The 54,127-nt window shown below is 39.2% G+C and overlaps 8 protein-coding genes, 1 long non-coding RNA gene and 4 other non-coding genes across 20 annotated transcripts; 4 read left to right on the forward strand and 9 right to left on the reverse strand.

Moving 5' to 3' along the window:
- Nucleotides 1-431: 431 nt before the first annotated feature.
- Nucleotides 432-5,729, forward strand: st6galnac6 (ST6 (alpha-N-acetyl-neuraminyl-2,3-beta-galactosyl-1,3)-N-acetylgalactosaminide alpha-2,6-sialyltransferase 6). Of its 4 annotated transcripts, none has more exons than XM_086152194.1 (5): nucleotides 432-531; nucleotides 1,187-1,378; nucleotides 1,513-1,925; nucleotides 2,764-2,871; nucleotides 3,663-5,729. In XM_086152194.1, exons 1-5 carry the CDS (start codon nucleotides 487-489, stop codon nucleotides 3,847-3,849), a joined length of 945 nt encoding a protein of 314 aa, XP_086008320.1. In that variant the 5' UTR covers nucleotides 432-486; the 3' UTR covers nucleotides 3,850-5,729. The 4 variants fall into 4 exon arrangements, with proteins under 4 accessions (XP_086008320.1, XP_086008321.1, XP_086008322.1 ...); XM_086152195.1 differs by having other exon boundaries at nucleotides 472-660; XM_086152196.1 differs by having other exon boundaries at nucleotides 472-654.
- On the reverse strand, nucleotides 5,714-11,238 carry spout1 (SPOUT domain containing methyltransferase 1). 2 transcript variants are annotated; one of them, XM_086152191.1, is made up of 12 exons: nucleotides 10,872-11,120; nucleotides 10,758-10,791; nucleotides 9,518-9,631; nucleotides 9,275-9,434; nucleotides 8,738-8,827; nucleotides 8,613-8,662; nucleotides 7,823-7,953; nucleotides 7,654-7,726; nucleotides 7,457-7,555; nucleotides 6,680-6,782; nucleotides 6,451-6,598; nucleotides 5,714-6,009 (listed from the first exon to the last, which is right to left on the reverse strand). In XM_086152191.1, the coding sequence occupies exons 1-12, from the start codon at nucleotides 10,923-10,925 to the stop codon at nucleotides 5,923-5,925; spliced, it is 1,143 nt and encodes a 380-aa protein (XP_086008317.1). In that variant the 5' UTR covers nucleotides 10,926-11,120; the 3' UTR covers nucleotides 5,714-5,922. The 2 variants fall into 2 exon arrangements, with proteins under 2 accessions (XP_086008317.1, XP_086008318.1); XM_086152192.1 differs by lacking the exons at nucleotides 6,451-6,598; nucleotides 6,680-6,782 and having other exon boundaries at nucleotides 10,872-11,238.
- A 963-nt stretch (nucleotides 11,239-12,201) lies between these two features.
- Nucleotides 12,202-18,974, reverse strand: kyat1 (kynurenine aminotransferase 1). The gene is made up of 13 exons (XM_086152190.1): nucleotides 18,599-18,974; nucleotides 18,456-18,514; nucleotides 17,943-18,090; nucleotides 17,632-17,781; nucleotides 16,342-16,428; nucleotides 16,116-16,241; nucleotides 15,891-16,011; nucleotides 15,338-15,414; nucleotides 15,165-15,254; nucleotides 14,016-14,202; nucleotides 12,914-12,990; nucleotides 12,706-12,792; nucleotides 12,202-12,628 (listed from the first exon to the last, which is right to left on the reverse strand). The coding sequence occupies exons 1-13, from the start codon at nucleotides 18,665-18,667 to the stop codon at nucleotides 12,569-12,571; spliced, it is 1,338 nt and encodes a 445-aa protein (XP_086008316.1). The 5' UTR covers nucleotides 18,668-18,974; the 3' UTR covers nucleotides 12,202-12,568.
- A 579-nt stretch (nucleotides 18,975-19,553) lies between these two features.
- On the reverse strand, nucleotides 19,554-22,429 carry surf6 (surfeit 6). The gene is made up of 4 exons (XM_086153066.1): nucleotides 22,262-22,429; nucleotides 21,281-21,478; nucleotides 21,097-21,179; nucleotides 19,554-20,381 (listed from the first exon to the last, which is right to left on the reverse strand). The coding sequence occupies exons 1-4, from the start codon at nucleotides 22,335-22,337 to the stop codon at nucleotides 19,692-19,694; spliced, it is 1,047 nt and encodes a 348-aa protein (XP_086009192.1). The 5' UTR covers nucleotides 22,338-22,429; the 3' UTR covers nucleotides 19,554-19,691.
- A 46-nt stretch (nucleotides 22,430-22,475) lies between these two features.
- surf1 (SURF1 cytochrome c oxidase assembly factor) lies at nucleotides 22,476-25,991 on the forward strand. Its single transcript, XM_086152199.1, has 9 exons — nucleotides 22,476-22,613; nucleotides 22,718-22,784; nucleotides 23,312-23,427; nucleotides 24,088-24,170; nucleotides 24,310-24,501; nucleotides 24,911-24,983; nucleotides 25,143-25,305; nucleotides 25,470-25,551; nucleotides 25,806-25,991. Exons 1-9 carry the CDS (start codon nucleotides 22,551-22,553, stop codon nucleotides 25,864-25,866), a joined length of 900 nt encoding a protein of 299 aa, XP_086008325.1. The 5' UTR covers nucleotides 22,476-22,550; the 3' UTR covers nucleotides 25,867-25,991.
- A 659-nt stretch (nucleotides 25,992-26,650) lies between these two features.
- LOC147231081 (large ribosomal subunit protein eL8-like) lies at nucleotides 26,651-29,937 on the reverse strand. Its single transcript, XM_086152200.1, has 7 exons — nucleotides 29,781-29,937; nucleotides 29,443-29,592; nucleotides 29,067-29,207; nucleotides 28,797-28,876; nucleotides 27,364-27,494; nucleotides 26,866-26,935; nucleotides 26,651-26,790 (listed from the first exon to the last, which is right to left on the reverse strand). The coding sequence occupies exons 5-7, from the start codon at nucleotides 27,459-27,461 to the stop codon at nucleotides 26,686-26,688; spliced, it is 273 nt and encodes a 90-aa protein (XP_086008326.1). The 5' UTR covers nucleotides 27,462-27,494; nucleotides 28,797-28,876; nucleotides 29,067-29,207; nucleotides 29,443-29,592; nucleotides 29,781-29,937; the 3' UTR covers nucleotides 26,651-26,685.
- On the reverse strand, nucleotides 27,589-27,665 carry LOC147231082 (small nucleolar RNA SNORD36). The gene has a single exon (XR_015106653.1). It is a non-coding gene; the product is annotated as a small nucleolar RNA SNORD36 (small nucleolar RNA).
- LOC147231083 (large ribosomal subunit protein eL8) lies at nucleotides 28,779-31,473 on the reverse strand. Its single transcript, XM_086152994.1, has 5 exons — nucleotides 31,465-31,473; nucleotides 29,781-29,901; nucleotides 29,443-29,592; nucleotides 29,067-29,207; nucleotides 28,779-28,876 (listed from the first exon to the last, which is right to left on the reverse strand). Exons 1-5 carry the CDS (start codon nucleotides 31,471-31,473, stop codon nucleotides 28,779-28,781), a joined length of 519 nt encoding a protein of 172 aa, XP_086009120.1.
- Nucleotides 28,956-29,025, reverse strand: LOC147231084 (small nucleolar RNA SNORD36). Its single transcript, XR_015106658.1, has one exon. It is a non-coding gene; the product is annotated as a small nucleolar RNA SNORD36 (small nucleolar RNA).
- Nucleotides 29,283-29,350, reverse strand: LOC147231085 (small nucleolar RNA SNORD24). Its single transcript, XR_015106661.1, has one exon. It is a non-coding gene; the product is annotated as a small nucleolar RNA SNORD24 (small nucleolar RNA).
- LOC147231086 (small nucleolar RNA SNORD24) lies at nucleotides 29,668-29,740 on the reverse strand. Its single transcript, XR_015106660.1, has one exon. It is a non-coding gene; the product is annotated as a small nucleolar RNA SNORD24 (small nucleolar RNA).
- A 453-nt stretch (nucleotides 31,474-31,926) lies between the features above and the next one.
- Nucleotides 31,927-48,155, forward strand: usp20 (ubiquitin specific peptidase 20). 3 transcript variants are annotated; one of them, XM_086152203.1, is made up of 25 exons: nucleotides 31,927-32,095; nucleotides 32,386-32,495; nucleotides 32,807-32,860; nucleotides 33,110-33,172; nucleotides 33,303-33,443; nucleotides 34,041-34,143; nucleotides 34,331-34,400; nucleotides 34,500-34,613; nucleotides 35,097-35,175; nucleotides 36,589-37,102; nucleotides 37,762-37,911; nucleotides 39,881-39,993; nucleotides 40,526-40,698; nucleotides 41,292-41,386; nucleotides 41,475-41,508; nucleotides 41,605-41,650; nucleotides 41,759-41,939; nucleotides 43,708-43,834; nucleotides 43,917-44,086; nucleotides 44,680-44,761; nucleotides 45,362-45,470; nucleotides 45,568-45,670; nucleotides 45,758-45,826; nucleotides 45,915-46,083; nucleotides 46,438-48,155. In XM_086152203.1, exons 2-24 carry the CDS (start codon nucleotides 32,418-32,420, stop codon nucleotides 46,070-46,072), a joined length of 2,826 nt encoding a protein of 941 aa, XP_086008329.1. In that variant the 5' UTR covers nucleotides 31,927-32,095; nucleotides 32,386-32,417; the 3' UTR covers nucleotides 46,073-46,083; nucleotides 46,438-48,155. The 3 variants fall into 3 exon arrangements, with proteins under 3 accessions (XP_086008329.1, XP_086008327.1, XP_086008328.1); XM_086152201.1 differs by having other exon boundaries at nucleotides 31,950-32,095; nucleotides 35,097-35,196; XM_086152202.1 differs by having other exon boundaries at nucleotides 31,950-32,095; nucleotides 35,097-35,196; nucleotides 45,915-46,118; nucleotides 46,438-46,568.
- Nucleotides 48,156-49,193: 1,038 nt separating this feature from the next.
- LOC147231088 (uncharacterized) lies at nucleotides 49,194-53,096 on the forward strand. Of its 2 annotated transcripts, XR_015106591.1 has the most exons (4): nucleotides 49,197-49,302; nucleotides 50,020-50,133; nucleotides 51,163-51,293; nucleotides 52,662-53,096. It is a non-coding gene; the product is annotated as an uncharacterized LOC147231088 (long non-coding RNA). The 2 variants fall into 2 exon arrangements; XR_015106590.1 differs by lacking the exon at nucleotides 50,020-50,133 and having other exon boundaries at nucleotides 49,194-49,302.
- The last annotated feature ends 1,031 nt before the right edge of the window (nucleotides 53,097-54,127 follow it).

Here is a 54,127-nt window from a genome sequence, read left to right on the forward strand (position 1 = left end):
GATCTTTCATGGTGATAGGCTGCCGAGGTGGCTATACATCTGCTCAGAGAGACTATAAGTTCCTTGACAGCAACGCCCATCACAGTGTGACATCATAGTCCACATCCCCATGTGACATCACAGTTTCTGCTGAGGAAGGTCATCGACTGGACGGTGAATGAAAACACCCTCTGCCAAAGAAAGATGAATTTCCCCCTATGTTACATCGCAGCTGTTTGGTAAAATGTGTTTGGACTTGAATGCCAGCAAAATGCCTCACTTTTCCAGGTCAATAATATGTATATTCTTCAATCAACTGTTGCATATGGAAAACAGGAGTCCCCCACCCACCCACCACCATCACCCCCTCCCATTGGGCGTTGTTGCACGCGCGCGCGCATGTTGATTGGACGCGGGGGGGGGGGCGCGTGGGCTTGAGCGGAGACGGGCGCCGGACGGTTCGCCGCGCTGCAGCGGGGAGACGTGCCGGTGACGTCAGAGAGCGACATGAAGATGGGGGGCGATGGAGACGTCAGGCGACAAGACACTAAGGTCAAGAGACGGTAAACCGGATTAGAGGGTGTCAGTTAAGACGCTCACACGCCCAATGACAACCGATACCTTCTGTAAATTGGAGGGATGTCCTTCGGCGGGAGTGTACGTGATCAGAAGGAGGTCGACGTAAGATTGTATCTCTGTGAAAACAATGCTGGTTATGCGTTTTATGAAAATGGCGTCGGTACTGTACACAGCTAGACAAATTATTCCCCTGCAGATAGTACATGGTATCCGCTCTAAATGGTGTATTGACTCAAAGCTTAATTGTTCAAGACCTCATCGTGATGTTTTTGTTCATATAAACATAACGGCATTTGACAGATTGGATGAAATGTCTTCATATAAATGAGATATTGTTTCATTTCGCTTTTGGTTATATTTTAAACGGTTGCTTTACAACTGGGCTTTGTGAAGTATTCGCATTCGTTGTTGATTCTTTTTGCTGTCATTTTACTTAGGCCGTTCAATATCCAAAATTTCAAATATCTCTATAGGTTTTATGTCAAGTTCAAATTTGTACAGGACCTGTAGTTGTTACATGAATGTGTCTAAGTAAAAAAAAGCAATACAACAATGCATGATAGAAATAGGCTGAAAATAGTAACTACTTCAAGTACCTTAAATTCCTCTACAATTACTTTGGTTCCAGGCGCAGCAGAGCCACAGGATGGTGATCTTCGCAGCCATCTTCATCCTGACAACGCTCCTCATCCTGTTTGGCTCAAATAGCAATGATACATCCTATACGCCCTTCCATGTCGCGACAAGTAATACCCACAAAATCACAGATCTGAAGAAATGGGCCGGGAGAGAAGGTTATTTGTCGATCCATGGGAACAAGGTAATAGTTGTTCACAACAATCACTTTGGAGGTTTTTACCAAACTGACACATTTATAGGGGGGCAACATTGATGTTTGATTTCTATTTTCATGCATGCAAATCAAAATTGATTTAGTATTTTTTTCCTTTCCAGAATATGACGTTACACTGTCATAACTGTGCACTGGTGACCAGCTCCAGCCACATCCTTGGTAGTCAAGCAGGAGAAGAAATAGACCATGCAGAGTGTGTGATTCGCATGAACGATGCCCCCACAATGAGCTTCGAGACTGATGTAGGCAACCGGACCTCACTGAGGGTTGTAGCCCACTCAAGTGTTTTCAGAGTGGTACAGAGGCCTAATGAGTTCCTTAACCGCTCAGACAGCAACCCTGTGATCATCTTTTGGGGCCCCCCTAACAAAATCGGAAAGGATGCCAAAGGGACCTTGTACAGATTAATCCAGAGAGTTGGCATGACCTACAAAAACTTGTCCTTTTTCAGTATTGCACCTGCCAAAATGCGCAAGTTTGACAGCCTATTTCATCAAGAAACAGGGAGAGATAGGTGAGTATTCAAGGCACTGGAAAAATTAATATAATTTTATGGATGGCAGTATTAGCAATAATTCTGTTGATTAGTTTGCTTCTAAATATATTTTCTTGTTTATTCCCGAAAATTTCTTATGTGGAAAATGTAACCCTACACTGTTAAGCAGCAGTGCAAATACATTTTTTAAGTTTGGTTTTAGGTGGTGAAACTTTGAGCCAGCTAATTAGAGGTTGCAATCTGACCAAAAATGTATATACTTTTTTCGATTTTCTAATTCCCATTATTTTCATACTAACCAATTGAATATTGTCAATTGAACCATAATTGAATATGGTCATGCTGCATTTGAATCAATTGCTTATTGCACTATGTTTGGATAACAAGGTTGATAATTTCCCATTTGTTGTATGTTTTCATTATGTAGGTGGTTTTTCCTATAACTGCATCATTATTTTCTTATCTCATTTTGCAAGGTTTTCATTCTCTACAGTGCCTGATTGTTAATTTAGCTGTTACTAACATTAGAATTAGCTGACCACAAAATTTTCCCCATCCTTCATTTTTTTTGTTGACTTGGATTGGCTGCTCTGCAAAATAAAGCTATGGTATCTTTGTGATGCATCAAAGAGAGCATCATCTCTTTATTCTATTCACAGTATTCTATATTCTCCGAGATATGTGATGATAAAGTTAAATTTGCAGTTTATCAGTTTTGCATTAGTTAGAAGTTATTCAGGGTGTTAAGGACCCACCAGATTGCTTCCTCCTCAGTACAATTTAATTGGCAAGTCTGAACTAGCCATGTAATAAATAGATATCCCTTTCTCATAGTCTTTTTGTTTTTTCTGCTCAGACAAAAATCTCACTCGTGGTTGAGCACAGGCTGGTTCACTATGGTCATTGCCATCGAAATATGTGACAATGTCAAAGTATATGGGATGGTTCCACCCAACCACTGTGGGTGAGTATGACAGGTGTATTAACACCTTCATATATACACTGAAACACATTCAAACACAATTTATGAGAAATTTGGCCTGGACCTAAGCCATTGCTGCGCTTTAACTTGTGTGACAAATGTTCTGACAAATGAAAAACAAAATCAAATGATTGAACATTGAAGTATCAATAAAAAAGCTGGACAATATATTGTTAGATATACGTGTCTTTTTTGGCAGAAAACTGTCATTTTTTCTTTAAATTGAGTGGCTGAAGATGATTTTATGTCCAAATACAGATCACTGCTTGGCAAAATTTATGGGAAAAAACATGAAATAAATTGGCTGATTCACTTTTTACAATCAGCAATGAATTTCCTAAAAAAGTAACCTAGGAATAATTAGAAATGACAAAAAAGTTACTCAGAGTGTGAAGAAATAAGTAGTGGCTTTTAACTTTGCTAAAAACAATGAAATGCAAACTAACAAAAAACAGTAGTTATTAATGTAAAATGCATCTTGTATTTGGATTCTATAATCCTTTTACTTACACAGCAAATTTTCAGATGTTCAACATCTATGGAATCATAATATATGACAAAAAAAAAATCCATATTTATTTTTTTAAATTTTATCATCCAAGGTTTCGAAGACCCAATTCCAGCTCACACAAATTAACATTCTCAAAAATTGTCTTGCACACACCTGTTCATTACCTGCAGTTCAGTGAGGTGTATTATGATGTGTAATGCAGACCTCAACTAGTGTTTTCTTTTTAAAGGTCCCTAAGAGATATAAATGATTTGTCTTACAGGAAAAAATCTGTGTCTAAGAAGATGCCCTACCACTACTACAAACCCAGAGGACCGGATGAATGTCTAACATACTTGCAGAATGAGAGTGGCCGTAGAGGGAACCACCATCGCTTCATTACAGAAAAACAGGTGTTTGCTCGGTGGGCAAAGCTGTACAACATTTCTTTCACTCATCCAAAATGGTGAAAAGACTGCCTTGGATCTCTTCACTCACAAGAAACCCAGTGACTCCTTCTTTTAGGAAATGCTGCAAGAAAAAAACACTAGGGGAGTTAATAGGACATCTGCGAACACTTTCCAATGCAAAAAGAGAGCAGAACCTCATTTTTTAGAGGATTCTTAGATACTCTGCATTACAAGGTGGCGGGCATACGACCAGTGCTTTTGTAAAAGAATGAATGAAAATGAATTCAATGTTTACTTTTTACATGTTTATATTATTTTTGTTATAATGTATTGAGATACACAGATATGCAGTTTGTGTACAGGCAGGATTTTATTCAGAAGATGCTGATTATGAAGAAAAAATGGCCTACAAAATGTACCTGAAGTATATTTCATCTGTTTACTATATAGAATGTATTTACAGTTATTGCAGTGATAACCGGTTTTACCAGTTCAAGCTACAGTTGGTCAAACTGACATTGGCACATTCTTAACCCTTCTGCAAATCACGCAGGACATACATTGTATTTACAAAATGCCTTGTCAAGTAAGACTGATATTGAAACATACATTTCAGTGAGGAAATGTATCTGATGTTAAAACCTAAGAATCTGTCCTATTTTTTAAGAATAATTAAAATGCAGTCATTGGTGAAGACAGATTGTTATCATATGCCTCCACATTAAGGAAATTGATTTTATCAATTGTGAAAAAAATAGCACCAGTTACTTAATATTTTCTAATTTGACACAGGGGCTGCTTTCTCGGATGTTAGGTTTTTATGATGATCAAAGATTTTACCTTGATGGCTTTCAGAGTCATCCAGCTCAAGTTCAGATGTGTCACGGTGTGCAGTGAGCAGAAACATTTCCTGAACTCTTTCCCCTTTTTTCTATTTTGGTCTTGTACATTTCAGAGAACGTTATTTTTACAGTATCCTCTAAAATGCCTGTATCATGAATTAAAGGAAGAAGTCATACACTCCCACAGTTTCCGTGGGTTGGGACAATTCTACATCAAGACAATTTCATCTTTTCAAAATTTGAAAATGGGCTGTTTTTCAAGTCCGATGAAAAATCAAAACTTTTGGAGACGAGAAGATCAGTAAAGAGACCCTACAAAAAACCCATGATGAGCTTCTCCATTGTAGCAGCCAGTGACATAAAAAGCTGTTGAAAAAATCTCAACCTTTCATTTCTATTGCAGAAAAATGCAACATAAATCAGAGGCTTACCCTTACTACTTCATGATGAAGTCAAAGTATTTTTTGTTGATACATTTACACACATTTTAAGTAAATAATCTGAGTATTTACATGAGAATTTGTGTATCCAAGCAGTGATTTGTTTTAAAGGTTTACAGTGGAAACTTGGTGAGGCAAGCAATAGTTTATATCTTTGGAAATGAATTGTGACCCAAAACACAACTGTGTGTCTGAGTCACCTAATGTTTGCAAAGGTTAATGGAAAAGCTCTTAGATCACATTTAAATCAACTAATAAAAGAGAAAATGTGTTGGGATGCTTTAAAACTAGTTTCCACTGATATGGAAACATTTGCAACCTGAAAATCACAAATATGATTTTTTTCATCTTTTAGCTGGATATGGGAAAAATTGAGTGTTGATAGGGATTGATGCATGTAGCATGCACCACAGCTAGATGTTGTTGCATCCACAAGACAATCAGAAGTGTAAAGGCTTGAAGTATTGTGATAGAAAACTTCATTTTCAGATGTTACTGGCAGCAGGAATGAAATTTTCTTAGTTTACATGTGTTCACCAACAGAAATCCGAAGCTTGACTGTTGGTTCAACTTATGTTCACTGGCATTTGCTTGTATGTTATTCAGAGTACAATGTTATGCTGTTTATTAAAAACAAATTACATGCTTGACAAAAAAAGATGTGTGAGACAAGATATATTTATATGAACAGTTTCTTGAAACATTTGGAAACAAAAAATTCAAAAACTTGTTGGTGGCCCCCCTACAATTGTGGGTGTGCGATGGGCAGATTTACCACCAGATGATAAATACTGAAAATTTAACAGTAAATACCAATTAGATGGTTTTCACCCTTTGCTTTCCTCTCAAAGCTAATCCTTAACTGAACCATTATAGACATCTGAAAAGGCTGTTGTGATCTTCTGTCTCAGTGCTGCCATGGAAATTAAAATGGCTTCCTGTTAAGAGAACAGAGAAGAAACTGATGAAACAGATAGGCAGTGCAATTTGGTGAGAAAACAAACAAAACTACAATATTCTACACCCCATTTTAAAAATTGACATGTATCACAAAGTCTGGGTATGATTTCCAACCAAAATCAATCTAGTGTTTACTAGTACTGACAGCACAGGCAGCATCTGACCTTAGATGACCCTATTCACACCCAACTCAAATGACCAGACTGGCCTTTCAAGATGTCAACAACCCTTTTGACCCAGTACTGGGGACGATTTAGGGCCACCCTTTGCCACTTGTTCAGACTTATACATGTGAAACCCCCAACGGTCAAAACTGAGGGTTTCATGACAGTAAATGACAAGATTGCAAAAACTAAGACAAAACAACAGAAATTTACAGTCAGTCATTTGGATGACAAATATAGTATCTCTAACGTCACCTCTGTGCGAATGGTCCTACTACCCTGCCCAGGACAGGTGTTGAGGTACAGGTCGAATAAAACACTGGGGTCCGTCACATCGAGGTTAGGGTCGGTGTCTACGCTGGCCTCCAATCCTTGAAGGCCACCGAAAACCACCAGGAGGTGCCTAGAATGTCAACTTTTACATCAATGAGCTCATAAGACCATGTCACGAGTATGAAAAAGGGTTTTAACGCTCTGAACCTACTTGAATGGTGACAGTGTCATTTGGTCCACATTGCTGCCTCTCTCAGATGTGCCAATTGTTAGATCGTAACCGTCCTTATATTGACTTTCAGTGAAAACTGCACCTGAGTCCCGAAAGAAACAGAAATAAGCATTTCGAAGCAGACACGGACTGCTTAGATAGGAGATACATTCTCTGACCTCTAGTGTCAGATTCTGTTCCCTACTTTTTCCTTTGCGTAGGTTTTATTTTATTTTATTTTTGTTTTCCCCTCAGCAAGCTGAGGAGACCCAGAGCCCTAACGCCCATCATGACCACCTCTGACACGGGCACCGGTTAGCACATGCTGAACAGCTGCATCACAGCATGGCATGGCATCTGGCCATCTCTCACTGCGTTATAAAGTTTAAAAAATTGTTCAACTCTAAGACCTATATAATCCTATTAGCCTGAAATAGATAAAGTAAAGAAGGTAATATCAAGTTTCTTGAGACTATTTAAAATACTATGAACACTTTTACATACAGCTATTTCCTCAAGTAAATCAATAGGGGAAAAAAACAGTCTTAGGTCAGATTATGTCTGAATGACAGCGATGTAGGACTGCTGCAGAAAAATTTGACAGTCAAGTCTCATTATAAAGGTGGGATTGTCTTGATTTCAAATTGTAACATCACCATAATATCAGGAAGCCAGTCACACAACAGGATGATTTGGGAATCCGCGGTCAGGAGTATCAAACCAGGACGAATGTGTGGATGTGTGTGTCGCTATTCTTTAGAGAGGAATAAAACTTACTAAGACAAGATGCAAGGCGAACAGTGTAACCCCAGTAGAGTCCTCCTTCAGTCCGGGGCACATGAGGGGCCACAACCACTCCCTTGTTTACTCTACTCTCTGAGGGCAGTAGGACAAACACACTGTTCATTCTCGCATGAAATTTCAATATATATTTCAATGAGAACTCCAAAAGAGTGACGGCTTTGCAAATTTACCCTGCTTCTGTGTCTTGTTAAGCTGCACGGTGACTCGCAGGCCTGACTTGAGCTGTTTATCAATCTGAACTTCCTGGAGCAGATGGATGTGGTTTGGTTACATGTTAACTCCAAAATATCAGTATCACAATGCCCCCCCCCCCGCAGACAGGGACGGTGACATTATTACCTTTCTCATCCCACAGTTGACAAATGACCCCTTCCCCTGTTTGGTCGGCTTGTCTAGAACTACCCCTTCCCGATACTCTGACTCCTCATCCACCCTCATATGGTTAGGGCTATCCAATGGGTTTAGTAAACCTGTGAAAACAACCACAAACTAAAAAGTCCACAGTCTAAACATAGGTGATTTAGGTGAATTCAATTTTACTTCTTTGCGTAATCGGTCTAATCTAATTGAGTTTGTCCAATTAACCTTGAAATAGACTGTGAGTTACAGTGGAAGACTCTTTGCTGTATTCAAATGTATTTTGTACGACTCATGATATTCTTTCATAAACCTTCATACACACTTTTAACAAATTAATACACTGGACTTTTGTATTCTTTGTGAAAAACAAATCATGATTACATTTCCTTGAAACACTATTGCAACAGTATCTCTGGTTTTATTTTTATTTTTGTTTGTTTTTTTTAAACTTCTCCAGATTTGCACATTATGAACATCAATTTGTGTAACAATTTTAGATACAATATAAAACAGCTAGAGTAAATGCTGAAGGATTTGTTTTATTAAAAAAAAATATGTTTTTTGACAAAGCATGAGTAACACCTAGAACTACAATGTAAGCTATCAAATTGCAGCACCAATGCACTCGTACAAAGATAAATAAATCCTGTCGCACACAGAATGTTTGAAAATCACCATAACGGCCATGATCACATTGTGCAAGATAAGTAGCATAATCTATTATGTACATGACTTAATAGAAAAGAAATATTTGAACATTTTAATTTACCTGCATACTGTAAATCTGGATGCTTTGGGAAAAAACACTTGCGCAGATACCTAAAAGACAACAATCAGTCTCAGATCCAGGGAGCAGCTAATTCTGATCAGATCAGGTTATTCTGCTCTACTTACTGCGGACACTCGAGGTACTGAAGTATCCTGGCAAGCTGAATACAAGCTTGTCCTTTCTTCCCAACACCTTTAAATTCTCCTTCAACACTCCTTCAAAGACAGACAGGTTTTACTTTTAACTGACAATCTGGTGCAGAAAAATACCAGCATTCAGTTGTAATTTGTCTTGCATGGGGTTATTTCAGGGGATCACTGAACTCCTTATTGATCAACAGTTGAACTATTTATGTTTGGGTGTAAGTATTTTCTATAAGATATACAAATATTAATATAACAGCTTTATGTATTATGAACTGTAGGATTGGCAATAATCAAACACAAATTTATATTTGATGAGTCATTTAAAATCAAAGGTAACTATTTATCAACATAAATAATCATTGGATATTAAAATAAAATGAGCAAGAAATAACATTAGACTGAGCCACATATATCTGAATTTCATATTATATCTTTTCCTTCCATTTCCTGTTGATTACTGTTGTGTACATCCAACATAAAAGGTCAATCTGCGTCTCTGTCTCCATGGAAACTCACTTGACATCTTCCCCTTGTTCGTCAAACAAAATTATTTCGTCGACACAGAACACCACGCAGGCTCGTGCAATCTGCCCGGCCAGGTAGGTGCGGAGCTCAGCTGATTGAGCATTGTCCAGGACTGTTCCTGGCAGAGCAACGCTAACTGTGTAATCCCGACCTAGAGGCACAGATCACAGCACTAGTTTTAGACACAAAAGATTATTACAATCTGATCCTTCAATATAAAAAGTAAATGGTCACCCTTTCTGTTCTGTTTTTCTTCAGCCTTTGCCTTTACTGCAACCTCCTGTTGTTTCTGTTTTTCCAACTGTTTAATGATCTTCCTTTCTTGCTGTTGCTTCTTGATCTCCTTTACTGAAATTGAAACATCAATTAATTAAATTGATAGGAAAATTTAGTAAAATGTGATGCAAAACGAAAAAACAGCAATTTAAAACAGCTGCAAACTAGATTACTCTGTGAAATGTGCCGTGTGAAGGAAAAAAACACCTGACTGATTTTTTTTTCCATCATGCTTTTCTCAAAGTTTACGGTTAAAATAAAATGCAGCTCCATAACATACTGCTCAAAAAAATAAAGGGAACACTTGAACAACACAATGTAACTCCAAGTCAATCACTCAATCATTCTTTGTAGTTACTGCTAACAGCTAAGACAATTTATATTTCATTATATTTCTTATTCTTCCTCCTTTCCACTATTGTCTATTACTGTTATGTTTTTACTTGAAACTCTGGCACAACAATTTCCTTCGGGATTAATAAAGTTGTTCTCATCTCATCTCACTTCTGTGAAATCATAGTGTCCACTCAGGAAGCAACACAGATTCATTTTGACTTGTTTTAAGGACATTACATCAAAGTTGGATCAGCCTGGAGTGTGTTTTTACACTTTAATTTTGAGTGTGATTCCTAATCCAGACCTCCATGGGTTAATACATTTGAGTTCCATTGATCATTTTTGTGTGATTTTGTTGTCAGCACATTCAACTGTGTAAAGAGTAAAGTATTTCATAAGAATATTTCACTCATTTAGATCTAGGATGTGTTTTTTAAGTGTTCCCCTTATTTTTTTGAGCAGTGTATATAGTAGGTGTGTATGAATTACATTTTGGGTCAGTGATTTCTCTCAGTAAAAACAAAGACACTACCACACACCATTAATAGCACAAGTAAAGTTGTAACTATTATATTAATAGAATAATATAATATAGATAATTTGGTATAAACTAAAAGTTGAAAGGTTGTCTTCACTATAAAAAACATTACACAAATCTCACTGAAACCAGGCTGACCCCTGAAACCGCAGCTATCAAAACAACGCCGTGGAAAACAAACATCGCACCGGATGCGAGCTTTCAATCAAATGTAGAGGTATTTGAATGTAATATTTGAATGCATTGAGTATCTCAGTATCTCAGCTACTGATAGCCTTGTGGCCCCGCAGCTGATTTGGTTGAAACCTTTCGCTGTTTACTTACTTTCGGCTTTCCTTTTCTTCCAGTCCGCCCTCTCCTGAAAACATAAACCCAAACACTTTAAGACAGGCAATGTTACAGGTCGATAGTGGCAGTAAGACAAGAAGGATGCATCACCTGAGAGGACACCGGTCTCTTCGCAGCAACATTGGCCGACATGTTTTCACACATGGAAACGTGACGTTTGTTTACTTCCGGGTCACGGCTCTGCACCGGTATTTCAAAATAAAGGTTTAGGAAACTGAAATACTGTATAACTTTCGTCTTTTAATGATTCAAAGAATGTTAATCTGCCTTCTAACTTATTTTTGGCTGAGGTGTAATATAGTTAATAATTTAAAATGTAGTGTTTTGGAAGCTTGATAATAATGTGCTTTATGTTATCCATTGAGATAGTATCGATTTTCCGCTTAGGTAAAGCTGTGATTTTTGACTGACTAGTTTAGTTTAAAGACTCAGGGGAGTCTCTAATTTTGTAGTTTGTTAAAACTTGAGGAAATGACACCAAGATACTTTGACTTCTGGTACTGCTCTACTATACTTGTTTATTCGTATTGTAGCGAGTTATGAACGTTGAGGTTTGAGGTTTATGTTGATGCTTGTTCTCGGTTCTGATGTTGCTTTGAATGATGTGGGTGTGGTATGGGGTCCAATGAATACTGTTTTTTGTTGTTGTTGTTTTGTTTTGCTTTGTTTTGTTTTCTTTTTGTTTTTACCTGGGATTGAACAGGAACAGTTAGTTATATCGTGGCGAGTCACGAATGTTTGAGTTTATGTTGATGCTTGTTTTCTGTGTGATTTTGGGGTTGCCGGGGATTTTGTGGGCGCGTTGCAATGAATTCTGGGGAGTGGTTTACCTGGAATTGAGCGGAATAGCTAGTTGTACTGCATGCTTGTGTGGTATGGTTATGGCCAACAACAGCTATTGCTCACTAAACAGACGTTTTACCGCCACCCAGGTGTTTTCCCTGACTCTAAACGCCAAAGTACATCATATGTATTCATAATAGAATAAAATGTCCTGTCAGTCGTCCCACAGTGGGGAAATTTCAAATATATGTATAAATATAAATAATACCCTTTTACTCGATGCTTTTAATTTATCTTGTAAGTAATCAACCAAGTCCTTTAAAAGTCTCAAGCGATCTTTTTTTTAAATGGTATTTGGCTAGTACAACTTGTCTTAGTCAGCAACACCTTTTACTGGTGCTTTCGGCACATAGATTAAAGATTCAAGATGTTTATTGTCCTATGTAAAGCCTGCAAATATGTTTCCCTGTACCATGAAATTCTTACATTCCCGTCCACAGTGCATCCGGATAAGTGAACTTGATTGACATTCAGCTCAATTTAACACAAGGCTGGGAAATCATTTATGCCCCTTCAACCTATTAGGGAGAAATGGGACAAACAAGATTATGAATGTTGTAAAAGATCTTCAGGTAAATGGTTGAAAAACGAACAGTCTTTAATAACTAGAACAAAAACATGCAGAATAATATAAAAAGATACTGATTTATTGACTACTTTTATGGATAATATATCTGGTTGGATTCAGCTGAATTATCTTTACAAAGATGACATAACAGAGACATACTTAAAGTGAAACAAATTTGAATACTTTTCTGTTTAAAACCATTGCATTGAAACATTTCAAAAGGACTTTTTTCATCAGTGCAAAGAAGGAACATTTAAGTCATTACATTTTGTTCTACAAGGACATAAAATCAATGGAAATGGCTCAGTCTAGAGGCAATTCAAGTCAAATACAGGCAGAGGCTGGATGGACAGTATGATTTATGATATGGGCTATTTTATTCTCCTTGACTCCACTTTCTCAAGATGTCCTCGGCTGCATTCAGGGTGGTGTCCTCCTTTATGGGTAGAGAGTGAGTGAGTGAGTCTTGGTAAAGTACACCGAAATAATATGGGTCAGACAAATTATGTGTACCTTGACAAAGCAGAAGCGAATGTACTTATCAAACAGTTTCCCATGCGCTGGACTGTAGAATGCAGACACAGGGATGGTTGCTAAACCCTGCAAGAAAAAAATATAATATACAAAGCATAATTAAAAGTGATAGTACATTCATCAACGGTATGTAATACTATTCAACAACACACATTTACATTAGACATATCTCCAAATCATTACATACCTTTTCTTTAATTAGCCATTTAACAAATCTGAAGTCTTTGGACTCATTCTCTGTGCTCTGGTCATTGAATTCTACCTCTGTAGGAAGAAAAAGACAAGAATTGAGGTTAAGATTATGATTGATAGAGAAGCGAACACCAGAAAGAGAAACATTTTATTTTGACCTTTTAGTATGTGGAGATTTTGTTGTTAATTTAACCTAATAGCAAATAACCTGGATACAACAAAAAGCTGCTGGGATGCAGTAATGATAAGGAAAAAAATCAGGTTATGCATTTGAGTAAGAAAAGGTGGTTTTTGAGTGACATTCCTGCCGTCATGTGGTACACACATTTTGTAACTAACTAATCAGTTTTATGTAACAATATTCTGACAGGTCAATTTGAAAGGGTTTAAGTTGTATTCTTGAGAAATGTACAAAGAACACAAAAGTGATGAAACATTATGTTTGCAACTGTCTTTGCGAATTAGCCCCATTTTTTGTGGCGATTAACCCCAGCAAAGCACCTTAGCCAAAGCCCAATCAACTTTACGACAGCCAGTGTCTTTGCTTGCCACACAGTTGTGCTAAAACACAGCTGAAGATTGAAAACATAGGACATGGCACAAAAGCTCAGAAATGGGATAATGTCACATCCATGAGAGTGCTTTTAATGTGTAAATGTGATATTTTGTTAATAAACTGTTGTGAAACTTGTTGATGCCAGACACTTAATCTGTTGGTTGTAAAGCCAACGGTTTTCTGTCAGTGTGGTTTTGGAGCAAGTTAATCTGTCTCTGTAGACAGTAAGAATTTGGCAACAAGTGTGAAGCGATGTGCATTTTTTAGTGAGAAAGAGGTAGAAGAATTATTTCCTTTCATGATATATTACCATGATGACATTTTTATGGACTAAAGGCCTCTGGCTCATATCTTAACATGAGCAGCAATTTTCACGATATGCCTTCCTGACATTAATCTGATGATGCCTGCCCAAGTGTTCACTATTCTTAAATTAATTTAAATATATAGATATAAGCTGTACCAATTGCTTTAGGGACATAATATTCCTATGAGTCAGAAAGTCCTAAAAAATTGGTATGAAATTTGTATGAACACTCACTGACGGATGAAATGTCTGCCACCATGAAATAGCCTCCCTCGGGCATTATGGGCTGCAGACCCACACTTTGCAGACAGACGGCGAGCTTTTCTCTTTTGTGATGCAATGTTGCTGGGAGCTGTTGAAAATAGCTCTCTGGAGATCCAAACAGCTCATACTCTCGCTCAAACCCTTCAGCTACTGCCTCCTGTTGGCCAGATGGATTGAAGGCAAAATTAGAAAAAAAAGTTTCAGAAAAGGATATTTGTGTTTGCAATGACATTCCTGACAAGACGAAATCTGACGAAGGTACATGTCAACATGCTCCACCCATATCCACTAAATAGAACACTGGCCTGACAAATGGGTGTCAGTTTTAAACTGTTTATGAACACTTAAATTACTTCAAATTGAATAGGTGATATTTTAAGATTAAACTTTTTTAAGTGTGATACAAAGTTTAAAAGGTTTAATTCATTTCTAAGGTGATATAAGATAATTTCACATTCTATTTTAAGAAAAATAAATTGCTCAAAATCACTGCACATGGTGAGCTTTAGAATTTTCTAGCTCACAATTGACATACAGGTGACAACATCTCCACTTGGTAAAACTGTTAAACATTCACTCACATCAACAAGCATGCATTGGGTTTATTGCTTCTCAAGGCCACCCCCAATGCGACTCTTAACTGAAACAGAGTGCATTAAAAATAAGAATAACCAGGCCCTCTTCTGTTCCTCCTGGTCTATTCTTTCACTATTTTAAAATAAAAGTAAAACTCTTCTTCAAAAAGCCTGAGCCAGTGGAGCTTAAGACACATGCAAATAAAGAAATAATAAATTTCAATGCTAATGCTAATAATTGATAATAATTTCAGTTTGTAACTGTTATAGAGGGTCTCTCAAAGTTAAACACCCTCATCTAGCCTAATGGTACACTACAGCTGTTATAATATAATTTTCTGCTTCAAAATGTTAGTGTGACTTTATAAAATCCAGCATAGTTCATTTGGATAAATAGGCCATCTTCAATGGTCACTGACCATCTTCAGTGATTCCATGTTGGTTTAAAATAAATCACACTATAAAAAAGGAGCAACCAAAATTTTTGCAGGATGTGGGACTGGTGAAATAAGTCTAAAAATAAGGAAATCCTTTGTGTGTTTACCTGGGCAGGTGTTGCACAGTGGTATACTGAATTCTGATGGATGGTTTTCAAATGTTTGATGATGTGTCCAGCACTCATGGCCCAGCCAACCTGAAAAGACACTACAGGTCATCATTACAATTTGCAGTAAAGCGCAAAGCATGAGTCTGTTGCTAAGAAAAGCAAAACATCACCTTCCATCCGGTGGCACTGAAGGTCTTCCCAGCACTTCCAATGGTGATGGTTCGCTCCCACATGCCAGGAAGGCTGGCTGTGAAAAAAAAATACACTATCACCTGTAAATTTGTTTTTTTCTTTGTGTGTTTCTGTTCTTTTAGCAAGAACACATAAACTACACAGTAAATTTTCAAGAAACCAAGTGGAAAGGAGAGTTGAGAGCCACCAAAGAATCCTTCTAGATGTCTTGACGAAGGCATGCTTACAATCCCAAAAGTGAAGCAGCTCTCTGTTTAAAGACCTATTGGTTTGGCACAGACTTCCCCTTGTAATTGAAAGACACTGTTTAAAGACACTATTATGTTTTTTTTTTTAAATAATAGGCCATTTTTATTCTTTATACTGTGAATCATATTTTCAATACGACAGCATATTACAGTTTTTGTGATGTTGTCTTATGTGTTTTTCTTGGATGGCTGTTCTTGTTTATCTAACCTCCCTTTACTGTATAGCATCCAGGGTTGGAGTTTATGCTCTAAAAAAGGGTGCCAGGAAAATAGAACCTCTCACCAATTTTTACATGCTTGGCTCCATCGTATGTCAGCCACTCATAAACCTCATCACTGATGCATAGCACGTCGTGTTTGATACACAGATCAGCAATCACTTGGAGCTCTTCAGTCTTGTAAACCTGTGAGTATGAGATGTCTGTTTGGCTCCCAGATCATATTATATAAATGAAGGAAACAATGTTACTCAGTGTTTAAATGAATGAAAAGCATTGGTAGCTCTTACTTTGCCTAAAGGGTTGTTAGGTGTGTTGATGACTATGGCTTTTGTACGTGGAGTGAATTTACTGGCCAGTTCCTCAGCAGACAGAACCCATTCTCCACTGGATAGGACGGCATTGCCTTCTGCTCTCTGCAGTTAAAAAGTAGGGTTTTTTGATGCCTAACTGGGAGATGCAATTACAGTTTCACAGACATTTAGTAGATCTTTACAGAAAGTGGGCATCACATACTGGCCTCAGAGGTATATACACTGCCTTTCCCCCAGTCATCTTCACCATCGGCTGGTAGCAGTCAAAAAAAGGCTCAACAATTATCACCTGAAACAAACATTTATGTGATTCAATTTAAAAGGTATATTTCTTTTAATGTTGCACCCAATGTCTCTTCAAACTTCCTGTTTGTTTTAGAGAATGGCGGTTTTGCAGAGTTTTAGAATTGTGTAATAGGACTTTTTGTATGGATTACATTGTAATGATTATTTCAAGGTTCATACCAGACACAATTGATTATTATCCCCTCCGTGAGCTGCCACCTTACAGTGGTGGAGGGATTTGCATGTCCCAGTGATACTGGGAACTATGTTGTTGGGGGCTTTATGTCCCTGGAAGGGTCATCCCAGGCAAACAGGTCCCAGGGGAGGGACCAGACAAAGCGCAGCTCAGAACATTGAACCTAGTCTTCCCTTGCCCGGACACAGGTCATCAAGCTCTGTCCTGGAGCCAGGCCCGGGGGCGGGGCTCGTAGCGAGCACCTGGTGGCCAGGCCTTCACCCATGGGGCTCGGCCGGGCACAGCCCGAAGGATTGGCATGGGTCCCTTTTCCCCTAGGCTCACCACCCACAGGAAGGCCAAAGGGGGTCGGGTGCAGTGGGAGCCAGGCGATGGCCTGCGGGGGACCTTGGTGGTCCAATCGTCAGCTGCAAAAGCTGGCTCTTGGGACATGGAATGTCACCTCTGGCAGGGAAGGCGCCCAAGCTGGTGCACAAGGGTGAGAGTTTCCTACTAGATATAGTCGGACTCACCTGGACACACACCGTGGGGTCTGGAATCAGACCTCTCACGAGGGGCTGGACTCTTTTTTTTACTCTGGAGTTGCCCCCGGTGAGAGGCGCCGGGGAGGTGTGGGCATATTGTTTGCCCCCCGACTCAGCGCCTGTTTGTTGGGATTCAACCCGGTGGACAAGAGGGGAGCCTCCCTCCGCCTTCAGGTGGGGGGGTGGGTTCTGACTATTGTTTGTGGCTATGCAGCCAACAACAGTTCAGTTAACCCACCCTTCTTGGGGTCCCCAGAGGGACTGCTAGAGAGTGCTCCTTCCGGGGACTCCCTAGTCCTACTGGAAGACTTCAATGCAAAGCTTCATACACCCCTCACAAAATAATGTCTGGTCTTCCTTGATATACATTTCAGTTACATACACCTGTGTATGTTTGTAATGTTCTTGTTTTATAAAATAATGTAATAAAGAATATGCACATGCACAGAATATTGTGCCTTGACCTAATCTGGAGTGATGCCCCTACCTCATCCCCTTCCTCCACCAGCGCCTGGATTGTGCAGTAGAGTGCCTGGTAGGCACCAACTGTGACCAGAATGTCTTCAAAAGGATCAATCTCATGTCCTACAATTCTGCTGAAGAATTTTGCCAGACTTTTAACAAGTCGTGGATGTCCCTGAGGAAAAAGCACTGATATAATGACATGGCATCTTGATAGTTTTTGGTCTACAAGTTTCTAATTTTGACACTTGTTATAATTTTTTTGTAATTCATCCCTTCTAATTTCACTTTCTGTGCATCAATAACTGGGTAAGTCAACTACTTAAAACTACTCACAAAAGCACGGGTATACTGATGCATGGATGGTCCTCCGCTAACAGCTTTACAAAAAGCATCCTGGACAAACTTGGGAGGAGAGAAGTCAGGAAATCCCTGTCCGAGATTCACTACATTGTATTCTGCTGCAAGTTTAGTGAATTCAACCCTGTCGTCACACAAGATATGACATACACATAAATCATGTATAAACAAATGCACAAATTATACAGATTCTACATACCAATTCTAAATATCAAAATTCTAAGTCACAATAATCACAGGCAGCGTTATTCTGTTGTCATGGTCCTATGCCCTCCTGTCATTTCATCAAAGTTTCTTTTTATCATACTTTTCATAAGGATACCCAAAGATGGACAGACTGACACAGCTGAGGGTTCAAAATAAAATAGATGAGCTGTCCCCAGATATTCGAATTTTAGGTGAGTAATTTTTAAATTATGACAATTATTAAAATGTTAATTTATTTAATTAAACGACTAGATCGAGGCAAATATTAATCCACTCACTTACCAGACGTTTTTATCGACTCCATCTACCCTGGCTGCGTGAAGCTGACGTGACATAGCGGTCTGAAAAAGTTTTTTTATGTAGCATTAACAACACTTTCGCAACTACATGAGTGCATTTAGGGTACAAGTGCGACATTCACTTACTGTATGGACGTGGGTTACTGAATTCCGGCGAACTACACAGAAATTAAGGAGTTTACGGATCGTTCCCATAAATCAAAATGACATCGTTCTAAAAAAATGGTAAAAAAAATAATAAATCAAATCAGGTCGCAAATAGCTTCCGATCACGGGATCAAGATCCAGCAGGAAGGACTGATACTCTTCAACGCACGGCTCACTTAGCATGGAGACAAGCAGTCAAGTAGCCACGCCCACCCTCTTGTATCTTGTGACGCACTTCCGGTTTGGGGTGCACAATTTTGGAATATGAACCCATTAGCCAGAAACAACAAGCGTGGAGGTTCCCGAGGGTCGTACTGAGGTCACGACCGGGCATGGAGGGGTCGACGGTCCTAGTTTTTCCTATAGAAAGTCTACTCACGGTCAAAAATGTGTTTCTTTTACATACCAAAGACATTCTAAAATCTGAAGAATATTGCATGTGCCTCACAGCCCCGTGCTGTTCAGATATCAATGACCCAATTAATACTTTTTGGGGCAAAAAAAAGCAGGCAGAATTTCAGAGGCTATTTCTATAATGAATCATGGTCTCTGTTAAGATTTGTGCTGTTATGGATGTAACTGATTTTTCACAGCTGAGAGGCAACTGCTGCTACATATGGCCTTATATGTCTAGTTTGACATAAACAGACCAGCCCTTATAAAAAAATCAGAAATATAAGTTTGTTTATTCTTCATTCTACAATAGTAAGCATTAATTTTACTGTTAAATTCTGTCGGTGAACAAAAAAATACTGAAAAGTCTAGATGTTGACATCTAGATAATGTTAAATGCTCAAAATCTGAAATGTCTTTTTTGATAATTAAAAAACATATGAATCTATATATTTAGTGCAGACATAAAATCTGGTGGGAAACTTTGGATAAATGATCATAATCTTTTTATGAGCGATGTGGATGAACATTTTTTCACTGTATTCTATCAAGTTACTTTTACAGAGGCAGAAAAACTTTAATTTCATGTCTATAAATCACTTCCGCAAACAACAGATTAACTTGCTTGGACATAATGAATGTTGTCAAGACATAAAATTCAATACAAAACAGTCCCGTGTTAAACTGATGCTTTTTTCAGGTCCTCAGGCAGCACTCTGCCCTTCTTCCTTGCCCTGTTCTTTTTCTTTTCTGCCTTGACATTCTTTCGTTTCTGGATATTCCTTTTACGCTTGTCCTGCCTTTGCTGCATTTTCTCCACAGTGTGCTCGCTACGTTTATCCCAGCGCTTCACTCTCCCAGCACGTTTCTTCTCTTTCTTTTTCAGGGCGGTAAGCAGCATGTCCTCGTTATCCTTGATCTTTAGGCCCTCTGCCCTGTAAAGGGTATTGGTCCACTTCATCTTCTCCTCCAATTGACGGGCCTTTCCTTCATCTTTCTCTCTTAGCACTTCCAGCTTTTCTTTGCGTGCCTGTAAACGACTGAGCAGCTGCTTGTAGTTCTTTCCCGTCAACGGTGTCAACTTTCCTTTAATACTTTGCTCCTTGTTTTTCTTTTTCAACATTTTGTCAACATACTCCTCCTCCACGGTGTCAAACTTGTTGAACACAAGGGCGGTTTCTATCCTTTTGCTCACAACTGGAGAGGGCTTTGCTTCTTGTTTTATCTCCGGCTGCTGCTCTTTGCCACTGGCTTCGGCCAACTTCTTCATTTGAAATTCTTTCTTCTTCTTCTTCTTGCGCTCCCTTTCCAGTTTCCGTTTTGCTCGCTTTGTCTGGACTGCCTCCGATAAAGCTTCCTTTGGTTTCCCCTGTTCAATGAGGTATGTATAGTTATTTTCTAATAAATAATTATGCAGACTTAACTCTAATCTCCGACAAAGGCATTAAAAATATCATCACTAGGCCATAACCTCTCATCACATACATATGTGTGATTTTGAACTTTCAAAATAGTGCAGGAACCAATCATATGCATTTGCTCATTTTGAGAAAAAAAAAAGACAAAATGAAGCTCAAAATTGAGATATATTTAAATGAAATTTTAATTATTAACATCTTTTTCCAAATGTATCCAAAAAAGTTTAAAGTAGTTGCAGAAATATATCTTGTTTTAAGTTTATCCTGGACATTCTGGAGGACTGCAATGAAAAGGGGATTTTGGGTTGGGGGGGCAACTGCTGGTTAAGGTAGATTTTCTTTGCATGCTGTTTTTATAGCTTTCTAAAATGAAGTGCACGCACATATGTACCGATGAGGAACAGACCCATATGAAAAATGACATAAGAAAAAGGTGAAATTAATATTCTGTTTCCAATGTTTCTGTTCCCTTAAAATGAGCCCTGGTTATCATTTCCCAAGGAAAAAACAGTTACATTTTCCTGGCCAAATTTTGATGTAAATCTACAAAGATGTGTTTTTCCACATTTAGTTAAAAGGGGCAACACAATGACTGGAGGGGTGACTTCAAAATTTTCAAAACATTGTGATAATTTCACTTGAAATTTGAATTATATGAGTGCATACCTGCCCTCTGGACTCTTCTATCTTCTCGTGCAGCCTCTTTCTAAGGACATCGACTGTGGAGAAGCTCGACTTTACATTTCCTCCTTAAAGACAAGAAATAAATTAAGGCCGATTAGGAAAAGAACATACGTGGAAGGTAAAAGAGTTAATCCACTATTTTTCTTCTTCACTATTACTTTATTACCTTTAACTATGTGAGTTGAGGCTCCATTTACGCTACTGAATGTGGAAACGCTCCTCTGTACTGCTGGACTAGTTGAAGCCTTCTGTTGTGCTTGAGAGCATTGCTTCTTCTCACAGTCGGCTTTTTCGTTGGAATGTTTTTTCTTACATTTTTTCTTCTTTTTTGAAGGACCATCTTCATTCGGACCCTTAAAATGAGCTATTAAAAGAAAAAGTCACATCCCTGAAACTGTCAAATGTTAAGAAAATGACAAGATATTGTGAATGCATATTCCCGTTTTATTATTTGCCATCTTTTAAAGGGTATTTCTTCAATAGAGCGTGAATTGAGCATAGCGCACTTGACTCACTTTACTTATGCTGATTATTATAGAATCACTCTTATTACATGGTTATTCTTGTGGGAAACGTATAGCGATGGGATCGTGTTATGAATTAATGACAGCACCCGATCCACCCATCCATCGTCTACCGCACAGGGGGTGCAGAAGGCTATCCCAGGAGCCATCAGGCGAGAGGCGAGGTACAAACTTGGACTGGTCGCCAGTCAATCAGAGCCACACAAGCAGACAAACAACCACTCACTCTAATTCGCACATATGGGCTATTTTCCCATTTTTTTGACAGCTACCCTTAATCGGAACATATAGTAATGGTCAATCAAGGATTATTTTGGAAATATCCATGAGGTCAATAAATGGCCAGTTGAATCATGATTACTTTCGTTTGCCATGATAACCTTCGGTGCCATATAGCAACAGAATAGTCCAATTTCATTTCTTTTAAGGATTTTTTTCAAAAAATAAAGCACGGTATTCGCTGATCTGAAAACATTAACACATATTTTCGCACCTCAAAATGTAAAGATTTAGCCAATATTCAGGTGGCAGCTCCACAATAGCGAAACTATCTAGACGCGATGTCTGACCTGCTCGAAATTAACGCACATGCCACATTTCAACAGCAACATATCAAAACCTACCAGGCTCCTGGGTCCTTTGAGAAAATACTTTACTTGCAAGTTTCTGAATGTAAGAATCTTTAGCGGCGAGATCCATGCCCCCTCAACGAAACGAGATCTTGAATTAGCAACTCCGGATAGATCGACGCATTCGTTCACGGTTGTGTTCACACGTGGGTCAACACACCGGCACGGACCGCCGCTGCACCGGAAGTGGTAACACTAATAACGGTCCCCCCTTCCAAAGACAACCATGACAGTTACGTGAGTGGTTGTGTTACTTTATTTTGCATCGATTTCTTAAATCGTCATGGCTTCTCTAAAACGTCTGCTGGCTTTTTCAACCGGGACGTTTATGACATTGAAAAAACAGGTAAGCGAATTCATATGTTGTCTTTGTAACACACTTTGTGAAGTGGGTATCCTATTTTTAACTCAGTGTTTCCATTGAATCAAATTCTATTAAAATAATTGCAGACGAATGTGATTTACATCAAGAGGGCTTTCCTCCTGTCCAGGCTGCCTGTCTTCAAGCGTCTTGACGGTAAAGCAGAACCGAAACTACCGTGGTCGTCGTAAAACGCTTTTTGTTGGACGCTTTTATTCCCCCCTATCAAAGCGATTATCTTTTAAAATCATATATGTAACTTATGTAATTTATACAAACGTTGGTTTCTAAAGTAAACCGTTGACCAATCAATGAAACCGTTGATTTTAAGAATTCGTACCTTAAGATCTATCACTTTTACACTGTTAAAATTAATATTGAACATGAAAAAAAAAATGTATCTATATATACGGTTCTGAGATGGCTATTTGGTTGCGTGGGAAATTCTGACTTTTGACTATTGGTACTTCGGATCTTCGATGACTGAATTGTACATCTTGTAAGTCGCTTTGGTTAAAAGTGTCTGCCAAATGATTGTAATATAATGTAGTGTAATATACACTGATATCAGCGGTTAAAATTGCGATATTGAACCTTTACCAATAAGCATCATCAACGCTATCAAGTCTGAACTTGTAATCAATGACTTTTTCACTCCCTGTGTGTTTTGTTGTGGCTTCCAGGCAGGCTCATACAGTGGAGACAGTCCAGCTCCACAGCAGCGAACAGTGAAGACTCTTTCCTCAAATGGTTCCTGCTGCTGATTCCCGTCACCACATTTGGTCTTGGAACTTGGCAGGTACATCTTGTTTCTCCCTTTTAAAGTAGATCTAGTCATGTAACAGCTAATGACATACATACTGAATAGTTAACTATCCAACGAATGGTTGGATACTTATTAAAATAGTTCCTGAAATTCTCTTTAAATGTAGGCCAAAGATCTGGAAATTAGGAAATCTGTGAATCTGGGGTGAAGCCATATCATTTTATCCACATATTTTTTTCAAAGTCATCAAAGAGCACCTGAATCCTCTTAGACCATCCTCTGTTACCCTTTTAAATCAATGATAGCAATAATCCAGTCTGTAAATATAGAATTTCAATAATTTTAAAAAATAATTCTGTTATCAATTGCTTATTTTCAGCCCCTTCTTGTATGCTACTGTGATGGACAGGCTGAGAGATGAGATTAGACAGGAATCTCCATGGACTATGGTGTATGCAGATGACATTGGGATCTGTAGTGAAAGCAGGGAGCAAGTGGTGGACAAAACTAGAGAAGTGGAGGTATGCACTGGAAAGGAGAGGAATGGATGTCAGCTTCGGCAAGACAGAACACGTGTGTGAATAGGAGGGACCCATGCCGAATAGCAAGGCTACAAGGAGTAGAGATAAATAAGGTTTTTAAGCAGCAACAGTACAGAGCAATTAACTGACAAACAATAATGTCTCTGCTAAGGTGAGGAGACGTCAGTGGAAACTTGGACTGATAAATGATCTGATAAAACTCACCACTGCGGAGCCCGTCCCACTTCCTATTGAGTGAGTGCACTTTAAATATGTTGGTATTCTTTGAGTGACCTTGATAGTAAATTTAATTATATAGCCATTATAAAGAAGCAAAAGGTAATTTGAAACTGTAATCTTTTATTTGCATGTCATTTCCTTATGGTCTCCTTAGTCCTCATGAAGTGAAGAGCCTGGAGTACAGGAGGGTGAGGGTGCGAGGCCAGTATGACCACTCTAAGGAGCTCTACGTTTTGCCCCGTTCCCCGGTCGACCCTGAGAAAGAGGCCAGGGAGGCAGGGAGACTTTCCTCCAGCGGAGAGACAGGCGCAAATATCATCACTCCATTCCACTGTTCTGACCTCGGGTGAGTGAAAATATATGGGACTACTCAAAATAATAATTTATCCTTTATTAATCCCTTGTGGGGAAATTCATTCTCTGCAATTAACCCATCATGGATGAACCATGAGCAGTAGGCTGCCGTCCACCAGTGCCAGGGGAGCAGTTAAGGATTCAGCGTCTTTCTCAACAACACTTCGACACACTAGGAAGAGCCGGGAATAAAACCAGGAACGTTCATTCCAAAGACGATTACTCTACCTCCTGCGCCGCACCACCCTCAAAAATAGATTATCATATTAAATAGATTCAAGATTTTGGTAGATCTGATTAGTTAGTCAGTAAGATACTTGTGTGTCATTCTGGCCTGTCAGAGAAAGCATGTTCCTTCATTGATTTAATTACCCAGTGATGTTTGCTCTTTGTCATTTCAGTATCACAATCCTGGTGAATAGAGGATACGTCCCAAAGCAGAAAATAAGACCAGAGACCAGGATGAAGGGACAGGTCAGGAAAACTGAATTGATTTCAAAATTTCCACTGATTTTTCAAGCTTTTTCAAAAAATCAAACTCCCTTTTTTCTTTTTAAACCGTTTTAGAGTGATTTCTTGCTAATAATAGTTTTTTGCAACCTTTGTTACTTCTGTCCTCACAAACGTGTATAGGTGGAAGGAGAGGTGGACGTAGTCGGGGTCATCAGGCTAACAGAGACCCGCAAACCCTTTGTACCAAATAATGACATTGACAGGAACCGCTGGCATTACCGTGACCTGGACGCAATGTCAGCCATCACTGGAGCCGAGGCCATTTTCATTGACGCTGACTTCGGTAAGCCCTCATGAGTCCAGCTGGGTCCTCGGCTCTGACCAACACTTGTTCAATGAAATGCTAGCTTTTCACACACTTTTGATAAATGCTCAACAGACATTAATAAGCTAGTTGATCAGACAGGTTAAAAGTAATTCCTTCTTCTTCCCCCCCTTCTTCTATAGCCAGCACCATTCCTGGAGGACCAATAGGTGGACAGACAAGGGTCACGCTGAGAAATGAACACATCCAATACATTATGACATGGTAGGTGGATACAATTCTCCTGGATTTCATTTTTACATGTAAAAAACAACTAGAGGTCCTGACTGGAGAGCTGCAATTCAACCAAAGTTTAGTTACAAATATAAGGAATTAAACTGGAATGAAAACACTTTATCATATTACCCTGCCCTCATTGCATGTATGGAAATTTTTGAATTATTTAAAATTCCTGTGGTATTTCCAGATTGGCTGCTGTACTTGTTTCACTTTTTCACTTTCACTACTACTATTCTCAGGTACGGCCTGTGTGCAGCAACCTCTTACATGTGGTATGCCAAGTTCATCAAGAAGATTTAATTATAAAATGTTTCATGCAATATCAAGAAAATGCCAGTTGAGTTTGCACTCATTCTGTAGCCCAGACACAGACATATGTAATGACACCTGTTGTTGAAAATTCAATAAATGACTCGCAAGTACAATGAGCCATGCAAGAAGTGCAATGTGATTCTTTTGTTGAACAGCAGTCACACAAAATGTAGTCAGTGATCTTGGTGATCAGGCAGATGATCCACTGTGCCCCCCACAGGTAACAGTTGAAGACTGAAGGCCACGGACAAGGTTTGTAGGCTAAGATACCCCACATAACTTTGACTTCCTGTCATACGTCATGGTTCCAAAATGAAAATGATGGTAGTTGGATCAGGGATGCATGATCAACGCCTGGCCAAGCATATTCTTCAATCTTGCAAGCAACTTATTCCCCAGGAAGACACATTTGGAAATAAATGTGAAACAATGGCAGTAGAACCATGAGCATGATAAAGATTTGTGGATAAAGTCTGAGGTAGTAAAAATACAAAGACCCAACAACTGAACCCACATTAAATGGGGGTTTAAACTAGTACAAACTGGTCTGGATTTATTCAGGTTAGAATTTGTCCTGGAAGTTTAGTATTCCAAACAACCGCCATGCTGCCAAGGCTATTACCCATTGTGGAAGTACTTAGAACCCTAATTACTTGGTCACCTGATTTCAGATAGTTTCTAGCCTTGTCAAATCTCACAACCAACTGATTTTGTCTTAAATCACTCTGCATTTGTAAAAACAGACATTATACTCAACAAAAAATAGATACCCTTTTGGGACATACAACTTTTTTATTTCAAACAATTTTAACCAAGCTTGGTAGCAAGTTCCTTGGCCTTTGCCTTCTCAATTTTTGAGATGCGTGCAGTGGACTTGGGGCCCATGATTCCACCTCCCCAGTGACGACGGATCTGGAAACAAAGTCCGAAAGGGTTAAATGATGTCATTTGGTAATCGACGTTGAATTTAACAGGAGAAATGTTTACCTCCTCATTTCTGTCATTGTAGTTTGTTTTGATGGCTTCCACGAGCTTGGCAAGTGCACCTTTATCCTCACTGCAAGAGAACACAGCCAGTCATATTAACAAAAGCCCATGTAGGAAAAAGGTAAATCTATGTACTGAACGAAACTCGGTACCCTGTAAACCAAAAACTTGTAAAAAAAAAAAAAAAAAAAAAAAAATTACTTCTCTGAACATTATTTCAAAATTGGTTCAGTATACATCACGTGACTATTTGGTCTGGGGGCTTTTAGGCATAAGCCCACCATCCCTTGAAGAGTCACTTTAATGTGACTTAGCTGTCTACCAAAATGTGACTACTACGAAGTGCATTGCTGTCTTACCTGTTAATATCATACACAAACTTTGAATTGATTAGAAAGCAGATATACCTTTTTAATCCTTACAATGGGGCATTAATATTAACTTAAAGCACTGTATTTGGTTCATTTCCCCCCCAGATTTAAATATTCAGATACTTACGGGTTTATCTGTGTGAAGGCAACTGAAGTGCATGTCTTTCTGTGCACCAGTCTGCCCAGTCTAGCCTTTCCCTTGATGATGCAGTATGGGACACCCATCTTGCGGCACAGAGCTGGCAAGAAGACAACGAGCTAGAAAAGCACAGTAATATACAGTTAGCGTTTTACAACTTCAATGGTAACAAATAATTTGAATTAAGTTGGAAACACTTTTTGGCATGTGTTCTCTGCTCAGGGTTAAAAAGCTCGTATGTTTTGTTCCACACAAAGGATTCAGGTGAAGAAATTCAGACATCATTGCCAGAGAGCACATTCTTCTTCTTGCGATCAGGGTTGTTATGACTAGATATACTTTTGATACCATGAGGCTTTGAGAAGTCAATTTGTCCCAGCTTTTGACCCTTGTAAAATAGATCTTCAGATCAATCTGCTGCTCTAATTTCAACACAAGTATGCACAAATGAAACGATGGAAAAGCAACCTAACCTCAACCAAATGTGCAAGTTAAACTATGAATGTTTATTTCTGGTTATCAGATTTGACACATGCATTGCTTACTTCTGGTAACATACACAGCTTCATAAATAGGACAATATTAGCAACATCATAATGCCCCCTGCAAATCAATAGCAGTGGATATCCTACCATGTGCACTGTTCTATTGAAATGTTCACACTCATATCCATAATCACTTTATATCAATGTTTACACTCTACCAGCACATATTCCAATTCACGATGGGCAGCAAAGTAGGTCTTTCACTGTACAAGGAAACTTCTTTCTATACTGTAATTGTGACAAACACTTTGAATCTTGAATTTATGTGAAACACCATCTTCAAGAGCACATAAGACCACTGACATTTGTGACTGCTTGCACTAAAAATGTTAATTCTGTATTTGTGACTGACGGGGGTAACTCAAACTACTTTTGTATTTAATTTGCATTCAAAAATCAAACATGAAATTTTATTAAAGTTTTGTTGCCAACATCCTATGTTTACATGCACTGTCCAATTTTTTTTTTTAAATTCTGACCTTAAATAAAACCGCAACCCAAAATAGTACCCAGTCAACTTCATACCAAATGTCTATAAAGATCTCTTGGCCTAAGCTTTTGTTGACTATTCAACAACTGTACTTAATATTAGGACCCAAAAAAAATCAAAACATTTAACCGCAACCAACCTGCTACATTTCACTTTGGTAACACAATCTAAGGACAACAGCAGAATTAGTCCCATCAGTTAAAAATACATAGCAGTGCTCATGATTCACAACTCAGATCCATCTACTACGCTAAACATGGTTACCTGCATGAAATACGCAGAGTTGCATATAGAATATAATGAAAACACCATGGTATCAAAAGATGCATTCAGTAATCACAACAAACCTAGCCGCATGATACATGCTTTTAATGGGACAAGCTTGCCTCAATTGGATCCACATCATGGGCGATGATAACCAGCTGGGCCTTTTTCTTCTCCACCAGAGAGGTGACCGTATTCACACCTGTAGGTAGGAGGGTGGTCAGAGGTCTAGGCAAAAAACATTCCACACTAACTCTGTTATACCATAATGTATATCGGCCAATGCTCAGGGTTAAAAAGCTCGAAACACATCAAGAGTTTCAGGTGAAGAAATTCAGGTCATCACTGCATTTAAAAAACTGACAATCTGTACATTATTTAACATAGCTCACCTGCACGGAGGACTGGGGGCTTCTTTGTAGGGACATCACCCTTACTGACGGCCTTCTGCTCTGCACGGGCCAGCAGCCTCTGCTTCTTCTCTTGCTTGGTCTCTGGTCTGTACTTATGGGCCAGTTTGAACAGTTGAGTGGCTAAGAAGACAAACGTAATGATTGGAAATGAATTCAGCTGCAAAGTTAAGTCTGAGCAATTACTGAGCAAGTCGCTGCATCAGTGATCTTGGTGGAAGTGTCATCATGACATTTAGGATAGCAAATTTGAAACATCACATGCATAATGCTAAACAAATGGCTAAGAGATTCTGTGACATTCTATGTTACAGCATTTCCCCATGCCTTCATATAAAGCTTTGAGACTGAGACATACCTGTCTGGCGGTCCAGTGCCTGAGTGAACTGGTTAATCGCAGGGGGAACCTTCAAACGCTTATAAAGGATGGAGCGCTGCCTCTGAAGGCGGATGTACCGAGGCCATTTCACAAAGCGGGTCAAGTCACGCTTAGGCTGAATATCCTGGCCTGTTACAAGGCAATCAAATGTTACTTGCATGATCACATATGGCTTAAGAGTTTTATTTCTAAGTTTTGTTTAAGTGCATCAGCGATCTTGGTGGGAAGTTGTCTTCACTATTTATAAGATAGCAAATATTCCTTAACATCATTTGCACCATCTGACTACTCTTCTTTTTGACCCACAAGGTACTCACCAATGCTGAAGTTCTTTGGCCTCTTCTCAAACAGAGGGTTGACTACTTTTTTGGCCTCATGCTTCTTGGCCACTGAAGGGGCTGGGGCCACCTTCTTCCCCTTAGCCTTCTTTCCCTTGGGCTGTTAGGACAATTAATATTTATGAATAAAAACTTCGAACCTGAAGAGTAATTACGTCAGTCCTTGCAAACAAATAGTTCCACGATCCAACATTCGAGGCGAGTTTTACTCGTCAGTGGGAATAAATCAAATTACTAGATAGTTTATTTGGGGAGGTAAGGCACGAATGAATCTCGAGGGGATCAATCAGTTACGTCTGACACCCTTCGGGCTAACCTGCTAACAAGAGTAAATACATCCTTAAGTTCCCGACATTAGCCAGTAGCACTGGCTGCCTTTTAGAATTAGAACTCAAGAGAAAATTCTGTTAGCATATTTCCAAAGATTCAATTGATACAGGACTATTTATGCTCACTGATCTAACAGCGTGTTCAGTTTCCGAATGGGCCTGTTAGCCATGCCCATTCAACCGGCTAGTATGATGCTAGGAACCAAACATTTCACTAAACTCGAGAATGGAGGACAAGTTTTTTACTACCGGCGCCTATCCTCGATAAAATAGAAAGGAGGAAAAAAAATTAACCTCTCTTAATCTATTCGTTATCGTTAGCTATCGCATTTTGACACAGCCAGAGCTACGAGAACCGGGTTACATCTTAACGACAATACGGTAAAGAAACGCTGAAATCGACGGACAATACTTATAGACTAATGAAGTGCACACTTCAAAGTATCTAGAAAGACAATTTGTAAGGTAAGAAAACGCTCACAGCACTCGATGGAAATAGATGCAACAGCAATTATCATACCCGAGAGTAGAGAACTGTGTACTCACCATGTTGGATCAGGCAGAAAGGAAGTCCAAGGCTTTCTGGGTAACGTAAATACCGCGAGGCTTGGGGGCTGATGACGTAGATCCCGCTAAGCAGATCCAGGGTATGTTGTTTTTGCTGCTCGGCGCCTCAGCACCGAACATTAAAATATCTCTACTGATTCAGGATCAGTATTACTTTATGTTAATGTCAGCCCTATAGCGTGGCAGTACCCTAGTGGGAGTAGATTATACTGAAATGTAAAATCTCCTTTTATTTACTTTAAAAGTAGATTATACTTTCAGTTTACTTTCGTAGCAGTGTGTTGGTGATTTGATTGCTTGATTGTAAATAAAACTGCTCTACATTTTTTTTTAAACTCAGAACATTCATTTATTTTTAAATACTACTTATCCTGCATACAGGGTTGAGAATGGATCGAACCAATCCCTGCTGACATCAGGCAAGGGGCCAAGGGTCCCTTAGTCTAGACAGTCAGGTAACCAGGACTAAATTGAGACATGCGAATTTCTCAATAGCAATATGTGCGCATGTTTGTGTTCATAAACTTGCCAAAATGTTGCACAAAGAATTGACCATGTATTTCAGAACGCATTATTAAAATCTAATCTTTAATTACCATTAAAACCTAAGCCAAATTCCCTGTATCCATTTCAGGATGATGCAGATATTTTATCTATACTGATATGACTCTGGCACAACAATTTCCTTCGGGATTAATAAAGTTGTTCTCATCTCATCATCATCTCATGACTTAAAACACTTCGTCCAATATCTTTTTCCCTTATACCATCGTCATAATTGTCTGTTATGTTTTTAAAACGTGCTATTAAAATAAAATACTTTATACTTTTTCTGTTATGTGTTTTTTGTGGTGTCTGTGATGTCACTTGGAGAACCGTGATGTCTAGGCTGTGGCAACACAGATTGGTTATTCAGTAATTTATACCGTATATGCGAATAACTGAATAACATATCGCATCGGTTATCACTGACTTATTATATGTATTATATCATAAGCTATCGTTATAGGTCTGTTTTTATGTGTATGTTGTATGCTGTTTTTCTTAAATTAGTTAAAATTAACATTTTGAAAGGAAAAAGAAAAGGTGCAATGTCACGGCTTTCGTGCTCCAATAAAAAATGATTTTTTATTAAGAAGTATGCCACATTATCTGTCTGACGCTTTATTTTAGACACTAAGATGTTTAAGCGTGTTAGAGCTCTTCACGTGACCCCCCGCTCCCGACCCTGCGCTTACGTGCCGTGCCGAGCTTAGCAGTGTGGATGGGAGGGGGGAGTTTGGTGATGGTGGGCCGTGTTGTCGCGTTGTTCGGCACGGCTCCTCGCTATATCACCCCTAACATGGACTGTTTACATGAAGAATGAACATTCTCCCTCCACGCCCGCCGCTTCTCTCGGTAAATACGTGTCATTTAACCGTAGCTTTTCCCGCCGCTGATGCTCGGGGTTGATAAATGTCCGGCCTCTCTCCTTCCTGAGCTGCCAGCTTCTGTTGTCAGAAAAATGTTGTGTTTCTGAAATGACCGTCTTAGCAATGCGTTCATTATTTCGCTTCTGTCGTGCTGATATTAGCTGCGTGACATTTCAGTGAATTCTTGTCGCGTCATGGCGTGAAGCTAGCGATAGCTAAACCTGCTCGCCGTGTGCATCACTCCAGAATTGTTTATGTCCTTGCTCGATCAAACAGCACTGGACTCCCCCAGAGGAAAGTGAGTAGCTATGACTGAACAAGACGTTTGTCCACACCTGGACACCATAGGGGAGGTGACCAAAGAGGATCTCCTGCAGAAATCCAAGGTAGGCTGTCAGTCATTTGCTCTCCAAGGCTCTGCATGTTTGGTGAAGCAATGATTGTGAATAAACATCCGTGAGAGAGTTGTTTCTCACGGATGTTAATTCACTTTTATTGCATTTATTGCTCCATATCCATGTAAACCTAACTAAATGGTCTGGTATATGTTTGGAAAGCTCTACCCTGTGTATTTTCAGTATTGCCCTTAATCTCTTTTTGTCTGTTTGGGTCATAATATACATAGATATGTATTATGTATCAGCACTGGAATTACAGTGTAAATAAGTTTTTTTTGTGTACTTTTTGCTTGCTTCAGGGAACTTGTCAGTCTTGTGGAGCTGGGGGCCCAAACCTCTGGGCTTGTTTGCAGGTAGAATTGTTAAAATGTTATTGGCTTTAAAAGTGAATTCCTGGTTTATCACTATTATACCACTATACCAATGTCATACTGCTGCCCCGATTGTTAATAATTAGATATGTTAAGGAATGCAATTACTGAGGCATAAAAGCCATAAAATGTTTGATGTAATTGATACCTTATGTCTAGCCAGTTAATAGATGAGTATTCATTGCTTATTAAGCTTTAGGAAAAATGTTACATGGTCTATATCCCCCGTAGAATGACTGTCCCTATGTTGGGTGTGGAGAGTCCTACTCTGATCACAGCACCCTGCACGCACAGGTAAAACTCCTTCACATACCTATCATATTGTGCTCTCGTCATCGGTAAAATACCTAAATGATTGCTTATAGAGGTTAACTTGAGTCTAAGTCTCTGAGGCTGCTGGATTGACGGCTGTGTTTTTCTTTAGGCTAAAAAGCACAGCCTGACGGTCAACTTGACAACATTCAGGATCTGGTGTTATGTGTGTGAGCGGGAGGTGTTTCTGGAGCAGAGGCCTGCCTTGGTGCCTGTGCCTGCTGCAGCCCACCACTGTAAAACCTCAGAGCAGGCAAGACTATGGCCAACATTCCTTCTTATTCTCTTAGCTTTCCTGTTTCCTGATAGCACTGAAGATGTAAATGTGATCTGGGTGGGTGATACAGCTAATAATTGACTTTGCTGTGTTCTTAAATTGGTACTTGGGATAAGTGGATATATATAGCTTGTTATTCATATGCATTCATCCAGTTATTTATGACTTTCATCATTTGGATCTGTCCTCTAGCAAGCCAATGCTGCCTCCTCCCCTCCAAAAAAAATCAGCTTGGACTGCACTTTCAATGTCATGGAGGCAACTCTTGACTTTTGTAGTATTCATTTTCAGGTTATGGTGGCAACTGCTCAGGTTGCTTTTGTTGTTTGAAAAGGGACTGAGCTAAGAACCCTTAAATCTGTAATACCTGCTAAATCACACTTGTAGGTTTTTTTTATGTTGTAACAAGCAGCAAAAAGCCCTGCCTTCAAAAAGCTTTTTCTTGAATTTGAATTTCCTTTAAATTTACCATTTCCATATTCATCTTGATCAAATTCAAAACGGTACCAAATTTGTTTATTTATGTTCTCAAATATATTTCTGTGAACCAAGAATCTTACTTGATTTTCCCAGGAAACAGCATCACAGTCAGTCGGTCACCCATTAAAGGCAGTCCCAATCGCTGTGGCAGAAGAAGAAGGTTCAGAGTCAGAGGAAGATGAGCTTAAACCTAGAGGTACATTATCCTCACTCCTTTACTTCTTTTAGACTCAATTGTGTTTAATACATAATTTGTAAGAAAATGACTTTTAAATTAGACAATAAAGACTATTCTGTCTTTGTAAATGTGATGTAAAGCTTCCATTCCTTCCGGCTCTATTTGGAAATCTGTTATGGTTGTGATATTTCTACTGGTTTTCCAGGCTTAACAGGGATGAAAAATATTGGAAACTCCTGCTACATGAATGCAGCTCTTCAAGCCCTCTCCAACTGGTGAGGTTGCTTCATTTGATTGCATGTTAAACAATTAAGTAGGAATGTGTCATGTGTTCTCTTATGTTGATGTATTTTTTCCCTGTTGCTACTTAACAGTCCTCCTCTCACTCAGTTCTTCCTGGACTGCAGTGGTTTGGTTCGGACGGACAAGAAGCCTGCTCTCTGTAAGAGCTACCAGAAACTCATCTCAGAACTCTGGCATAAAAAACGGTAATAATCCCATAGCAGTTGTGACAGATATTCTGAAATGAACTGCCACAATGTTAAGGAGATGGGTTCTGAATACGTCAGATACATTTCCTTAGGAATCGAAAGTCACTTGTCCAGTTCTGAATACACATACACATATACTGAGTGTGTCTCCAGCATGGTGAGACAAAATTGGTCTTTGCAGTTAATTTATTGCTCATTTGTTCATTCATTCATAAATTGAGCACAGCAGTGTTTAGTCTCTACACACAGAGGCAATCTGTTTTTTGGCTTAGTTGATAATTGGGAGCAATTGCACAAAAACAGTGTTGCAGATTTGTGATTTAAGGTAGATTTTGATAATTGTTGTTGCATTATTCTAGATGTTTCACACTATTTTTGGTGTTTAGCATCTAGTTAAATGTCATAAAGCTTATTTATCTCCAACTTGCAGTGTACATTAACAACTGTATCGACATTTCTGTCATGGTTCTCCTCTTCCAGGCCCAGCTATGTTGTCCCTACCAGTCTGTCTCATGGCATCAAATTACTAAACCCCATGTTCCGTGGTTACGCTCAGCAGGTAGGGGCAAGCACCCAGCAGGTAACTACACCCAGCATCACTCCAGTGTACGGGCACTGTCTTGATCGTTGTTTTTAAGTCCTTAACCCATTGTTAATTGTCTCTAATGTCCCTTAAAAAATATATTTTATTCATTTTTGGTAAGGGATGATGATGTAAAGAAACTGCAAAAAACACTTAAACTTGATAACTTTTCATTCACCTTGTTATTGATTCTGCACTGTCAAAACTACAAATCTTAAATCAGAAATGCCTGGGCTAAGTAAATTATCTGTCTGTTTTGAAAACATGTTATAATATTATTTAAGATTTAATATGATTCTGTTGATAAATATTCAAAAAGAGTGTATGAATTTGCCGATTGGAAACACTCAAAGATTCCCCCCAAATGCATGCCTTCATATTTTCAATGTCATAAAATTGTTGCCAGACTTTGAAGTGTTTGTACCACCTGGTGTGAGAATTTCTTCACATTGGAGTCAGCTGTAGTGTCCTTCAAAATATCTGGTTTAATGTGTTTTTGATTCCTTGGGAAAACTAGTTGGAATATTGACTGTTTTAGGAGGGATCAGTCCTACCCTGTATCACCTCATACCATATTTGGCGGCGGTGTGGCGCAGGAGGTAGAGCAATCGTCTTTGGAACCAAACATTCCTGGTTCGATTTCTGGCTCCTAGTGTTGAATTGTTGTTGAGTAAGAGACTGAACCCCTCTCTGCTCCCCTGACGCTGGTGGACGGCAGCCTACTGCTCATGGTTCATCCATGATAGGTTAATTACAGAGAACAAATTTCTCCCCGGGGATTAATAAAGGATAAATTATGATTATTTAAAAGGATAAATCCTGTGGTGCTCTTACTTTTATCATCATTAATTTGTTAGGGGGTTCCAATTGACACAGGATTTCTGTTTTGGCTACAATTTGGGCCACATCTAATGTTGGAAACCATGATACTGCAAAAAAGATTGTAACATCCAGAAGGTAGTTGGACATTTGACCTAAAATCAGTTACATATGAAAGTGGAAAGATGTTAAAATGACATATTGTTTTGTGTTAACATTGAATGTTTGATTTTGGTTAGTGAAAAATGAAAAAAAACAACAAAAACAACAATAATATTAGATGTCATAATTATTCTAAAGCAAATGTTTGGCATTAAACCTCCTCACAATGGCATTACAGCCTTCATTCAAAAAAAATATCTAAAAATACTGGTGTCTAGACTGAAGCCTGCTGGGTATCAATAACAAGCAACATGAAATCCACTCGCGTTAGCTAATCATGTATTTATCAGATCATCATGTTGTATATTTATGAAAAGCCAAGCAGCCAATATCTGCTTTTAACCTATGTTTATGCACTAGAATCTGATAAATGCATGCTTTTATTTCTGTATTTGCACCCTCTGAAAGGACACACAAGAGTTCCTGCGCTGTCTGATGGATCAGTTGCATGAAGAGCTCAAGGAGCCTTTGACAGAGTGCAGCATGAGCAGTGATGGTAGTGACGGGGAGGAAAGACGAGACGGTGACCGTTCCCCATCTGAGGATGAATTCTTGTCCTGCGATTCTGGCTCAAGCAGCGACCGGGGGGAGGGTGGAGGAACAGGGGAAAGCGAGCTCCTCACACAGGATGAGTGTGATGGAGTCAGGTCGCCAGCAGTGGGGTTAGTTAGCATCAGTCCGGTGGGGGTCATCTCGGAGAAGGAAAGGCTAAAGGAAAGACGGGTTTCTGGCTCACCTCTCCGTGGCGCCTCACAGGAGATGGATGAGGATGCTGATGTGGATACAGCAGCTGAGGAGGGAAGTCCTGAGAGAAGGGATGAAGAGGTGTGCACGTCAACTTCAAACACTGAAGTCCAAATTCAAGAGCTCAACCACTCATCCAATCCTGGGCAAGGACAAGCAGAAGGCACCAATGTCTCAGGTAATTATAATAGCAGATGGATAATAAAGGTACTTCAATCTTGGATAGCTGCTTCGATACGGATATATGGATATTCAAGAAACTGTTTTTTTTTATTTGAAGGGAAACAAAATATGGGTACATTTATCTCTAATGATCTCTGTTGTAAGACAGGATGATTCAACCGTCTGCTCTGTTTGTATCGTTCAAAATAACTGCTGTCTGCTCATTACTCTACCACAGTGATTAGCAGCCTTTTGTACTGGCAGTGCACCCCCATCATAAATAATCAAATGAGCATTCAAACTACTCCAAATGTACTCTTGTACATGTTGTGACTCATGTGATTGCAAAATTAATAAATGATGATGTGAATTAAGCAACATTTTAATTTTTAAACAAATACACAGCCAGAAATGTTTTGTGATTGCAGAAAGCCCTTCAATCAGTGTTGGGTTCATCAGTAAAAACTGATGAGGTTAATTATCGGCGAACGGATACATTTTCCACCATTATGATAACAAGTTATAATAATAATTAATAGTTTGACTGACTTTGTCTCGTCTCCTAAGCCTCTGTGAAGATCATGTGAATTAGGTGAACCCCCCCCCCCCCAATTTTTAGATACCTTTAATAGTGTTGTTTTTTTTTCTCCCCAAAACCATTTATCATTTTCACAGAGCCAGACAATGAGGCATCAATGACCCAGCCCCAGTCCACACCCTGCAGTCCTGTACGAACCCTTCAGGAACTGCATCCCAAACTATCTTCCAGTCCGCCCCGCTGCAGTCCACTCCGCTCTGCGGGAACAGCATACTCTTTCAAGAAAGGTGAGGAAACAGCTGAACAAGAGTGATATGAACTAAGAAGTGTCGCTCATGTCTCATACATTCATCACATACCCTTCAAAAGAAAAAAACATAGCTTTTTGCTTGTTTCTGGCTCAGTATACAACATAATGCTTAGTTTGAGATTGCTTTTATGACATGCAGGAGGAGTGTTGTATTGTTTTCAAGGAGAAGTTGAGAGACTCTGGGTGGTCAGGGAGAGCTTCAAAATGATTGGACAACTACAGCCAGTGCTGTCAGGGAGACAGGTAGGAGAGTGCTTGGTACGTCATCTGAAAGGAAAGTAGATAAGGAGACTTGGTGGTGGAATGAGGAAGTGCAGGAGTATGTACAGAAAAAGCGGTCAGCAAAGAAGAAGTGGGACACTGAGAGAACTGACAAGAACAGACAGGAGTACAGGGGGATACAACGTAAGGTAAAGATGAATGTAGCAAAGGCAAAACAAAGTGCGTACAATGACCTGTATGCTCGGTTGGACAGTAAAGAGGGAAAGATTGATCTATACAGGCTGGCAAAACAGAGATAAAGATGGAAAGGATGCACAACAGATCCAGCTGATTAGGGCTAGAGAGGGAAATGTATTGACAGATGCTAGAAGAGAGATGGGAAGTTGGAAAGTGTACTTTGAAGAGCTGATGAATGTGGAAAATGAAAGCGAGGCAAGGGTAGAAGAAGTGACTATTTTTGACCACAAAGTAGCAGAGACTCGTAAAAGTGAAGTGAGGAAGGCATTGAAGAAGATGAAGAGTGGAAAGCCAGTGGGTCCTGATGATATACCTGTGGAGGTGTGGAAGTGTCTACGAGAGGCAGTGGTAGAGTTTCTGACTAGATTATTCAACAGGATCTTTGAGAGTGAGAAGATGCCTGAAGGATGGAGATGAAGTATGATGGTGCCCATTTTTAAGAATAAGGGGGATGTGCAGAGTTTTGGCAACTATAGAGGGATAAAGTTGATGAGCCATAATGAGAGGAATGAAAGTTAGTTGCAGCAAGACAGAGTATACGTGTGTGAATGAGAAGACCTCGGCTGGAACGGTGAGGCTACAGGGGTTGGAGATCAAGAAGTTAGAGGATTTCAGATACTTTGGGTCAACAGCCCAGAGCAATGGAGAGTGGGGAGAAGAGGTGAAGAGACAGGTTCAAGCAGGTTGGAATGGGTGGAGAAAAGTGTCAGGGGTACTATGCGATAGAAGACTATCAGACAGAATGAAAGGAAAGGTGTACTAGACAGTGGTGAGACCAGTAATGCTGTATGGCATGGAAACAGTTACAATGACGAAAAAGACAGGAGGCAGAGCTAGAGGTCGCAGAGATGAAGATGCTAAGGTTCTCTTTGGGAGTGACCAGGATGGATAGGACCAGGAATGCGTATCAGAGGAACAGCACATGTTAGATGTTTCTGAGAGAAGGTCAGAGAAGCCAGACTGAGATGGTGTGGTCATGTTCAAAGGAGGGATAGTGAATATATTGGTAGACGGATGCTGGAATTGGAGCTGCCAGGCAGGAGGTCTAGAGGATGACCAAAGAGAAGATTTATGGATGTAGTGAGAGGATATGAAGGTAGTTGGTGTGAGAGAGGAGGATACAGAGAATAGGGTTAGATGGAGAACGTTGATTTGGTGTGGCAACCCCTGAAGGGAAAAGCCGAAAGGAGAAGAAGAAGGGTTCAGTAAAATGTAGTAAAGGGTCTCCACAGGGCAGATCGAGCAGCAATGTTTAAAAGTATGTGTATTAAAGTGCATATATCATTATTGGTAAAACTCCAGATGCTTTTCTGTTGGACTTGTTGTTCCTCAGAATCTTATTACAGTCTACACATTAATTTGTTTCCCTCTCCATCACACAAAAGCTCATGCAGTTTATAAGGATTTTGAGGATTTAGTTCAAAGGACTCGAGGTTTACCAAAATTACTTATTTTCTCTAACAAGTCTCTCCGGATTCTGTTTCCAGCTCAGCTGTTGCTCACATCCAAAAAGAAAAAACAGTCTCACTACCGCAGCGTGATCTCCGACATCTTTGATGGCTCCATCCTCAGTCTGGTTCAATGTTTAACATGCGATAGGGTGAGTTGCGCCTCTCAGAATTGAACAGCAGGCGGTGCTACTTGCATTCATTCAGAAAGCACAATCACTTATTTATGAAAGAATAACATACTATTTCTGTACTGCGAGGGTGAAGTGCACTACTGAAAGGGCCCTTTGTCAGAACAGTTTTTCAATTCCCTTGTACATGTGAAATAGGTTGACCTTCAGTCATTTTAATCTACACCGAACAACACATGCATGTTTAGTGGACTTGTGCACTGTCAGCCCAGGTGCTGACAACCAGACACACTGCATCTGGTTTCCCAAGACATCTGGTTCGATGTCTTGGGAAATCAGAAGAAATGACACCCATAATGAAGGGCAGCATCAGAATAATACTTAACTCAGATACCAATTTAAAAAGTTTTGTCTATAATGAAAATGAAAACTTCTGTGGAAGCTCCCTTTTTTGTCCAGGAGGTGTCACAATCAACAAATATCATTAATACTGCCTGTCAGGGCTTTGAATTGTCATGAAAAACACACTGACATGTATACCTTTGTGTTACAGGTGTCTACCACTGTAGAAACTTTCCAAGATTTGTCCCTTCCCATTCCTGGTAAAGAGGATTTAGCCAAACTCCATTCCTCAATTCATCAGAACCTACCAGTTAAGACTGGTTCATGTCCTGACACATATGGCTCACAGGGTTGGATCTCCTACATCATGGACTCCATACGTCGGTTAGTTCATCCATTGAAAGTTAATCCAGTCCAGTCTCATTGAAATGTAATATTCTGATGTCATCATTGTGAGTAGTCAATGAGTCATGAGCTTGGCTGTTGTGTTTTTTTTAACATTGCATATAAGGAAAAACAAAGCCAAGAGGGATGTCAAATTGTTTGCATTATAAATCTCTAAAATGCATTCCTTCTGAAAGTCCAGATAGCAGTTAGATGGGAGACAGGTTACAAATAATTGGACAGCAAAAATAAAGAGTTCCCTCTAATAGCAAATAAAACACTGCACGTTCTGTTCTTTGGCAAATATTTTCATTGCAAGACAAGTGGAGTGTTTGAGTGGAATTAAAGGCAAGGACATAAAACCCTATGATAAATTTCTGACTCTTGGTTAAATTGCAGATGAAAACGAAAGATTAAAGTGATGTGCAGCAAAGAGAGAGTCTTACTAAACTGCACAAGCATACAGACATGAAACACCCACTTATATATAAATTATCTAGTTTTTAATTCTCGCAATTTTCCACATGTGGTGAATCTAAACTCGCACAGCTTGGTTTTTGTGACCACAGCATTTTTTTCATGTGTCTTAATAGGTTTGTAGTCTCATGTATCCCCAGCTGGTTTTGGGGGCCCATGGTGACCCTAGAAGACTGCCTTGCTGCCTTCTTTGCTGCAGATGAACTCAAAGGTAAATATCCTGTGATTACATAAACAAATGATACTTTGAACATGGTTCATTGTGTCTTAATGTACGCCTGAATTCATCCTTCTTTCAGGAGACAACATGTACAGCTGTGAGAGATGTAAAAAGTAAGTATATACAGGTGCTCTTTCCACAGAACACACAACTTAAAATGAAAAATGAGTGAAGCAATGATTTTGGATACATATAACTATGTTTTACAGGTTGAGGAATGGTGTCAAATACTGTAAAGTACTCAGACTTCCAGAGGTACGAATTGCTTGGTCCAATCTATTTCTTGTTGTACACAACAAAGGTTAATTCTGGATAAATGCAGCAAAGCTTCACTGACTATTTGTTTGCATGTTTGTTGTGTAGATTCTGTGCATTCACTTGAAACGCTTCCGGCACGAGGTCATGTATTCGTTCAAGATCAGCAGCCACGTGTCTTTCCCTCTGGAGGGCCTGGACATGCGACCCTTCCTGGCAAAAGAGAGTCCATCCCAAGTCACCACCTATGATTTGCTGTCAGTCATTTGTCACCACGGCACAGCAGGAAGTATGAAACAATTTCATTTTCTGGAGATATGGATTGTAAATATTACGAGCTTTATTAGGGCCAAAATACCAGGGAAACTTTCATTCAGGTACAAAGTGATAATTTGCAAAATATCCTGAAAAATTGTGTTGTGAGCCAGCTCTTACATACTTGTACACCATATGGCCAAAAGTATTCGCTCACCTGCCTTGACTCACATATGAACTTATGTGACATCCCATTCCTAATCCATGGGGTTAAATATGAAGTCAGTCCGCCCTTTGCCGCTATAACAGCTTCAACTATTCTGAGAAGGCTGTCCAAAAGGTTCAAGAATGTATATGGGAATTTTTGACCATTCTTCCAGAAGCGCATTTTTTAGGTCACACACTGATTTTGAGAAGATCGTGCTCTAATTCATCCCGAAGGTGTTCTATCGGGTTGAGATCAGGACTCTGTGCAGGCCAGTCAAGTTCATCCATACCAGACTCTTGTCATCCATGTTGTTATGGACCTTGTTTTGTGCACTGGTGCACAGTCATGTTGGAAAAGGGGCCAGCTCCAAACTACCTACAAATTTGGGAGCACGGAATTGTCCAAAAGTCTTGATATGCTGAAGCTTTCAGAGTTCCTTTTACTTGAATTAAGGGGCCAAGCCTAGCTCCTGAAAAGCAACCGTGCCCCATTTTCCCCCCTCCACTAAACTTCACACTTGGTACAATGCAGTCAGACAAGTACCATTCTCCTGGCAATTGCCAAACACAGACCCGACCATGAGATTGCCAGATGGAGAAGTGCGATTTGTCTCTCCAGAGAAGGCGTCTGCACTGCTCTGGAGTCCAGTGGCAGCTTGCTTTACACCACTGCATCCAACACTTTGCATTACACTTGGTAATGTGTGGCTTGGATGCAGCTGCTCGGCCACAGAAACCCATTCTTTGAAGCTCTGCGCACTGTTCTTGAGCTTGTCTGAGGGCCACATGACATTTGAAGATCTGTAGCGATTGACTGCAGAAAGTTGGTGACCTTTTCGCACTATGCGCCTTTAGCATCCGCTGACCCCGCTCCGTCAGTTTATGTGGCCTACCACTTTGTGGCTGAGTTGCTGTCATTCCCACACACTTCCATGCTCTTGTAATACAGTTGACTGTGAAACATAGAACCGCCTTACAGTTGCAGCTCCAGTCTGCCACCTCAACAATGGAAGCATGGAACATTCAGGCTCATTCAGACTCAATGTCCGACGTGGGATGTGGTTATAGCTCTGCTGGAGGTGGGAGTTAAAACTCCTTCTGACAGGGGCCTCGCTAGACGTTTCCAGCAGACCCTCACGTTACGTTTGGCTCTGCCAAGTCTGACCGGCATCCTCCCCCGCCATCGGACCCAGCTCACCACCAGGTGGTGATCAGTTGACAGCTCTGCCCCTCTCTTCACATGAATGTGTAGGACATGCGGACGCAAGGTCAATCAAAGAACTGTGGCCCAAGGTGTGTTTGTGCCAAGTGCACATATGGACACCTTTATGCTTGGACATGGTGTTTGTTATGGACAATCCTGGAAAAGTAACATGTAAATAAAAAATCAAAACAATGTGAAGTAAGAAACTACATAAGAATGTTAGAGAAGAGAGGAATATGACCTGCCATGGGTCAGTCACAATCATCTCTTAAAAGAAGGGGAATCCCACTTTTGCTGACCATATCGCCAATTTGAGATACCATGCATATTTTCAGGATTCTTGTGTCTGAATCATGTGAGGTGTACATCTCTATTCTGTTTGGTTCACCAGGCGGTCACTACATAGCTTACTGTCAGAATGTGATCAACGGCCAGTGGTATGAATTTGATGACCAGTACGTCACAGAGGTCCATGAGACAGTGGTGCAGAATGCAGAAGCTTATGTCTTATTCTACAGGTAAGTGCATTAATGTCAGAGACAGGATCTACATGTAGTTTCCAACAACGTCATCCCTGTCCCGTTTCATCTCGGACAATAGGAAAAGCAGTGAGGAGTCGGTGAGAGAAAGGCAGAAGGTGGTGGCTCTGGCCAACATGAAGGAGCCCAGCTTGCTTCAGTTTTACATTTCGAGAGAATGGCTCAACAAGTTCAACACCTTTGCAGAGCCAGGCCCCATCAGCAACCATACTTTTCTCTGTCAGCATGGAGGTGTGTAATGCTGCATGCTGCATATATATTTAGACCGAGCACATTACTGAGAGGAAAACCTTTTGTAAAAAGAAAAGGAGAAATTTTGCTGTCTGCCTTGCTGGGAAGTAATCTTCAAATGCTATAAGTTGCATGAAATCACTTTAGTTTTCCATTCCCTGAAAATCATTGAACTCTTGCGTCAACAACAGATATTTCTTCAGTCATTGTCAAGGCAATTTTCCATATTTTTCCTTTTTTATTTTCAGAGTTTTTTAAGGTAATTTTTAATTTTTTGGTAATACCCTGATGAGGTTATTTGTTATTTCTGAAAAATGTAGGGTCACCAAAATGTTATTTTTTCATAACTCTTAGGTAATTTTTTGTTATGATTAGGTAATTTTAACTTATTTTCAGGTGGTCAGAGTGGTCACATAATTTCTTAGTTATTGTATTACATTATAAAATGCATTTTTGTGGGAAAAGAGTAATGTGGATAATAGTGAATGTTGCTGTCAAATGCTGTCATTGTTTTATTCTATTTTTACTGGTCTTAATTTTTTACCACGCAAATGAATGGATTCCGTCTTTTGACTCATTTTCTTACTGTCCAGGAATCCCACCTAATAAATACCACTACATAGATGACCTGGTTGTGATTGTTCCCCAGAATGTGTGGGAATACCTTTATAACAGGTAAACATGTAACATGATCACATTTTTTAACCCATTCATATTGAGAGTGTTGGGAGTTTTTTTTTCCAATTTTTAATGAAGACTGTGGTACTGGCATGTATAAAACATTTAGGCAACACAAGAACCTGATGTGAATCAAATCAAGAGTCCTAAATGCTGGATGGACTTCAAGTCAAACTGTTACTTTTTGAGAAAATAGGTTGTTTGCCATGATCCCTGTAAAAAGAAGTTATGTCCACATAACTGCTATAGATTCTCTCCTGCTAGCTATCTTAGCATAATAAGTGGTAGTGTCTATAGTCATCAGCCTGCCATTGTTTAAAGCCATCAAATATACATTCCAGTTACTCCAAAACATTTTTAACATACACTTTAGGACTTTTTCATGGAATAATAATAATGACATTCATCATGCAAAGATAGATCATTGGGGCTTGTAGTTGGGGGCACAGGAAAAAAACAACATCTATCTTTTTGTCATACTATAGGTGAGATTACACGCAGGGTCAGTTCAAAATAAGGTAGCTTTAGTGTTGTGTTTTTATGGCTTTCCCCTTATTTTCCATGGCATTTTACAAATGTTGATGTTTCAACTTCCAGTTTTGGTGGGGGTCCAGCAGTCAACCACCTGTACATGTGCGCCATCTGCCAGGTGGAGATTGAAGCTCTAGCTAAACGAAGGAAAATGGAAATAGACACCTTCATCAAGGTTGAAGCTTTTATGCTGTCAGGCGAAGCATCTGTGTGAATCTGTGTCTTTATCATGTGTTTTGGATGCATAATGGAGAACTTTCTCCTCTTTGCAGCTGAACAAAGAATTTCAAGCTGAAGAAGCTCCATCAGTGATCCTCTGTATTAGCATGCAGTGGTTCAGAGAATGGGAGAGCTTTGTTAAGGGCAAAGACAATGGTAAGGTATTAAAATTATTCATTTAACTTTTTCCACAACAGCCATTGCCATTACTTTTTGGTGAAATGTCATACTATGTTCCCTTAGAGCCACCCGGACCCATAGACAATAGTAGAATTGGTGTCATGAAAGGGGGACACATACAACTCAAACAAGGTAAATCTTTATGATCCTTACATCTTATGAACAGGGAAAAAGAGAAAATCAGACATACAATAAAAACTTTAAAATGTTTGTGTCTCAGGGGCAGACTATGGTCAGATCTCAGAGGAGACCTGGCAATACTTATTGGGTATTTATGGTGGAGGCCCAGAGATTGCAGTGAGACAAACAGTGGTCTCTGCTGACCCTGACAGTCTTCATGGAGAGAGGAAGATCGAAGCAGAGACAAGAGCACTTTGAGATCAAGAGAGGTCTGATTTCTATCGTGAGACATACCTCAGTACTTGTATCCTTCACATCAATCTGCACACAGAATTACAGACAGTGATATTTGAATGTTCTGCAAAAACTGTTTTATTGAAAGACATGATTTCAGAGCTTGTAGTGGTCCTCTAAACATGCATCCATTTTGCTTGCTCCACCAGATGAATACACAAATTCCTCCCAGTCATGGGTGAAATATGGGGACAAAAACATTTTAAGCCAAGCCTCCCCATTTAACTTCTTCATGAATTATATTTTGCTTTTGTAGAGAATTCTGTTGCTCTTAAACATTACCCAACATTCCAAGTCTTCTGATTTCCTTTCAATTCCTACCCTCACAGATAGCTGAGGAATTTGCACCTGGGTGAAGAAGCCTCATCATGAGCACTTTGTATATGTAGCAGCACATAACTCAGACGCCCCGTCAAAGGAGGATGAAACATCAATAAATGTAATGTAGTTTATTTAATTAAACAACTGATTCTCATTGTTAAGGTATTGAAAAAAGATGCTGTGGTGTTTTTGTGGCAATCGTTACTCCCAAAATCTTTTAAGATTTTGGTCTAGCCCACCAGGATGCTTCTGCGGTGTTTTTCACTTGAGGACGAAGGAACGGCTTAGACACTTCAACAAGCTTTCTGTTGTCAGCCTGTACTTTTTACAATGTGCACCCATCACCTCAAGCCCTGTGTTTGAAACGCTAAAAAACAGGGAATGATATTGCATGCCTGTGTGGACACCAAACTACCATTTTGGGTAATATATATTTGAAAAGCTTTTAAACGCATGTGACAGATTTCAATAACAAGGCAATATGTTAAATTTGTTTCTGTTCAGATGACAAAACAAACTGATTGCCCCAAATTATGGAATTATGGAGTTACCCCTATCCAGGTTGATGTCCACATTATTATTATTCAGAAAGTATCTGTAAAGGCAGATGCATATATGGATATAAGGGCTGCAGCTAATAGTCAGTTGTGTGTAATCTGTTGATTTTTTTTTTTTTCGGAATCAATTAGGTGATTAGTCTTTAAAATTGCGATGGGTGTTTTCTACAGGCAAGTATAAGTTTGCTTGCTGTGATGGCGAAGGTTAGTTGCATCACATTATGTAAAAATAGTTCCCTGGATAGAAAAGAGAGCTGTGGCAAATGGAGTCCATCAGTTGGGCAAGTTACAGATCTTCAGAGAAACAGCAGGAAAACAAGTTAACGTTTCCCCTAGCAACCATTCAAAGGAGAGGGTTTACATAAAAAATGGAACACAACATGTAGCCATAATTATTGTCAAACATCCCTGTGTTCAAAGTAAACCATTATATAACTAACATCATTAGTTCGCCTATAAAATTCTTATTATGAATCAAATTGTCAAACTATTTAATTTCACCCTTAACTAATATCCTGTGTGCCAGTTTTTTGTTTCTGCTTGTGTTCCGGATAAGCAGGTATTTAATTTCTAGGAGAGAACTCCTTCTTTATTCTCACGCAGTTACAAAACCAAACACAACTTCTTAAAGGTATTTCTATTGATCTGTTGATCATATTTTTCGGGGAGTGCAATGGAAAAAAGGTGAAAATCTCTGCAATGTCAAGGAGAAGCTGAGCAGCTAACAGCGGATTTGGGACAATGCAGTGTTTTATATTGCAGTGTTAGCCATTATAGAGTGGTAAATCCTTAATCGTTCCCATCTGTGTATGCGTGCGTGTGTGTTTGTGTGTGTGTGTGTGTGTGTGTGTGTGTGTGTGTGTGTGTGTGTGTGTGTGTGTTGTTTGTGTTACAAAATGTAGCTATGGGTGTCAGATTCACATTTTACTTTCCAGTGTATAAGAAAAAAAAAAAGGCAGCAGTGCTGTGTTTGGACTACAGCCATCGGTAAGAATCAGTCTGACGACAGCAGAACAGGAATTCTTTGACTCATATTACAGTGTGTGCCTGTTGTGATGCCTTGATATCGGACTAAAGTGATTGGCCTCAGCTCAGCAGGTTGTCTCAATGTCTGTAAGTCATGTAATTACTTATGACTGTTTTAATGATTAAACTTACCTGGTCTTTGATTTATTTGTGTTTTCTTTGCCACGATTTTTCAACCAGACATGACTGATCTGTTTTTAACATCTAAATCTGAAGTAACATGAGAAAATGATCAGACCCTTACTGACAAGGGAAGAAGTTATCAGGACTAAATGTAGCGATTGGTGTTTGTGCAGCATTTCATTTACAAACTGACAATACTGGTGAATCTTATATCTACCCGTGTGGCCTCAAATGTCTGTAAAACATTACAGAAATAAATTGAAGGTGCTAAATTTTAGTAGATCTAAACAATCTGATCGACTTCTAATCTCAATCTGAGGAGTATTAAAGTCAATAAAATATTTTTCGAGTGGGTGTGGAAGTTGGGATAGAACTGGATTAAAAGTTTCAATCATTGCCACATCATCCTGCAATATATATATATATATATATGTATATGGAGGCCACTATTAAAAACTATTATTACTTTAAATCTAAATGATCTGATAACAATGTCTTGACAACCCGATTTTAATTTTATTTTGGGACTTCTTTCTTGCGCCTTTCACATACCTTTGACATAATGCCAGACGTGCATAGAAATCTATGTCAATCAAATCATCAAATCACGTTGAAGCTAAATTATCCGTTACTGATTTTTTTCTCTTTACTCAAGCATTAGAACTTGTTAGTATCGCCAAAAAATTCATAATGATTAAACTAATCTTAATTTTTACAGCATCAATAGTAACTAATAACCAATCAAATGGCTGGGATGAGATGTCCCAACAAATGAATTCAGTCATTCAATGTGATAAGTTATATTTAACTAAATGTCATAATTTAACTAATAACAGTAGCTAAACAGTGAAATACTGATATCATACATTTATGATATGTGATATATATCCAGATTTGTCATTCAGTACATTGATCATGCAGAATCAATGCATCATTCCCTGTTTGTCTGGGAGTGACACCCAGAGATAGCATGTTTGGAAGAGGAGAGTAGGTCTTGAGTGAGCAGGTGTGATGTCATCTCGATGTCACCTCCCATACATATGCTGAGCTGCATCCATCCCAGACGGAGACAAACGGAGAAGCAAACATGCTGGGCAGGGCTGGGATGAGGATGAAATGCTACAAATACTGAGTGTCCATGGAAACATGAGAACCAGAGCAGATCAGGTAAGGTGATAGAATTCCATATGCATACACAGGCAGCTGCAACACCCCTCTGTCACAATGTCTAAACATCAGCATGTTTGCAACGCTTTGTGTGTGTGTGTGTGTGTGTGTGCGTGTGTGTGTGTGTATGTGTGTGTGTGTGTGTGTGTGTGTGTGCAGGGGGGTGCACACAACTAAGCATTACTAGGGGCTGCACACACAAATTTCTGATTCAAGATAGCTGACATTAAGGTTAATTTGATGCTGAGCTACTGACTTATGTTCTTTACGAGGTGTACCTCCTGAAATGTCTGAAATATACAGTCTGATGGCAATAATTGTATGCACCTTTTGATAATACATAAGCTTGTAGTGGTGCTGGGACAGGGAGAGATCTAAAGCTAAATTTTTAAAATATCCCCCCCATCCGATAACTGGCGTGAGCTGGGTGTGGCAGACTTTCTGTCCCCATCCTAACTGTGATTTTCATCTTCAGCAGTGGCTCTGTGTGCACCAGTCTGCTCGGCACGATGAAAATTGTACAGATTAACGAGGACATGTTGTGATATCTGAAAATATTGGCATTAAAAAAAAAGCCAAAATATCTATTTGAAAGGAGCTGTTTTTATAATGCTCAACAGCACATGGTAGCAACAGTCTAATGTTAGTGAGAGTAACTATTGTGGAAGTGATTTCTCTCAGTCTGCCCACTGTATTTATACATTTTTAATATTTCAGATTAGAAACACTTGAGTGGTTGCCCCATTTGCTATGGAGAACCTGCTCACTCCTTTACTGTGTCAGGGTGTTCTGCAAAGAAAGCTTTTCAAGGGAGGACTGGAATGACATCAGGTATACCAGGAGATGTTTTTGAACCCTTATCTGACAGAAATGAAGGCTGATTTGTTATTTAAAAAATATTATACACTTTTAAGTTCCAAAACAAGCTGCAAAGTCCATCTTCCGCATACTCAACTGTATGTCATCATTTCCAATTAGCTATAAATATATCCTCCCCTGATTAATACATTTAGACCAACAAAATTAATCAAACATTATTTGCATAATCCCACAGTTGACATCATGACTAAAGGTAATTTCACCCTGACATGAATTTTCCATTTTTTTTTTTAAATTTTCCAGCCCCGGCCCATCACGTATCTGTTCATATTTCTAGTACGTATATGTTTATAGCATAAACATATTCGTGCCAAGCACAGGCTGGTTTGCTGGCTGTGTTGCAAGAACATGTCAGTGCGGTGGTGACCGTAAATTAAACCAGGGTTTTTTAAAAACTTAAGGTCATAAATCTCTCATCTTTCCATTTTTGCAGAAAGTATTACAAGTTTTTAAGGATATATTTGCTGATTTCAGATCAGAGCCAAAATCTGTTTTTTTTTATGTAGTATGTTCACACATGCAAGAAATTTGGCTTAGACAATTATACCTTGTGCGGATGTTAATGAAAAAAACGAGTGGACGTGAACATTGTCAACAATAGTAATGCAAAATGCAGAGTGTAAAGTCTATTCAATTAGTAAAGTCAAAATAATCCATATGAGTACTATGGTCAGTTCAGTGGTGCTCAAATTGAGGTGATGAGATAGATAAATATTATAACTAAAGAGGTTTTCACATCAGGTATTTTATTTTTCTGTGGTATTCTGTGGTTAACCCACAGATCAACTAAGTAGCTGATAGAAAAAAAAAGAAAAAGGTCTTGAGCAATTTTCATCCTATTTAAATGTTTCTTGTCAAAGGGCTAGGGTGCACTACTTCATTGTTCCTCCAAATATTTAAACGGGCAAAATTAATGTCTTCACAATATTGATTTTCCATTAACTGAACCCATCATCCCCCCATCCACTTCTTTTCCTCAAGCATTTATTTTCTGCGGTGCCAGTCGGGGTTCATTTGTCTGGACGTGACCTAAGAGGCAGTAAAATGTCCTCATGGTGGATCTGAAGCGCTGCACCGACGTCAGAGCTGCAAGTCACCAGATGACTTCTACTGTGAGTCAAAAGGAGCTCCTCCGGACCAACACTGACACATTCAACCAGCTCCCCTATTTCTGAGAACATTCTTATTACCTTTTATGTAAAAAGAAAACAAATTGTATAAATATTTACGCATCAGAGATAATATCTTGAAACAAACTAAAACAAATCAGAATCTATGACTGTTTGATCCATGTTAACCCCTTTTAAGGCTTCCAGCAAAGTTGGACTTCCAAGTTTCAAGTATTTATATTTATCCCTAACTGCATCTTGTATATGAAAAAAATGCTTAACAAACTTCAGGGAAACACCATTTACTTGGAGGCTCAACTTTGAGGTGTAAAAAAAATGGTTCAACTAATCAAAATAATATTGAAAGGCAGTTAATCTGATTAAATGTATTTTATCAGATAATATAAAAATACTATTTCATCATTTAAGAATATATTGATGAATTTCACTAAGTAAATGACGACAACTTTTTTCCATGCACAGACGCAACACAAGGCAACTTACACCCTTTTTTTGTCGTATTCTATCCTAACAACAAACGCTATCTCCACTGCCAGTGTACCAGTACAGTGAAATGGAAAGCAAATGAAATGATTAACAAAGATGGCTGTGAGAAAATCATCAAGAAAATAATGTGAGCATATAGAATCAACTGGACTTTTCTTATGAACATGTTGAACTAAACATATACACAAACAATGAATATATAAAATCCAGAAGTGAAAAAGAAGACGATATACAATTAAGAATAAAATTAACTCTGAAATTTGATTAAATGCATATGTATATATGTTCTTTTTTGAAGAGTGATAAATGTCAGATGATGACAATAGGCTTATTTTTTGTTTCAGTACAGCAATGTAAACAAAATATGAAGAGAGTAAATGAATGGCAGACATAATGAAATGTGGAGGTTTGAGGCAAATGGTATAAATGGTGAAAAAGGACGATAAAAGCAAACCTTTTCCTTCATAGCTAAGCACTGAGGAAGTAACATTGTTGACTGAGGTGAGATAACTTGAAGTTGATACAAATTTGGGTAGAATTCAGACAAATAACATTTCAGATGAAAAATGTTTGTATATAAATGCCTCTTCATGAACTTTTGCAAATGTTTAATTCACTACATACACTCATTATTACTGAATGTGGGTCAAATGTTTACTGTAAGTGCATATAAATAGATATCTATCGCATAATATTTATGTGTGGGTATTCTAGCAAACTGGATTGTGTAAAACCACTTGATGATGAAAGACTGAGGCTGCCTCATCTGTAAACAGGGGGCTGTTTGTCGAGCGTATATTTATTTGTATAATCTTTCTGCTGGTCTGGTTTGGATGCACCATGGGCTGCGTCATGTGCTCCCAGCTGGTCGACATGTGGACTGTGAGGGCAAGCAGAGTTGGCCGTAGGGCAATGGAGCTCACGGCATACCCACAAATGCTACAGGGAGGCTACCACAGAGTGACCGGCCTCCACTACATGTCCTCCTTCTCCGACGCCGAGGACTGCTGCGATGACACCAGCTCGGGCAGCTCACTCACCTTGGACTATCAAATGCAGGGGATTGATGAGTGATGTTGGATAAAATTACACATTGGGGTTTGAACTCTCTGTAACAATGAATCCATTTCAAAAATTTCAATTCTGCACTGTTTGGAATCATGCTTGCATAATGATATGAAAACGCTTTTTTCAGTTCGGACTATATAGAGGTCAAAGATAATGTGTCTAACAGAAATGACTCATGATGGAGAAGAATTCTGATAGAAATATGTGAATAAATATAACAATATGTGCTGAGCTATGGGGTGTACTTTATACTACTGAGGTTATTGCCATATAACAATAATTTAATTAAGTGCAATTTCTTCAGTTTATTTCTGACATGGAAGAATCGGCCATAAAAAAACATCATGTTCAAATACGAGGGTTGTTTATGGTTCCAGAGCACCAAACACCAGAAGTCAGTTATGTATTTCGTAGTCATATAATCCGATCTCAAGACATATTTCTCAGACACTTGGGAAAAGAGAGGACGAGCGCTGCCGTCTGATCACCATCTTATGTTGGGTTGGATCAGGTGGTGGAGAAACACTGCTGGACAAAACAGCTGAACAAAAAAAATCACAATTCAGGTGTCCTGAGATTATTTAATGGAGGACCATCTCAGCAGGGTCTTCTGGACAAATCACTCCTTTATTCCGGTGTTGGTCGAGAATTTGAATCCCAATAGTCGATTCATTGCCTCCGTTAGAGAAGCAGCTTCCCACAACTAGAGTCAACTGGGTTACATCCCCTAAGAGGTATTCAGAGCATGTCCAGTTGACCCAGATCACAATGGAGGGATTAAATATCTGTCTGGTCTGAGAATGCCTTGGAGTTCCCCAGAAAGAACTCGAGTCCATCACTATAGTGAGCGACGGCTGGGACAACCTACTCAATCTTCAGCCAGGAGGACAAAGAAGAAAGTATAAATGTGAAGTTCTTACATCTCTGTTGTTCGGATCATCGCATTTGCTGACAAATAGTATCATAGCAATGATTAATGATAACTGCTCAATTTTGTGAAGATATTTCAGTTCCCATCCACAAGATTTCAGTTCTAACTGACTATAGGTCGTTTCAGGTATTAAAGCCCTAGGAAGAGAATGGAAAAAAACAATCTCATTAAACAGATGATGAAATATATTTAACGAAATGGTTCTATCCTTGCAAAAAGTAACTTTTGCAAGGCTGTTTGTTCGGACCAAAATATAATACCAAAACCACTTCTACATGCTATGTAGAATGCTACATGCTATAAAAAGTGCTGTTGTGGAGTCAAAAGTGCA

Source organism: Fistularia commersonii, chromosome 9 (assembly GCF_037954325.1).
Source record: "Fistularia commersonii isolate RoL2024-O1a breed Wild chromosome 9, RoL_Fcom_v1.0, whole genome shotgun sequence".
Classification (NCBI taxonomy): Eukaryota; Metazoa; Chordata; class Actinopteri; order Syngnathiformes; family Fistulariidae; genus Fistularia; species Fistularia commersonii.

Bases quoted from the DNA above. Each gene is read 5' to 3' on its own strand.
- st6galnac6 (XM_086152194.1), top strand. From the start codon at position 487: ATGAAGATGGGGGGCGATGGAGACGTCAGGCGACAAGACACTAAG. The intron at 532-1,186 runs GTCAAGAGACGG...CTTTGGTTCCAG, and splicing joins TCAGGCGACAAGACACTAAG to GCGCAGCAGAGCCACAGGAT. The intron at 2,872-3,662 runs GTGAGTATGACA...TTTGTCTTACAG, and splicing joins GTTCCACCCAACCACTGTGG to GAAAAAATCTGTGTCTAAGA.
- spout1 (XM_086152191.1), bottom strand. From the start codon at position 10,925: ATGTGTGAAAACATGTCGGCCAATGTTGCTGCGAAGAGACCGGTGTCC. The intron at 9,632-10,757 runs GTAAGTAAACAG...TTTCAATTTCAG, and splicing joins GAAGAAAAGGAAAGCCGAAA to TAAAGGAGATCAAGAAGCAA. The intron at 7,556-7,653 runs GTAAATTTGCAA...TACTGCCCTCAG, and splicing joins TAACAAGACACAGAAGCAGG to AGAGTAGAGTAAACAAGGGA.
- kyat1 (XM_086152190.1), bottom strand. From the start codon at position 18,667: ATGGGAACGATCCGTAAACTCCTTAATTTCTGTGTAGTTCGCCGGAAT. The intron at 16,242-16,341 runs GTATGTGATGCC...TTTTAACTGCAG, and splicing joins TGTATATACCTCTGAGGCCA to AGAGCAGAAGGCAATGCCGT. The intron at 15,255-15,337 runs GTGATGTTTTGC...GTGTCTTTTCAG, and splicing joins TCAGTGCCACCGGATGGAAG to GTTGGCTGGGCCATGAGTGC.
- surf6 (XM_086153066.1), bottom strand. From the start codon at position 22,337: ATGGATCTCGCCGCTAAAGATTCTTACATTCAGAAACTTGCAAGTAAA. The intron at 21,479-22,261 runs GTAGGTTTTGAT...TTCTTTTAATAG, and splicing joins TCAAAGGACCCAGGAGCCTG to CTCATTTTAAGGGTCCGAAT. The intron at 20,382-21,096 runs GTATGCACTCAT...CTCATTGAACAG, and splicing joins TAGAAGAGTCCAGAGGGCAG to GGGAAACCAAAGGAAGCTTT.
- surf1 (XM_086152199.1), top strand. From the start codon at position 22,551: ATGGCTTCTCTAAAACGTCTGCTGGCTTTTTCAACCGGGACGTTTATG. The intron at 24,502-24,910 runs GTGAGTGAAAAT...TTGTCATTTCAG, and splicing joins TTCCACTGTTCTGACCTCGG to TATCACAATCCTGGTGAATA. The intron at 25,306-25,469 runs GTAAGCCCTCAT...CTTCTTCTATAG, and splicing joins TTTCATTGACGCTGACTTCG to CCAGCACCATTCCTGGAGGA.
- LOC147231081 (XM_086152200.1), bottom strand. From the start codon at position 27,461: ATGGGTGTCCCATACTGCATCATCAAGGGAAAGGCTAGACTGGGCAGA. The intron at 26,936-27,363 runs GTAAGTATCTGA...GTTCTCTTGCAG, and splicing joins GCCTTCACACAGATAAACCC to TGAGGATAAAGGTGCACTTG. The intron at 26,791-26,865 runs GTAAACATTTCT...CTTTGTTTCCAG, and splicing joins ACAATGACAGAAATGAGGAG to ATCCGTCGTCACTGGGGAGG.
- LOC147231083 (XM_086152994.1), bottom strand. The intron at 29,208-29,442 runs GTATGTCTCAGT...TTGTCTTCTTAG, and splicing joins GGCACTGGACCGCCAGACAG to CCACTCAACTGTTCAAACTG. The intron at 28,877-29,066 runs GTGAGCTATGTT...TCCTACCTACAG, and splicing joins GCCCCCAGTCCTCCGTGCAG to GTGTGAATACGGTCACCTCT.
- usp20 (XM_086152201.1), top strand. From the start codon at position 32,418: ATGACTGAACAAGACGTTTGTCCACACCTGGACACCATAGGGGAGGTG. The intron at 32,496-32,806 runs GTAGGCTGTCAG...TGCTTGCTTCAG, and splicing joins ATCTCCTGCAGAAATCCAAG to GGAACTTGTCAGTCTTGTGG. The intron at 45,471-45,567 runs GTTGAAGCTTTT...TCCTCTTTGCAG, and splicing joins AAATAGACACCTTCATCAAG to CTGAACAAAGAATTTCAAGC.